A 72089-nucleotide genomic window follows, 5' to 3' on the forward strand; every position below is an offset into this window, starting at 1 on the left:
TCACATTAAAGTTCGATAAATTCTGAAAAGAATGATACCAAACATATATATATATAGGTTTTAAAATAAGCCCGATTTAAAGCATGACAAAAAACGTGACATAAAAACGTCACATAAAATCGTTGCACAAAATCGTTGCACTTTTAGGTTTAGGATTGTATATAGAGAGAGTAGATTATATGTAATTTACTTATTTTGTTGTTTGCTTTTTATATTGTTTATACTGTTTTGTGATAAAAGTTGTTACACTGTTATACTATTCTAGATATATATATATATATATATATATATATATATATATATATATATATATATATATATATATCCATCCATCCATCCATTGTCCAACCCGCTGAATCCAAACAGGGTCACGGGGGTCCGCTGGAGCCAATCCCAGCCAACACAGATATATATATATATATATATATATATATATATATATATACACACACACTGTATATTGTTGTTTTTGAAGTGACCGTATCAGTGATTTCAATCATTTTGGTGAACTGAACGAAATGAATCGAATCACGAATAACCAGCAAACGAACCAACCAACAACTGCCTAATATATATTGAACTCTCCACCCCTCAAATGCAGATAACACCACCCACATCCCACATTTTGAATGATCGGGATGATAGGCTGCTGTTTTACACTCTCATCCCATTCTGGCCAGATTTGCATGAGTTTAAAAGGTGCTCACAAAGCTATCTTCCTTGAACAACTCTGAAATAGATAAGTGGTGGACGGATGGTATGAAACGCATTTTGAAAAATTCAGAGGAGTTCTTGCGGAAAGGTAAAAGAAGATGGGGGTTTAGGTAGGCGCGCGCGCGTGCACGCGCAGGTTCTCGCGCGCTCATGGATTTTGTCGGAAGTGAGCGCGCTGCGTCGTTGCTGTTTGCTGGGTTGACTCGCTTGACAACAGAAACATGGCTGCCCCTGCTGCAGGCGGAGGAGTTTCACTCTGCCGCAGTGACACCAGCCATGTAAGCTCACTTGGCGTTGTTAGCCAAGGGAGAGAGGTTATCAAGCCTTCAATTACGGAACTGACCAAAGAGGTCCGGACAAATATTCTGTGTACTGTGGAGGGATGTGGCAAGATCCTCCCGAACACCCCAGCCCTCAGTATGCACCTCCTGAAGTCACACCGGATTCAGGTAACGGCAGCGTCCTTCTCTTTGCTTTATTAATTTTCCAGAGAATGGGCGGTTTAAAAATAAAATACTAAGCGGGAAGTTGGCTGTTTTAAAACGTTTCAGGATTTTCGTGTTTATGTAAGTTTCTCACATACACTACTAGAGCCCTTATATAAAACGTACAGTGAAAGGTGATGATTTGTCGTAAAGAATGTTAAATACGGTGTCAGCTTTTTGAGGTTTTGTGGCTTTTGGGCTTTCTGTAGGTTAGGCAGGCAGTGCGCTAAAAGCAGGAGTCGTTTAGTAGTTCAGCTAGTTGTACGACGAGTCCAGAGAAAGAGAGCAAGGTCGGAAAGGAATACGCCGGGTACCCTAGAGACAAGTGGCGTGCTGCGACAAAGCTCTCATTCGTTAAGAAAATCTCCAAGAATGTACCTATAATGATTTTACGTGCCTTTTCAGACTCCACTTTTAGTTTTTAAGGAGGTAGCTCGTTTTTGGTATCGCCATTCCAGCCCGTGTTTGGAAATCCGAAGTAACTTTATCGGCGTGAGAGTAACTTGGGCCGCTAAAGCCTTAGTACAGATAAACAATGCCTGTATCGTGATCAGGCACGGAAAATGAATGAAAGAATGAATTAATTTTGGTTTTTGTGTTACATTTTGTCAGTTTATAGTAAAATGTTTCAACCAACATATTTAATTATATTTACACTGGTTTGCTTAGCAGACGCTTTTATCCAAAGCAACTTACAAAAGAGGTCATCAAAATCGAGTAAATCAGCCCGGGGGATTGTTTGAGAATAAGCGTTACATGACAACGGGTAAGAAATTAATCGTCACAAGTGAAGAGCTAAGAGCAAAATACAAACTAGTTACACCTGGTATGTTGCAAAGCCTTAACAGTTCTGTTAGAAATTCACCAAACCAGAGTCGTCAAACGCTTCTTAAACATACTGAGGGCGTCAGCTTTTTGAGCAGTGGTAGGCAGCAGCAGCTACAAGTGAAAAAGAGTCTGGAGTGAGATTTCATGACATACGGGTGGCATCACCAGATGCATTTCATTCCCATTGGGATTAATAAAGTATCTATCTATCTATCTATCTAGTCGAGAAGTAGCGTTGGAGCTCCCAAGTGTCTCCATAGATGTAAGTGCTGCCCACAGTGACTACTCTGTCAACAAGTATTTTGATTTGAGTACGTGCTGAAAGTCGGCGAGAAAGGATATCGCTGCAGCAAAGAGACGAATGCCGAGTAGGAGTGACTTTGTCATGTCATCCATACACAGTATTACAGCATAAAGTGGAACGAAATGTGGAGTGCAATATATACACAATCAAATAGAACACATTCAGTCTAACATAAAACCAGGATAAGCACAGGACAATTAAGAAAGTGTACTATACATAAGCTATATCATGCTATACTAAATTGATTAATTCATGTATAGATTAAAAAAACTGAGATACTTAATAATAGAATAATAACTGACACTAAGACACAATAGTAACAGATGTAGTGTTGTGGTATATCATTCAGATCAACTACTAGAAGCAAGTCAGAGGGAAGGTGGACAGCAAAGAGTTCAGATTCCAGACAGACAAGGGGTAGAAGCTGTTGCACAACCTGGCAGGAGTGGTTTGAATGGAAGTAAGACAAAGGGGCTGTGGGAAGGATAGGAGCGACCCTTCCCAATGCCATATAGGCTTTGCAAGTAGAACGCTTTTCTGTTGTGTGCACTATCCGTTGTAGGACCTTGTGGTCAGAGGAAATGCAGTTTCCAAACCAGAGAGAAGGAATTTATGTAAATCTGCTTTCACAAGATAAGGTTTGCAATAACTTGCACCTTTCTATCCTGTCTGCTAGGCTTAATTTATTGTCCAATTTAATTGGAACTATCTGAACTGGCCTTTGTAAAATACAGTCTGGAAGGGGGTGACATTAAAGATCTTGTTGTGGATCTTAGGCTCGCTGTTCTTTGTCATGGTTTGTGTTTTGGGAACATGGCTTAACTCTTTGCAGTGTATCCTGTCACCTCTGTTTAAACTTTATACTTAAACTAGTCATTTAGCCCGTTACAATAACGGGCGCTAGAACAGTAGTGCATAAAACATTAGTAGGAACAGTCTGTATTAATTGGCAAGGGACTTTGACCTCATTCTTTTTGTTGGTTGTATTTTTCTTTCTTTCAGCCTTTCTTTTGTTGATGTTTACTTGCTGAGCTGACCCTTCTTTGTGGGCTGCTGCCGTGTATTGTGTGTGTTTAATTTTCTGTGACAGTAATACTGTCTTGTGCGTCCACTGACTTGTACGCCCGTAATATACCTTTAATTTTCTTTGGCGGTAATACAGGTGTGTGCGTCGGCAATATGCCTTTAATCTCCTCTGACAGTAATACTGGCTTGTATGTGGCTGTAATAATGCGTTACTGTATTGTGTACCTTTAATTTCCTCTCACAGTAATACTGGTTTGTATTTCCGTAAAACACCTGTAACTTTCTCTGACAGTAATATTGCGTATTGCACCATGCCCCGCGCATGCGTACTTCACCAGAAGACACACACACACACGGACACCTGGACGCACACAGGGATTTTATTAAAGAGGATTGTATATTTTCCTTATTACAGTTAGGTCCATAAATATTTGGACAGAGACAACTTTTTTCTAATTTTGGTTCTGTACATTACTACAATGAATTTTAAATGAAACAACTCAGATGCAGTTGAAGTGCAGATTTTCAGCTTTAATTCAGTGGGGTGAACAAAACGAATGCATAATGTGAGGCAACTAAAGCATTTTTTGAACACAATCCCTTCATTTCAGGGGCTCAAAAGTAATTGGACAATTGACTCAAAGGCTATTTCATGGGCAGGTGTGGGCAAGTCCGTCGTTATGTCATTATCAGTTAAGCAGATAAAAGGCCTGGGGTTGATTTGAGGTGTGGTGCTTGCATGTGGAAGATTTTGCTGTCAACAGACAACATGCGGTCAAAGGAGCTCTCCATGCAGGTGAAAGAAGCCATCCTTAAGCTGCGAAAACAGAAAAAACCCATCCGAGAAATTGCTACAATACAGTAATCCCTCCTCGATCGCGGGGGTTGCGTTCCAGAACCCTCTGCGAAAGGTGAAAATCCACGAAGTAGAAACCATATGTTTATATGGTTATTTTTATATTGTCATGCTTGGGTCACAGATTTGCACAGAAACACAGGAGGTTGTAGAGAGACAGGAACTTTATTCAAACACTGCAAACAAACATTTGTCTCTTTTTCAAAAGTTTATACTGTGCTCCATGACAAGACAGAGATGACTGTTCCGTCTCACAATTAAAAGAATGCAAACATATCTTCCTCTTCAAAGGAGTGTGTGTCAGGAGCAGAGAATGTCAGAGAGAGAGAGAGAAAAAAAAGCAAACAATCAAAAATCAATAGGGCTGTTTGGCTTTTAAGTATGCAAAGCACCGCCGGACAAAGCAGCTGCAAGGAAGGGAGCAATGTGAAGGTAGTCTTTCAGCATTTTTTAGAGGAGCGTCCGTATCCTCTAGGCCAGTGTGCGAACAGCCCCTCCGTCAGGAGCAGAGAGAGTGAGAGAGCCGAAGAAAAACAAACAATCAAAAATCAATACGTGCCATTCAAGCTTTTAAGTATGCAAAGCACCGTGCGGGAAGCATGTCGCTTGACAAAGCAGCTGCACGGAAGGGAGCAATGTGAAGATAATCTTTCAGCATTTTTAGACGAGCGACCGTATCGTCTAGGGGTGTGAACAGCCCCCCTGCTCACACCCCCTCCGTCAGGAGCAGAGAATGTCGGAGCAAGAGAGAGAGAAAAGTAAACAATCAAAAATCAATATGTGCTGTTTGATCTTTTAAGTATGCGAAGCACCGTGCGGGAAGCATATCGCTTGACAAAGCAGCCACATGTAAGCCCAGCAAGGATGGCAGCAATGTGAAGGTAATCTTTAAGCGTTTTTTGAGGAGCGGCTGTATCCTCTAGGGGTGCGAACAGCCCCCGTGCTCACAATATATTTGAAGAGTTTAATACGTAATATGCGCTCTGGTTGGGAAGCTTCTCAGCCATCTGCCAATAGCGTCCCTTGTATGAAATCAACTGGGCAAGCCAACTGAGGAAGCATGCACCAGAAATTAAAAGACCCATTGTCCACAGAAATCCGCGAACCAGCAAAAAATCTGCGATATATATTTAAATATGCTTACATATAAAATCCGCGATAGAGTGAAGCCGCGAAAGTCGAAGCGATATATAGCGAGGGATTACTGTATTATGAGTGGCAAAATCTACAGTTTGGTACATCCTGAGAAAGAAAGCAAGCACTGGTGAACTCAGCAACGCAAAAAGACCTGGGGCCTCATGTATAACGCCGTGCATAGAATTCACACTATAACATGGCGTAAGCACAAAAGCAGGATTGTGCGTACGCACAGAAAAATCCAGATGCAGGAATCTGTGCGCACGCATACTTTCACGTTCTTCCACTACATAAATCCCGATCAGCGTGAAAAGTAACGCACGTGCACGCGCCTTCTGTCCCGCCCCAACTCCTGCCAGAATTACGCCTCTTTGAATATGCAAATCAATATAAATAGCCTTCTGTGAAAAGACAATGGGAAAAGCACAGGGGAAAATATAAGAATTTCAGCGAATACCAAGTGGAGGCAAAGGAAAAACGTACTATTTGTTGGTTTAAACAGTGGTATAATCAACAAAAGAAAGTTGATCGAGTGACAGAGTGTCGGAAAAACTCGAAAGATCAAATTCACAAAGTCGCACAGTGCCCGAAATAAAAAAGAAATCACATATCAAAGTCGCCGTGAAAAGGCAAGTCGTAGCCCACCGTCTGAGTGTCATATGAAAGCGTATTAGGGTACAAACAAAAACATAGGCACACTGGGAAAAAAGCACGAAATGTCAACTTTAATCTCGAAATTTCCACTTTAATCACGTAGTTTATTTTGTTTGCCATTAAAGTAGAACATCATAAACTTCATCTTAAAATCGTTTATTTTACTAGTTTCTCAAGTAGCATGTTAAATGCTTTGTTCTGTGTTTGATCTTCTATGTGCTCTATGTGCGTGAATCACTACGGTGCTTCTGTTCTTTCTCTTTCTCCGACAGGACACAGAATGCATTACATTCGAGATATTACAGCTCTCTGAATAATTAAAATACTGAGATGTATACGTGATATCATTTTCATGATGATAGGAATGAAAGCATGTTATTAAACATGGGAACACGGTGTCGCAGTGATTGTTCATATCTCACGCAAGAGGCTTGCTGCACCATGTGCGACCTTCGATGAAATAATTTATTACAGAAGTACTGTCTCTTTCAAACGTACTAACCTCCAATTCCTGTCCATACTTTTCTTTCTCCAATCGCCACACAATCAGCTCTGTAATAGACGTTAAGCCATTTGTAAGCTTAGAACTCCGATTCTTCAAAACTTTTAAGGAACATTGAAATATCTTCGTAGTACATGTTTAATTATACTATTCATCTATCCTTCCAGTGTCGCGTCAGCACCAGCAAGAATACAGCGCAAGGCAGGAGCTATCCTTGAACTAGCTATACGCTGCGGCACCGTGTCCTCACATGTTTAATTATTAACAATACAGATTATTTAAATGAAGTTAAAGTTTTATCTGTATACTATAAGCAACATATTTTTCTGCATTTCATCTTAAAAATGATATTGTCATCATACGCGCTTTATAAAGTAGCGCAGGTTGTGCAATATTATAACTGTAGTGTAAGTTTACAGTGAGGTGATTGAACTTATAAGTACAAACAGTTCTACAAGGAGCACTTGATGGACTGATTGAGTGCATTTATAGTTCTTGGGATGAAACTGTTTCTGAAACGCGAGGTCCGTACAGGAAAGGCTTTGACGCTTTTTGCCGTGGTTGAGATAGTGTGTACTTGAAACTGTATACCGATAATTCTCTTTCCGATCATCTGCTGCTGTGATTCACACTCAGATACAGTGATATAAATACTCCGAGTGGTGCAGTGAGAGTAATATGGAAAAAGATGATCCGCAGTGGCAACCCTTAACGGGAACAGCAAAAAGAAGAACAAGATGCAGTGAGCGTAACAACGCTAAAGCAGTTATGGTATTTGGAATACTATGGCTATTCCCTGGCCCATTATATTGCTACAGGTTAATTACGATCAGATGCATTACACTAATAAACAATATGCAGTTAATTTCAGTGTATTTATAAAGCAGCGTCAGGAATGTGGAGCTAAGAAAGAAAGGATGAGCACACAGGAACAGTAGTTTGACCATTCTGTGGACCATTATATTGTTACAGGTTAATTACAATCGGATGCATTAAATTTATGAACGATATGCGGTTAATTTCAGTGTATTTGATAAAGCCGCCGCCGTGGATGTGGATCTAAGAAAGGGTAACCACACAGGAACAGTAGCACTGCTTTGACGCTGGGTGCCGCCAGTCTGCAAAACCGAGCGGAGAAATTGCGTACGCCAAGGTATGAGTTACCGTGGAAATGTGCGTGGCTTTACACCAAGTTTAGGTTTTATACATTGCGATTTGAGCGTGGAAAGGTTCGTATGCAACATTTCTGTGCGTACGCACCGTTTATACATGAGGCCCCTGGACCTCCAAAGAAGACAACAGTGGTGGATGATCGCAGAATCATTTCCATGGTGAAGAGAAACCCCTTCACAACAGCCAACCAAGTGAACAACACTCTCCAGGGGGTAGGCGTATCAATATCCAAGTCTACCATAAAGAGAAGACTGCATGAAAGTAAATACAGAGGGTGCACTGCAAGGTGCAAGCCTCAAGAATAGAAAGGCTAGATTGGACTTCTAAAAGAACATCTAAAAAAAGCCAGCACAGTTCTGGAAAAACATTCTTTGGACAGATGAAACCAAGATCAACCGCTACCAGAATGATGGCAAGAAAAAAGTATGGAGAAGGCGTGGAACAGCTCATTATCCAAAGCATACCACATCATCTGTAAAACACGGTGGAGGCAGTGTGATGGCTTGGGCGTGCATGGCTGCCAGTGGCTCTGGGACACTAGTGTTTATCAATGATGTGACACAAGACAGAAGCAGCTGAATGAATTCTGAGGTGTTCAGAGACATACTGTCTGCTCAAATCCAGCTAAATGCAGTCAAATTGATTGGGCGGTGTTTCATGATACAGATGGACAATGACCCAAAACATACAGCCAAAGCAACCCAGGAGTTTATTAAAGCAAAGAAGTGGAGAATTCTTGAATGGCCAAGTCAGTCACCTGATCTTAACCCAATTGAGCATGCATTTCACTTGTTGAAGACTAAACTTCAGACAGAAAGGCCCACAAACAAACGGCAACTGAAAGCCGCTGCAGTAAAGGCCTGGCAGAGCATTAAAAAGGAGGAAACCCAGCATCTGGTGATGTTCAAGACTTCAGGCTGTCATTGCCAGCAAAGGGTTTTCAACCAAGTATTAGAAATTAACATTTTATTTCCAGTTATTTCATTTGGCCAATTACTTTTGAGCCCCTGAAATGAAGGGATTGTGTTCAAAAAATGCTTTAGTTGCCTCACATTTTTATGCAATCGTTTTGTTCACCCCACTGAAATAAAGCTGAAAGTCTGCACTTCCAACTGCATCTGAGTTGTTTCATTTAAAATTCATTGTGGTAATGTACAGAACGAAAATTAGAAAAAAGTTGTCTCTGTCCAAATATTTATGGACCTAACTGTATATATAACACTAGAGGGCTTCACTCGCCAACCCCCACGCCTGTGCTACGCGCCAGCAACTTCACATCTCTGTCGCTCACGTATGTGGATTTCACTTTCACCAAACAACAAAACTTTTAATTCTCACAGATAGGCGTCTTCATTGGGAAGAAACACTACTTTTCCCTGATGGCAACATGAATCTACACGTCTCCGGCCTAAAATTTAAAGCCAAACAATTTCTGTATACTTCTGTCATATCACCAATGTGTATTTATTCAATCTCTTTTCGCTTTTACCTTTTGTCAGTATTGCATTGAATTTTGATTCAGTGTTTGGAATTGCATCGTGATAACACAATGTATAACTGCCCGTGAGTAAATATTGTTTCTTTCTGTCTACAAGAAATGTGTCTGACAATAGCATTCACACAAATGAGAAATGATTGAACCGTGTGTGTGTGGTTATTTGGGCAGGACTTTTCCAAATCTTTTTGCATAAGCTCTTGTCTCGCGGGGCTTGAAATTTTCTCTCACGGGATTTCACTTTCACCAAACAACAAATTTTTAAATTCTCGCGGATACGCCTCTTCATTGGGAAGAAACACTACTTTTCCCTGATGGCAACACAAATTAGACGATCTATAAGTCTCCGACTTAAAGTTTAAATCTGAACAATATATTCAATCTCTTTTCGTTATTTTATTATTTCACAGAGTAATAATTTCCATTTGTTTGCGCTAATGTGATCTTTACTATCCTTTTTTTGAGACTTTCGAATATTCATACTTCCATTATCTCTAACCTGCTCTTTATGGTGTTCTACTTTGTCATCTACTCTTTGTCTTTTGTTTCTGGCCCGGGCGTGGTTAAATCTCTTGGCAAAAAGTTCTCGTCTCATGGGACGTGAAAGTGTCTCTCTGAGAAAATCTCGTCGTCTTCCAAGATTTTTTTTTTTTTTTATAATAGAAAGGATATGCCGTGAAAACTTGAGAATATTCATGACAAACTTTAATTTTGTCACCTTCATGTGTGACAAACTTTTATTTTGAAAAGTTCATCCAACTTGTCAAGTGTGTCCCTTCCTTCTCGATATTCGGCTCCTGCCAGCAGAGGTACATACCTGACCTCAGCTGGTTTAACACCAGACAGGCCCTTGCATTTTGAATCACCTGCAGTGGATTGGTGACACCCGGGATACCCTTGCTGCCAGGCAGCAGTGCAACCTCTACGCCACTGTACCCCCACATGATTAGTACATGCTTTAATGCATTTCATCATGAAAATGATATCAAGTATTTATCTTAGCATTGTAAATGTTCAGTGTGCAGAAATGTCATAAAAATTATTGTATTCTGTGTGGTGATCACTGCTTGCGCCTCCTCTTAGTGCAGAGGAAATCAGTTTAAGAAGCACGCAGTGATTAACATGGCGTGGGGAACGCTTAACACAAAGCATTTCATGCGCTACATAATTTATGACAGGGTTTGAGAAAATCTAGTGAATTAAATATTCATTTTAAGAAGAAGTTTAGTTTATAATGTTCTACGAGAATGAAGTCAACATGTCGACTTTAATCTCAACATATAGTTAACTGTGTCCGTATTTGTTTTTCACCTTGGCCCTAATACGTTTCCTTAGAGAAGACACCCATTGTAATCAGTCAATCTTTAAATTAGAGGCTAATTTGGATGACTTATTAAATTACCATTTATTGGGCTTGAAGGACATACTTTCATTGCAGTTGAATGTGCACTGAACTAAGCTGTGGTCCATTTTAACCACAAAGTGCAATTATTTTTAGCATGTGAAAGCTCCATTTGAATTTTGACGTCTAGCAAAAAACCGGTCCCCCTGAATCCTGAAAAAGGGAGGTCTTCTACCATTTACAACAGCACCCCAGCACATAGAGATTCCAGCTGCCCCTACTGACTATAGAATGTGTGGCTCTGTAAGGAATTGTGGTGCAGTGCCAACATCGCTAAGTTAGCAGTGTTGGCTCACAGTAGTGCCAAGAAAATACAGCTGTTGGGTGACATGTAATAATTCTTACTGGTACAGGTAATGATACACAAGTAAAGCCACTAATTATTTCTTCCTAGACTGATGTCCATGTTTTAAAATAAGTATAGCGATAGACATATCCCATGTTTCATACAATTCATAGTTAATATGCAATATGTATTTTTAATTTTGTTTTAAATGATATATGTAAAATATATATGTTGAAGTGTATCTTGAGAATGTTATTTTCCAACACATTCTGGGGCTGAATATTAATTTACAGTTAAGAATATTGTAAAATCAAAATAGGATTGGCATTGGTGGTTCTGAAATGTTAACATTGAAACTTTGGTTGAATATCCATAGCCTATTCTTTCCAAGCTTGTCCGAACAAGATGCATCTACAGTGATCCCTCGCTATATCGTGCTTCGCCTTTCGCGGCTTCACTCTATCGCGGATTTTATATGTAAGCATATTTAAATGTATATCGCGGATTTTTTGCTGGTTCGCGGATTTCTGAGGACAATGGGTCTTTTAATTTCTGGTACATGCTTCCTCAGTTGGTTTGCCCAGTTGATTTCATACAAGGGACGCTATTGGCAGATGGCTGAGAAGCTACCCAACTTACTTTTCTCTCTCTCTCTCTCTCTCTCTTGTGCTGACTTTCTCTGATCCTGACGTAGGGGGTGTGAGCAGGGGGGCTGTTCGCACACCTAGACGATACGGATGCTCGTCTAAAAATGCTGAAAGATTATCTTCACGTTGCTACCTTCTGTGTGCAGCTGCTTCGTGAAGCGACATGCTGCACGGTGCTTCACATACTTAAAAGCTCAAAGGGCACGTATTGATTTTTGACTGTTTTTCTCTCTCTCTCTCTCTCTCTCTCTCTCTCTCTCCCTCTCCCTGCTCCTGACGGAGGGGGTGTGAGCTGCCACCTTCAACAGCTTTGTACCGGTGCTTCGCATACTTAAAAGCCAAACAGCCCTATTGATTTGTTTGCTTTCCTCTCTGTTTGACAGTCTGTGCTCCTGACACGCACTCCTTTGAAGAGGAAGATATGTTTGCATTCTTTTAATTGTGAGACAGAACTGTGATCTCTGCCTTGTCATGGAGCACAGTTTAAACTTTTGAAAAAGAGACAAATGTTTATTTGCAGTGTTTGAATAACATTCCTGTCTCTCTACAACCTCCTGTGTTTCTGCTCAAATCTGTGACCCAAGCATGACAATATAAAAATAACCATATAAACATATGGTTTCTACTTCGCGGATTTTCTTATTTCGTGGGTGGCTCTGGAACGCAACCCCCGCGATGGAGGAGGGATTACTGTACATTCAAAATACATTCCTATTTTGCTTTTTGTTTTTCTTCCCAATTCAAGGTCATGGGATGCAGGAGCCTGTCCCTGCAGCATTAGGTTAAAGACAGAAATATTCCTTGAATGTGCACTCTAGTTGGTGAAGGATCAGATGGTCACACAGTCCCAGTTTATAATTTAGAATTGCCAAGTATCCTAATACACACATTTTTGGGATAAGAGAGTTAAGCGAGAGGCCCGGAAGGAGGTGCGTATTCCACAGAGGCAGTGAACAAGCATGAGATTTGAATGCAAGCTCCATGAGGCAGTAGAGGAATCGAAAAGTGCCTCCGTGGCATCTACAGAACAAAAGCCAGTTCAGTATGCAGTGTAATTTCTTATCATTGACTGGGTAAGTTTTCTTCCCTATAGGCTCTGTGAATTTGATTTAAAATTAAGTTTGCAAGTATTTAAAGAATCACTGTTCTGTTATCAAGTCCAAGTATTCTAATTCAGGGTGACAGGGACCTGTAGCATCTCTCTCCTGATAGCACTAAGTACAAGGCCAGAAACACCCTTTTAACAGACCCATCATCGCAGGACTCAGACTTGTACGTGGTCGATTTGGAATCATTAGTTAACCGAACCTATACTTCGAGTAAAAGTCACGTGATTATTGGCAAATTGCATAGACTTTCCGTAGTCTGTGACCAAGTGGAGAATTCAAATCTCAGATGCTGTGAGTAAGGTAACACCACTAATGACTGCAGCCCTGTTATAGCCATTTTGAAATTGGAATGTAGACATTTAAACTGTTTTTTTCATGATTGCACAACTCAGTTGTCTTTTATGTCCACCCATAGATACTAATTTATTTTTTATACTGTATGCAGTGTATAAGTTACTGTAAATCACATCCTAGTAAAGAGCACTTTTTTAAGTTAGGTGTCTAAACAGTTCTTTGCTGCTGCTTACTTTCATTTATACACAAAGCTGACAGTTCGGGGAAGAAGCTTTAGCGTAAATCATGATCTACTGTTAAAAAAAATGTTCAGCACCACACTTTTAATTTTCAGGGTGAGGCAAACACTAGGATGAAACTGGTGGCATTTGAAATGGAATGTGTTACTAGATCATATTAAGGGAATTCAGGAGATGAAAACCGATTTCCCATTTGTTTCTTCCCGTTAAAATTGTCACTTCTGTAAGCTTTTCAATGTAAAACCGCCCTAATTTGGAATGTGCATAAGAAATGTAATGGTTTACTTCATGAAATGGAAGTGCATAATAAATAAGAATAGTTGTATCAATTATTAAAATGTGTCCTTCACTTTAAATGTTTACCCCATAATATATAAAATCTAAATATTCTCAATTCTAATAGGAATTTATCATTTTTTTCCTTTGATAGAGGCCCATAAAGGACTAGTTTCATAATGGATATGAAATAAAAATCTTCATTTTCTAAAACGATACCCCACATGCTTTTGTTTGAAGAAATAAATTACCAAAAACATTGTCATATTTTTGATCATCTTGATCCACAAAATATTATATGACCCTTCCTAAGCCTATATTACTGATCCAAATTTTTTCAAAATTTTGTGAAAAGGAGTAACTTTAACTTGTATCCTGTTGAGTGTATGAACCCCTGGAGTTGGCTAAAAATTTTTGCTGAAGACCACAATTTGTTTACTCTTAGGTGTAAGTTTCTGCACAAAACAGGGTCCAAAAATGGCCTACTTTTTATGAACACGATACATTACTTATTATAAAATGTCAGCATGCTTGTGTTCAAAGTAGCACTTTCTCTGTCTAGTCAGAGGCAGAATATATATCCAGCTGAGATATATATCACAGTTTCAGATTTCCACTAATGCTGGTTTCAGTGCTGCATTCAGTTTATTCAGCTTAAATAAATATTTTGAGATTATATAATTGTTGATATGCCTTTTTTGTTTATATACTGTATATTTCCCCATTCAGGTACATCTCTTTGGATATACAGACATGACCAAAAGTATTGGTTCCCTGCCACTATTTAAAAAGGAATCTCAATTTTTCATGAAATAAGTTGAAACTGACAAGCGTATTTATCATCCTGTGTTATCTATTCCATATAGCAGACCATTTGATTTTGATATAAGTGTTATTTATAAAAATGACATGACAAAATTAGTTGAACCCTAATCTAATATTTTTATGCCATACCCTTTTGAGGCAATAACTGCAATCAAGTGATATCTGTAGCTCGAAATGAGATTCCTACACTGGTAATCTCTCACTTTTCATGAACAAACTCCACCAGTTCTCTTGAGGAGTCTGGCTTCTTGAGTCGTCTGGCTTCTTTCTATCAACTATAGATTCAGCTCTTTCCATTGATGTTTAATTGGATTCAGATCAGGGCTTATAGGAGGTAACTTCAGAAAATTACATTGTTTTCTTGTCAGCCATTCCTGGGTGCTTTTAGGTGTATATTTTGTCATTGTCCTGCTGGAGTACCCATGATCTTCAATTAAGGGAGACATTTCTGGCAATGGCCAGTATGTTTTTCTCCAAAATGCCCAAGTTGTAAGATTTAATTTTAATATTTCTTTGTGCCCGGCAAAGATTCAAGGCACCCAGTGTCAGAGGCAGCACAGCAACCCCGTAATTAACCATCTCCATATTTTACAGTAGGGCTATTGGTTTATTCTTTGTAGATGTTTTTGTTTTGGTAGCTCACATATATTCTCCCAGTAGGACCGTGACTGATCAACATGCTGTGATAGAAACCAGGGCGTTGGCAAGCCCCAAACCCCAACACGAGTTCTGAGTTCAAATAAAGGATGTTTTTTATTCACCACAATACCTCCAATGTAACACAAGCACAGAATATTTATCTTTCTCCACAATTCACATCTCACCACCACACTACCCTCCTCCATTTGAGTGTTGCTGTTTGTTCTCCCAGTTCCGACTCGTCTAAGTAAAGGAGAGCAGTCCCTTTTATTAAGGACCCGGGAGTACTTCCAGTGCCCAGGCTGCTACCCTTTGAAAGTACTTCCGGTTCATGTGGAAGTCCCATACTGCAGGGAGAATGTCTCCCTGCAGCACCCTCTTGCGGCACCCACTGACCCCAGCAGGGCTGGTTTGCCGGACTACATCTCCTGGCATGCCCTGCTGGCTCCCTACTGGGCACCGATAGCTGCTGCCATCTAGTGTGCTGGGGGAGTAGAAAGTCCCCAGCAATATCTTCCACTTCCGGTGAGCTGTCCATCCATCCTTTCTGTGCCTCTTCTCCTCCCCACTTCTGGTCGGTATGCCTGTCCAGCCCGTGTGGCGTTTACAATGCTTTATATCAAACTCCAGTTGGGCTTTTTATGTCTCTTTTTTTAAAGGTTGGGTTTCCTGCGTCTTCTGCCATGGAGTTTACTTCTGTTCAGACAGTGACAGATGATGTGACTTGAAACTGTTGTACATTGATCTTGGATGTCAGTTTCAATCTTCCTTGATGCATTCCTTGACCCTTTATTTATCATTTGACTAGCAAAATACCCGCGCTTCGCAGTGGAGGAGTAGTGTGTTTAAAGAGGTTATGTAAATATATATATATATATATATATATATATATATCTGTATAATATATATATATATATATATACACACACATACATACATATATACACGCATACATACACACACACACACACATATATATATATACACGCATACATACACACATATATACACATACAGACACATATATATACATATACATATTTACATATCTACATATATATATACATATCTACATATATAGACATACATGTATACATACATACATTCACATATATAGATAGCCAAATCTGTGTGCTTCGCAGCGGCGAAGTACTGCTTTTAAATTTTTATTAAGAAGAAAAGAAAACCTTTTTAAATTGAGGGAAAATATAGCAATAACAATTTGTTAAGGATCTGTTTTTTTGTGAAGCTGCCTTTACACAGCCTCTCCGCTGTATTATAAACGAACGCCATATAAGGCTGTCCTTTCTCCTTGCTCAGCGGTTCTGTATTGTTTTATTGTTCGTTTATTACGATTGTTATAGTTATTGTGTAGCTATTTGAGACTCACTTTTCTGTTCAGGTACTCATTTCCTTTATGTAATCCGCGGATTCTCCACTATTTTTTGTTCGTTTATTACGATTACAGTAATCCCTCGCTATATCGCGCTTCGCCTTTCGCGGCTTCACTCCATCGCGGATTTTATATGTAAGCATATTTAAATATATAACGCGGATTTTTTGCTGGTTCGTGGATTTCTGCGGACAGTGGGTCTTTTAATTTCTGCTACATGCTTCCTCAGTTGGTTTGCCCAGTTGATTTCATACAAGGGACGCTATTGGCAGATGGCTGAGAAGCTACCCAACTTACTTTTCTCTCTCTCTCTTGCGCTGACTCTCTCTGATCCTGACGTAGGGGGTGTGAGCAGGGGGGCTGTTCGCACACCTAGACGATACGGATGCTCGTCTAAAAATGCTGAAAGATTATCTTCACGTTGCTACCTTCTGTGTGCAGCTGCTTCGTGAAGCGACATGCTGCACGGTGCTTCACATACTTAAAAGCTCAAAGGGCACGTATTGATTTTTGACTGTTTGTTTTTCTCTGTCTCTCTCTCTCTCCCTCCCTCCCTGCTCCTGACGGAGGGGGTGTGAGCTGCCGCCTTCAACAGCTTTGTGCCGCGGTGCTTTGCATACTTAAAAGCCAAACAGCCCTATTGATTTGTTTGCTTCACTCCTTTGAAGAGGAAGATATGTTTGCATTCTTTTAATTGTGAGACAGAACTGTCATCTCTGTCTTGTCATGGAGCACAGTTTAAACTTTTGAAAAAGAGACAAATGTTTGTTTGCAGTGTTTGAATAACGTTCCTGTCTCTCTACAACCTCCTGTGTTTCTGAACAAATTTGTGACCCAAGCATGACAATATAAAAATAACCATATAAACATATGGTTTCTACTTCGCGGATTTTCTTATTTCGCGGGTGGCTCTGGAACGCAACCCCCGCGATGGAGGAGGGATTACTGTATAGTTATTTATTGATTCCCTTCTTTAGCTGACTGCCTGCTCATATAAGGCGCTCTGCTGTTTTTTTGTGAAGCAGCCTTTACACAGGTTCTCCGCTGTTTTATAAACGAACGCCATATAAGGTCATCCTTTTTCCTTGCTTCGCCAAGGAAGCAGCCTTTTTATTTAATCCACGGGTTCTCCGCTGTTTTATTGTTTGTTTATTACGATTGTTATAGTTCTCTTTGTATACCACATTGTCAGTTCAGCCCTCCGGTTGTAATATGACCAAGCAGTGCAAGCTTACTGCTGAGAATGCAACGTATAGTTGTACAGGAGAAAAGCAATCTTGCCTCAAATCAATGGCAACCTTTTGTAGGTCTGTGAACTTAATTTAAACTTTAGGTGTACACGGTGCTTTGTTTCAGAAGTGCCTGCACTCATGAAAATGTCTCTATGCGTCAGTCGCTTCATATTCTTTTCCTACATTATCGATTATGTAATGTGTTTTTTGAACAGGTTTGATTCATCGAAGTGATCACTCATGCTGCGTTCAGTCAGTTCACGTGAGCTGTTCTCTTGTGTGATGTTGTGATGTCCACGGCTTTATTTAATGTTAGCTAAGACCCGGCACTTAAAAGTTTCTCGCTACAGCAATTTTAACTCCGTTACAAAGTGATCCAAAGTCTCGTTTATACCTCGTGTCTTCTCATTAAACTTGTATGTTGCGAATATGGTATTGCAAATGGCAGTGGGAGCATTTCTATAAACTTAATTTAAACTTACGGTTTACACCGTGCTTTGTTTCCGCAGTAGCTGCACTTATGAATATGCTTGGATGCGTCACTCGCTCGCTTCTTATTGTTTCGCTGCCTTCTCAATTGTGTAATGAATGTTTTCTTCAACGCCCTTTGGGGCTCTTCCTTGTTTTGTACGTACTGCGTTCACAGTCAGTTCACGTGATTACGTGGGAGGCGTGATGACGTGATACGCAATTCCGCCTCCCACGGCCATCGAGCTGCAGTCTATTACAGTATATGGACAAAAAAGAGGTTCCAGTAATGTCCGTTACGCGTGGAATTTCGAAATGAAACCTGCCTAACTTTTGTAAGTAAACTGTAAGGAATGAGCCTGCCAAATTTCAGCCTTCCACCTACATGGGAAGTTGGACAATCAGTGATGAGTGAGTGAGTGAGTCAGTCAGTCAGTCAGTCAGTCAGTGAGTGAGTCAGTGAGGGCTTTGCCTTTTATTAGTATAGGTTTATTCTCCTGTTCAATTTGGGATCAAATTTCTTTTGTGGCCAATATCCAGGAATATTGTCTGTGGTCCTATTGACATAATTCTTCTTGATAGTATTGGCTACAGTGGTCACAGGAACATGAGGCCCTTTGGGAAATGGCCATGTATCCTTTACTGTGCTTGGCAGTTCCTTTCTTCCTTCCCTTCTCTTGGTCATATTCAGTGTGATGCTCAAAATAACCCAACAGTAATTCTCTGAATTGAAATAGTGGCTGATTACTGTATAGTGTAAAGTTGAAGACATCTTTGATACCAATTAAAGTAATTGGTCTACTTGAGATCACTACAGTTTAAGTCTTTTAAGTACTAAGGGGTCCCAATAATTTTGTCAGCGCTGTTTTCATTTGTTTTATTTTTTTAAATATGTTAAGTTCTAAATCATTCTGTATGAGTTATGGAATAAAGAGTGATGGATGGCTAATACTTTTCAGTTAGTTTATTTCGTGGAAAATTGTGATTCTTTTTAAAATAGTTGTAGTTTACCAATACTGTGTCTGTATTGATCTCACTCTCACACACATACATATACACACACACACACACACAGTGAATTCAGAAAATATTCAGACCCTTTTCTGCACACTATATTGTATTGTAGATATAGTTTTACATGGGTATGTTTCCTATTTTTTCCCCATCAAACTACACTCAGTAACCCATAATGACAATGTTTTGCATATTTATTAAAATTAAACAACTGAAATCTTCCATTCATGTGAATAATCAGATTCTTAATTCAGTTCTCTGTAGAAGCCACTTCAGCACCGGTTACAGCTTCAAGTCTTCTTGGGTAAGTCTGTACAAGCTTTGTGCAATTAGAATCAGGCAGTTTATCTGCTTCATCCTGGCAGATCTCTCCAGCTTCATTATAGTGGTAGGAATCCTCTTATCTACTGCCATCTTTAGGTCTCTGCACAGATATTCTGTGGGATTTAAGTCTGGACTTTGGTTGGGCCACTCAACAGCAATCGGAAATCTGCTGAAGCCACTCTAGCATTGTTTTGGCTATATTGTTCAGGTCCCCAGTCTGAGTTTGGGTGCACTCTAAAGCAGGTTGCATTCATTCAGTCTGTACTGAATCTTGAGTTGATTTCTTGTCCCTGCCTTTTAGATGCACCTCCATGGCATATTGCCTCCACCACGCTTCACTGTAGGCATTGCCTGGTTTTCACTAGTTGTAGTATTTAGAGTTCTATCCAAAGAGTTGAGTATTTGTCTCATCAGACCAGAAAATCTTTTTCTTCACGCTCATGTTCCTTTTTACTAAAGAGTAGCTTTCGTCTATCCATTTCGCTATAAATGCCTGATTGATGTAGTGCTGATGAGATAGCTATCCCTATGACTGGTTCTGTCATCTCAGCTAAGGACTTCTGAAGCTCTGAGTAACCAATAAGGTCTTGGTCACCTCCCTGCTGAAGGCTGTTCTTATACAAAAGTATATATAGTCAAGTGAAAAAGTACACCCCATGAAATGTTTTTTTTTTTTTTTTTAAACATAAGTGGACATATCAAGGTTTGGCCTTCATTTAAATGGTTTCTCTAGATAATTGTGATATAGCAGAACAAACATCATGCCACATTTACATTGTGTAGTCAACAGTATAATTTAAATATACGCAAATTTGCATGTGGGAAATGGAAGCACTCTTTTTCATTTATCACTACCTCAGATACCTAAAATTAGAATCCTGAGCACCAGATCAAATGATTAGAGCATCATTCAAGAGGATTTTGGAGGAACCTGTCTTATGTAACCCCCAGACATTTAGTTTAGTTTGTTGTTGAATTGAGTGTCATCACCATGCCTAAATCAAAAGAGCTCTCTGAGGCTTTCAGACAGATGGTTCTAGATGCATATTAGTCTGAGAAAGGTTTTAAAAAGCTCTCAATGGGAAATCAACCATTCCACTGTCTGGAAGGTCTACAAATAAAGATTTCAGATAATTTCCAATTTGTACAAGTCAGGCTGTCCCAGCAAGATCAGCCTGAGAGCCGAATGCAGGATGCTAAAAAGTCTCGAAGAAGCCCAGAATTTCATCACAAGAACTATAGGTAGCTCTTTCCACTATTGATATTAAAGTCTATGAGTTTACCATTAGAAGGAGGCTGTACAAACAGTATCTACATGATATATGTGCCAGGAGGAACATTAGGGCAATACTAAAGTTTGCCCTTGAACACTTGGACAGACAAGGCAAACATCGTTTAGTTCAGGGGTGTCAAACGTACGGCCCGCGGGCCAAAACCGGCCCACTAGGGGGTTCAATCCGGCCCACTGGATGAATTTTGAAAGTAAAATAATTAATAAAAGACACGAACTCGAAATTCGTAATAAAATGCAATTCCTAAATCATCCGCTAGGGTGTTAGTCAGATGAGAGGGGCGCACTGTGTTAGTCAAAGGGGAGGGGTGCACTGTTTTAATTAGAGTAAAAGAAGCAACAACTCTGCCACTCTGTAGGCTACCTTATTTTCTACTCACCTTGACACCCTCATTAGCCAAAATGTCTTTGTCAAAAAGGAGAAAAGTGGATACCGAGTGTAGGGTTTTCCAAGAGAAATGGACCACTTCCTATTTATTCATAGAGATAAATGGGAAACCTGTGTGCTTGGTGTGTAATCAACAAGTGTCGGTGCTCAAGGAATATAATATTCGGCGCCACTATGAGACTCATCATAGTGGAAAATACGACATCTTGCAAGGACGACTGAGGAGAGAGAAGATAAATGAATTGCTGGTGGGTCTGAGAAAACAGCAGTCAATTTTCACTCGGAGCCGAGAGGTCAGTGAAGCAGCAGTAAAAGCCACCTACGTAATTGCTAACGAAATAGCATTAGCATCAAAGCCATATTCCGACGGTGAGTTCGTTAAAAGATGCATGATGAAGGCTGCAGAACTCGTGTGTCCTGAGAAGCGACAAGCATTTGCCAACATTAGTCTGACGAGAAACACTATGGCAGAGAAGATATCGGAACTATCGGCTGATTTAGACAGGCAGTTGAAACACAAGGTCAAGTCATTTCTTGCATTTTCTGTTGCAATTGATGAGAGCACTGACATTACAGACGTTGCTCAACTGGCCATATTTATTCATGGAGTTGATGACACATTGACCGTCACTGAGGAGTTCCTTGAGTTGGTGCCTATGAGTGACACCACAACAGCTGAGGACATTTTCGGCTCTGTGGTTGGCGTGCTGGACAGAGTCGGGGTGGACTGGTCCCGCGCCATCAGCCTGGCTACAGATGGCGCGCCATCAATGATCGGAAGAAAAGCAGGTGTTGTGACAAAATTCAGAGAGAAAGTACAAGCCGCTAATGGAGGAGATGGTTTCTGGACATCTCACTGTATTTTGCACCAGGAGGCATTGATCACGTCATGGAGGTGGTTGTCCGAACTGTTAATTTCATCCGAGCCAGAGGCCTGAATCATCGTCAGTTTGACTGCCTTCTCAGTGACAATCACGTTACTAATACCCTGCCATACTACACTGAAGTAAGGTGGTTAAGCAGAGGTGCTGTGCTGAGGCGTTTCTTTGATCTACGCGAGGAAATCGGACAATTCATGGAGAAAAAAGGAAATCCAGTGATGGAATTACAATGTCAGGAATGGCTGCAGGACCTTGCATTTCTGGTGGATATTACAGAGCACTTGAATATTCTGAACAAAATGTTGCAAGGCCGCAAAAAAGTTGTCACACAGTTTTATGACAGCATATGTGCATTCAAGTTGAAGCTGACTTTGTGGGAGACACAGCTGTCAAGTGGTGACCCTGCACATTTCCCTTGCCTAAGAGAGGTATGTGCAGCAGGCATTAATGCTGACATGAAACAGTATAAAGACAAGATTGCAGGATTGCTGTGTGAGTTTGAGAAACGGTTTCAGATCTTTGGTGAACTCGAGAAAGAATTTGCAGTTTTTCGCTCACCCTTCACAGTCAAAGCTTCTGATGTCCCTGTCGACATCCAACTAGAGATAATTGATTTGCAATGTGATGCAGATTTGAAGGACAAGTTTGCCTCAGTGGGCTTGGACACATATTATCAATATCTCTTGCCAGGGTACCCCAAATTAACAGCCCTGGCTGCAAAAATTTTGTGCATTTTTGGGACAACCTACCTTTGTGAACAAGTTTTCTCAGTAATGAACATCAGTAAAACAAAATTGCGCTCAAGGCTCACAAACAAGCACTTAGATGACATTCTGAGATTGGCTACTAGTCAGGACATGACACCTGATATTGATGCACTTGTGCAGACCAAAAGATGCCAAGTTTCAGGAGCAAAAACAAAGTAATCTAGATGTGACTAACTCCTTTAAAATATTGCTTCAGACACCGATTGCACTTAAAGAATTCAGTTCTGTGAAAATGAATTCTTGCTGTAGAAATAGTTAAAAAATGTTACATTTAATGTAAGTTAACAGCTTCACTATAAAAGAGTTTGGTTTGGTGGAATCCTATTGTTCATGTAATGCCATAAATTTTAAGGTGCAGTACTATATTTTTCAGTTCCAAATACCTCTGACTTAAAGTTTTGTTTGTATTTGTGCAAACACTTGTTTTAAGAAATCTGAGGTTGTTTATATGTTTTGATATGTTGATATGTTTTGTAAAACATTTCATTAAATATGAAGATTTTCTAATGTACTTGTACTTCTTTGCACGAAAACAAAGGGAAAAAACATGGACTTACTATTATTTATAGGTAATTATGTTATAAATACTGCTCCGGCCCACTTGACATCTAATTAGGCTGTATGTGGCCCCTGAACCAAAATGAGTTTGACACCCCTGGTTTAGTTAAAACCAAAGACAGCCTTTGATCAGAAGAACCTGATACTAATTGAAAAGCATGGTGGTGTAAATGTTATGGTTTGGAACTGTTTTGCTGCATCAGGACCTGGGCAGATAACCCTCATAGAATCCACTAGGAATTCTTCATTGTATAAGAAAGTGCTTGTAGATTATGTGAAATAATCTCTTAGATTAAAGCTCAAAAGAAAGTGGAATTTTGCAACATGAAAGTGACTCTAAGCAAACTACTAAATCCACAAAGGAGTGGCTGAAAAGAAAGAAATAAGCTGTGCAAGCTATACACCTCTCAAAAATTGCACAGCTGAAAGAAGTGTGCTTTGAGCACTGGAAAACATTCTCCCAGTTAATGTCAGAGACTGGAAGACGGTTATAGGAAACACTGACTTGTAGTTGTTTATGCTAAAGGGGGCAATATCTGCTATTAGTGTCAAGGGTCTACTTACTTTTTTCACAGACGAAATTGTATGTCTGTTAATTTTTTCTGTTTAATAAATTATTGCAAAGTCAAATTTACATTTTTTCCCCAATTACATCACCTTTTCCATATATGTCAAAAAGGAAAATATATTTTGTTGCAATTTTTCACATTACTTATTTTTGAGTATTTTCAAAAGTCTCATTGATTTTTTTGTAAACAAGCACCCCAGCACTTCTCATTTATTTAATAAAATAGTGATCCTTTATCCTCACCCACACTATTTCATCCCAGCTCATTCCACTGCCTTTCTCTCTGCCTCATTTAGAAACCTTTCTTTGAAGCCAGATTTTCTAGTTGCTCTGCATAGCTTATCTTGGTTCACATATTTATTTTCAAAAATGACCCTCACAGCATTCAAGTGTGCATTTCACAATATGCTGTCGGCTAATTAATGTTGACACGCTAGATCACTGAAAGAAAATAAACAAAAACTGGCTTTTGATTAACTCTAGTGTAACTCAGTGCACCAGTTCAGCAGCTGAATGTGCTTACACCTTGATTATGCTTTGAATCTTTTTCTAATTTAATGTCTAAACCAGACAGAAGCAACATTTTTTTTACACAGCCCTCTATCTATATGTTTTGTTTTTTTTCTTCTTTGAATGATTGTATGTTTTGGGGTGACCACTTACTCATCTAATGAAAAATTATTTGTTTGTCATTAGTTGAAAATTGCATGGTCACGTCTAATTCCTTATTGAAGGCTTTCATTTCAACAAGGAATATCCCTTTAAGAAGGGCTATGCTGAAAAGGTTAATCGCAAATTTGCTTCTGTTTGTGTTATAGAAACCTGGAGCTGCTTTTTTGTTTCTGAATTAGGATCAGTGATCAACAGCACAGAATGAGCAGAACATACCTACATTTGTTTTCAAATTAACTGATGTATAACTGTATATGGTATAACTTGCTTTAATCTTGCATGTGCTCACACTGACTACATATTTAAATTAACTGTTTAAATTGATTGTTGCCTGTTTTGTGTATTTATTTTAAAATGCACCTTCTTTGAATATAACAATGAACCATTTATTTATATATAATATATATTTGCACACATCTGTTGTCATACTTGTGTCATAATGTCACGATACTATATTATACTTCTGGTACTAGTCAGCAACTTGTGTATTGTGGCTTTTTTTTTTTCTTTTTGTATTTACAATGGTGCACAAATTTAATGGGTTTTTTTGGGGTCCTGTCGTGGGCTATCATTTTGTGTCTAATAGATTTCACTAAAGCTATCCAGCCATTTCTGTGTTATGAGGCAACAGGAAAGATGCCTTTTATTTCTATTACGGATCACTTTATTAGCAATAAATGTGTACATTTCTTGCTCATTATATAATTGCATATATGACTCTCCTTTAAAACAATGTTAATAACACTAGTAATTCTTTTGAGGTTTTCTGGGATGAGTCACATATCTCTGTGCTTGGTAGTTGCATCCAGCAATTGCATTGGAAACTAAAACACACAAATAATAACATGGTGTTTTTGACAAAACCAGTTTATTTAACTAAACTAAATCAAAGTACTTAAGAAAATAAATGTAAAGTCGAAGCCACAACTGTAAGTAATGAAATTAGGCATGAACTCCCCTTATTTCTGAATTCAGATTTATGACTCCGAATAATATCGCTATGTCCTGTATATACTTGCGGAAAGGTTCTCCCGCAGATAAGTCAGGACTTCATTTTACAGCATAATTTCTGGTATTTTATAATGTCGGTCGTATAAGTCGAATGCGGAAAACTCGCGCTATTCCTACAAGGGATTATGATATGCTAATGCCCACCTGAGAGAGTTACCATGGAGCACACTGCCTTTTTGTTCTATGTGGGTGCGGCAATGCGCTGTATCAGTGCGTGTTCCTAACCTCTCTATATATCTCTCTATCTCTATCATGCTAACGTGACCACACAGTAATACCTGAACTATTCTGAAGCAACGTTTGCACTGATTTTTGTTTTTTGTATCTCACACCCTCACACACCTTTATTGTAAGAACATCCCTTATCTGCGATGGAGCGTTCGATCAGAAGAAAATATGAAGCTGGTTTTAAATTAAACGTCTTTGAAGTAGCCAAAGAAATTGGTAGCTGCGCTGCTGCAACAAAATTCGATGCGTCTGAGAAACTGATGCGAGATTGGAGGAGGCAAGAAGATGTTAAAAAAAAAAAAAATAAATAAATGTCACATTTTTGAACTGGCATATAAGTCGGGGTCTGATTTTTATGATCAATTTTTCGGGTTTCAAGACCTGAATTATACGTGTGTATATACGGCATGTTTTTCTTGTTTGAGAAATGACATTAATAGACTTCTGTTACAGAATTTTTTTTGTCCAGTCAGGTACTGGAGTGTGTTGTGGTGTTCAACTCTAGTTAACAAACTTTGGCACAAATAATGACCTCTGCAAAGGAGCCATTCATTGTTATTACCATGCTTATTTTAACTTCCACCTGTTTGTTGTCTGGTTCAAATCTTGTAATCAATATTTAACCCACTTCATATTGTCCAAATGCCTTGAAATTTTGCACACTTACTCACTCCCGATGATAATACATGAATCAATCATCAGTTTCACTAATTGATTAATTAATCTGTTAATTAAGAAATTAAATTTTCATATGAAGAATAGTTCAAGATTTCACCAAAAGATGGCGCTAGTAACGGATATAAATATTAAAGCAAGTGTTAAAATATTGATTACAAAATTATACTAAAACAAACCCAAGACTAAAAAGTTGAAAATCATATTTATATAAAAAATACTTTTTAACTTAATATAAGTGTGGTTTTTAAACAGTGTACTAAAAAGTAAAAAGCAAGTCTCTTATACATCACTCATAAAATCGAGTGATGTATGAGAGACTTTTTACTTTTTAGTACACTTTTTAACTTACTTTTTAAAAACCACGCTGCTTATTTTTTCTTTTATACCAAACTAAATGGCTTTGCTTTAGAAAGGCAAAGTACCACTGTACCAGAGAGGAGTAAAATGCGTCCTGGTGATGTAGATTAGTATTTAGCAATATTCGTATGGCATTTTTTATGCCCTAATCTATGGATTTGCCAACTGTTAAATGGGAAAGAGCAAAAAAGTCAACCAAAATAAAGTTAATTTGAGAATTTCTGACTAAAACTTATTGTGATTTTAATCTGCAGCGGTTGCAACTGTCTGTGTCTCCTTTTCAGCAGCATTGTTGTACAATATTCACCTGAAACTGAAAGAATGCCTAAAGGCCAGGGCAGTATTGTCAGCTTTTATCAGTTAATTATCAGTAATTTATCAGTAAATTTAATTTGTTTACTTTCTTCATTCAGTAATTTTAGGAAGCTGAAAGTATTTTTGTCTAAATTGTCATGTTACAAAAATAATAAGAATGACAGATGATACTAACAGTGGCATTAAACCATACGATTCACATTTGTGCTGACTTAATGGATAGGATTGGTATTGTTTTAATCAAATTTGATTTCTTCACAATTATGGTTTATATTTGCCACATAAAATTGCATTCTTAAGTGAAGTTTTTTACTTTTTTGAAATTTGACAAATAGCTATTGTATGTTGCTTATTGTGTTTATTTTTTTATGGGACTAAATGTTTTCATATAACCTGATTAGGTCCCCAAATAGTAATGTGGAGGAAAGGGAAAAAGTGTAAAGATGGTTTACTTGTGAAAATAAATTTACCCTCATTGATATGGCTTGGCTTTAAGAGATGACATTTAAAATGTGCACAAAAAAAACTTACCACATTAGGCAGGTCAGCTAATCTGTTTTATTATATTAAACTGTAAGCCCCACATTATGAAGAATGAATGAAACTTAATGGACCAGTTTTATGACTGCCATGAACACCATCCCTCTTCCTTCACAAGGTAAGCCAACAGATTCTTTTTCTTAAGATATAAATTATGCTACAAAGAGTGTTAAATGGAAAGAAATAACTGCCACCATTTTGTATCGCACAGTTCCTGTAAGCAGTGTAGAGGACATTTTACAAACTACTGCTCCTCACTATCAACTTCAGATGTAACTTACCAAGTTGGAAGTTCTTTGATTAGTTGCAAGTTTTTGTGAAGATGCTCATGATCACTCGTTTTGCAGTTATAACCAATTTATGGTCCAGCAGAACCTGTGTGCCTTATTTTTGCATAACTCTACATTTTATCAAGGACGTGGGACAGAAGTTGCCTCTTATTTAAACAACACACTTTACAGATGAGCGCATGGGGCAGTTTAATAGCGGAGGCATTATCTGAAGCACTTTTATCTTGGAGACAGAGCAGCAACAAGTGTGCATCACAACTGAAAATGGGACCAATATATCAAAGCAGTGGAGCTGAATTAGTGGATGAGGCCATGATGTTTTGGCAACTGACAAATTTGAGAGAAATTTACTGGAAGGGAGTTTGAGGGTGTCTGTGTCACAGAGAGAGAGAGAGAATACATATTTATCAAAATGTTTATGGACCTGATGTTTTCAGTACGTTAGAAAGTAATTTTTTAAGTAAACGCATTTAAAAGCAAATTGAGCTACACCTTATGTATTTCTTAAATACTGATAATAATACATAAATGTATGATTTCTTTGACCCCGAGGTGCCACAAGTATATTAAAAAAATAATAATCCGAAGCAACATACACACCATGTTATTATACTAATTCTTCTTCTTCTTTCAGCTGCTCCTGTTAGGGGTTGCCACAGCGGATCCTCTTCTTCCGTATAGTCCTGTCTTCTGCATCTTGCTTTGTTACACCCAGCACCTGCATGTCCTCTCTCACCTCATCCATAAACCTCCTCTTTGGCCTCCCCCATTTCGTCTTGCCTGGCAGCTCTATCATTAACATCCTTTTCCCAATATACCCAGCATGTCTTATCTCTGCACATGTCCAAACCAATGCAATCTCGCCTCTCTGACTTTGTCTCCCAACCGTCCAACTTGAGCTGACCCCCTCTAATGTACTCATTTTTAATCCTGTCCATCCTCATCACACCCAATGCAAATCTTAACATCTTTAACTCTGCCACCTCCAGATTCGTCTCCTGCTTTCTTGTCAGTGCCACCATCTTCAACCCATATAACATAGCTGGTCTCACTACTGTCTTGTAGACCTTCCCTTTCACTCTTACTGATACCCGTCTGTCACAAATCACTTCTGACACTCTTCTCCACCCATTCCACCCTGCCTGTGCTTTCTTTTTCACCTCTCTTCTGCAATCCCTGTTAGTCTGAATTGTTGATCCCAAGTAGTTAAACTCATCCATCTTCACCAACTCTACTCCCTGCATCCTCACCATTCTGCTAACCTCCCTCTCATTCACACATATGTATTCTGTATTGTTTCTACTGACCTTCATTCCTTTCCTTTCCAGAGCATATCTCCACCTCTTCAGGGTCTCCTCAACGTGCTCCCTGCTCTCGCTACAGATCACAATGTCAACAGCAAACAGTCCACGGGGACTCCAGTCTAATCTCGTCTGTCAACCTGTCTATCACCATTGCAAATAAGAAAGGGCACAGAGCTGATCCCTGATGTAATCCCACCTTCACGTTGAATGCATCCGTCACTCCTACTGCAGTTCTCACCACTGTCACACTTCCCTCGTACATATCCTGTACCTCTCTTGCATACTTCTCTGCCACTCCCAACTTCCTCATACTATACCACAATTCTACCACAATTCTTCTCGAGGCACCCTGTCCTATGCTTTCTCCAAGTCCACAAAGATGCAATGCAACTCCTTCTGGGCTTCTCTATACTTCTCCATCAACACCCTCAGAGCAAACACTGCATCTGTGGTGCTCTTTCTTGGCATGAAACCATAGTGCTGCTCGTTAATCATCACCTTCCTTCTTAACCTAGCTTCCACTACTCTTTCCCATAACTTCATGCTGTGGCTCATCAATTTTATTCCCCTGTAGTTACTACTGCTCTGCACATCCCCCGTATTCTTACAAATCAGTACCAGTACACTTCTTCTCCACACCTCAGGCATCCTCTCACTTTCCAGGATTCCATTAAACAATCTGGTTAAAAACTCCACTGCCTCTCTCCTAAACACCTCCTTGATGACACAGGTATATCTTTTGGACCAATGGCTTTTCTATTCTTCATCCTTTTCATGGCTTTCCTTACTTCCTCCTTGTTAATCCATTGCATTTCCTTATTCACCATCTCCACATCATCCAACCTTCTCTCTCTCTCTCTCTCTCTCTCTCCATTCATCAGCCTCTCAAAGTACTCTTTCCATCTCCGCCTTATCTCCTTGTACTCTTGTCTACTTTCTGCATCTCTTTGACTATCCCACTTCTTCTTCGCCATCCTCTTCCTCTGTATACTCTGCTGTACTTCCCCATTCCACCACCAGGTTTCATTTTCCTCCTTCCTCTGTCCTCCGTCCAGATGTCACACCAAGCACCCTTCTTGCTGTCACTCTTACTACTTCTGCTGCAGTTGCCCAGCTATATTGTAACTATTCACTGCTACCCAGTGCCTGTCTTATCTCCTCCCAAAACTCAACCTTTCAGTCTTCCTTTTTCAACTTTAGCCATTTCATCCTTTGCTTTGCCCTCCCTCTCCTCCTCCTCTTCTTGATCTCCAGCGTCATCCTACAGACCGCCATCCTATGCTATCTAACTACACTTTCCCCTGCCACCACTTTGCAGTCTTTAATCTCCTTCAGATTGACACTTCTACAAAGGATATAGTGTACTTGTGTGCATCTTCCTACACTCTTGTATGTCACCCTATGTTCTTTCCTCTTCTTAAAATACATATTCACCTCTCCTGCCCATCACCTCCTCGTCTCCTCTGTTCCCTTCACCAACATGTCCATTGAAATCTGCTCCAATCACCACTTTCTGTCCCTTGGGTACACTGTCCATCACCTCATCCAACTCACTCCAGAAATCTTTCTCATCCATCAAACACCCAAATTGTGGAGAATATGTACTAACAGTCATTACACCTTCAGTTTCCAGCTTCATAATCATCACTTTGTCTGACACTCTTTTCACCTCCAAAACACTCTTGACATGCTTCTCCTTTAGAATAATCCCTACCCCATTTCTCCTCCCATCCACACCATGATAGAACAATTTGAATCTACCTTCGATCCACCTGGCCTTACTCCCCTTCCATTTAGTCTCTTGTACGCACAGTACATCAACCTTTCTTCTCTCAATCATATAGGCTAACTCTCTTCCCTTACCAGTCATACTGCCAACATTCAAAGTTCCTACCCTCAGTTCCACTCTCTTTACGTTCCTCCTGTCCTTCTGCCTTCGGACACGTCTCCCCCCTCTTCTTCTCCTTCTTCGGCCAACAGTAGCCCAATTTCCTCCAGCAACCTGTTGGCTAACAGTACTGGTGGCAGCTGTTGTTAACCAGGGCCTCAACTGATCTGGTATGGAAATTTGTATCGTTGTCCACATTTTACACCGGATGCCCTTCATATTGTAACCCTCCCCATTTATCCGTGCTTGGGACCGGCACGAAGAAACACTGGTTTGTACATCCGCTGTGGCTGGGTTACCATGCTTTTATACTAATTAATTTAAAAAAAAAAAAAAGTTTCTATTGGTTTTGCAAATCAGGTTATATTAACAAAAGGTGGATTACAAACCATTTCTGAGAAAAATGCAAATTTTCAGACTATACATTTTATATCTACAAAATACTTAAAATATTTATTTTCCCCAGACCTAGTTATAAGTTATAATATTCTTTTTTGTCACCATGGTTTGGTTCCTGAAAAGCCTTCGGTCACTATCACTCATGAGAACACTGCCCTATATATTAGAAAAAGATATTCATAAAGGGTTGTTGGAGTGGTTCTGTGTGTGACTAAAAATTTTGGATTAAAGTATAGATTGTCTATCATACGATGATCATCATTCACTTGGGGATAGATGTATTCTTTTGGTAATTTTTTGTTTGTGTAAAAAGAATGGCCCTTTTATGTTTTACCCAATGCAAGATCTGCTTTACTATTTCAAACAATAATCTCTCCAGAATAGCAAGTCATTGATAACGTGTAACTGTAGATCATAAACCATAAAAACATGCTTGCTTATTAAAGTGGAATTTGCTGTTTTAGTTAAAGTGACTATGCCTAACTTCTGTGATTCAATTAAAATATTAAAAGGACTAAAATTACAAATTGTTAAGGATCCAAATTGCACACTAGGAGCTGTTGGAGCTTAATCTGTCCGCCCATCTGTGAAGGATAAATTAGCTAATGAAGAGAGTCAAATATCTGCATGTGCTGCTAAATAGTGTAATAGTCAGTGTTATTTAAGAATTGACCATTTTTAAAAAGTTAATTAGAAATTATCCTCAAAAGCCCAACACCCTTTTTAAATCTAATTTATATACAGTCATATGAAAAAGTTTGGAAACCCCTCTTAATTCTTTGGATTTTTATTTATCATTGGCTGAGCTTTCAAAGTAGCAACTTCCTTTTAATATATGACATGCCTTATGGAAACAGTAGTATTTCAGCATTGACATTGTTTATTGGATTAATAGAAAATATGCAATATGTATCATAACAAAATTAGACAGGTGCATAAATTTGGGCACCCCAACAGAGATATTACATCAATACTTGGTTGAGCCTCCTTTTGCAAATATAACAACCTCTAGACGCCTCTTATAGCCTTTGAGTGTCTGGATTCAGGATGGTGGTATTTTTGACCATTCTTCCATACAAAATCTCTCCAGTTCAGTTAAATTTGATGGCTGCCAAGCATGGACAGCCTGCTTCAAATCATCCCATAGATTTTCGATGATATTCAAGCCAGGGGACTGTGATGGCCATTCCAGAACATTGTACTTCTCCCTCTGCATGAATGCCTTTGTAGATTTCAAACTGTGTTTTGGGTCATTGTCTTGTTGGAATATCCAACCCCTGCGTAACTTCAACTTTTTGACTGATGCTTGAACATTATCCTGAAGAATTTGTTGTTATTGGGTTGAATTCATCCGACCCTCAACTTTAACAAGGGCCCCAGTCCCTGAACTAGCCACACAGCATGATGGAACCTCCACCAAATTTGACAGTAGGTAGCAGGTGTTTTTCTTGGAATGCGGTGTTCTTCTGCTATGCAAAGCGCTTTTTGTTATGACCAAATAACTCAATTTGTCTTCATCAGTCCAAAGCACTTTGTTCCAAATGAATCTGGCTTGTCTAAATGAGCATTTGCATACAAGTGATTCTGTTTGTGGCGTGAGGGCAGAAAGGGCTTCTTTCTCATCATCCTGTTATAGAGATGTTCTTTGTGCAAATTGTGCTGAATTGTAGAATGATGTACAGATACACCATCTGCAGCAAGATGTTCTTGCAGGTCTTTGGAGGTGATCCGTGGGCTGTCTGTAACCATTCTCACAATCCTGCACATATGCCGCTCCTTTATTTTTCTTGGCCTGCCAGACCTGGGTTTAACAGCAACTGTGCCTGTGGCCTTCCATTTCCTGATTGCATTCCTTACAGTTGAAACTGACAGTTTAAACCTCTGAGATAGCTTTTTGTAGCCTTCCCCTAAACCAGCGTTTCTCAACCTTTAGGTATTTGCGACCTGAGTTTTCATAACAGTTTTAATCATGCCCCCCTAACGTTTTTTTGAAAGGAGCTCACTAATACCAATTTGTTCTTTTTTTAATTAATGATGTATCATAGATGCATATTTTGTTATACCTACTTAACTTTTATCGACATTTATCCAACTCTATATTTATTTTTCTAGTATCAGAATGCAGTTTGTTAATTTGTTTTGGTTTCAATAGATATATTTTTCATATTTTTGATTCTTTTCTTTTTTTCACATCTTCGCGCCCCCCTTTTTGTTGCTTTGGGGCCCGCCCCACAGATTGAGAACCACTGCCGTAAACCATCATACTGAACAATCTTTGTTTTCAGATCTTTTGAGAGTTGCTTTGAGGATCTCATTCTGTCACTCTTCAGAGGAGAGTCAAAGGGAAGCACAACTTGCAATTGACCACCTTAAATACCTTTTCTCATGATTGGACACGCCTGTCTATGAAGTTCAAGGCTTAACAAGCTAATCCAACCAATTTGCTGTTGCAAGTCATCAGTGTTAAACAGTTACATGCATTCCAATCAGCAAAGTTACAAGGGTACCCAAATTTTTGCACAGCCAATTTTTCACATTTGATGTAATTTTATACAAGTAAATACTGCTTCACTAAAAATCTTTGTTCAGAAAACACCCCAGTACACAGATGTTCCTAGGAAATGAGACATACCACTGTTATCTTTGGAACTTATGGTCGCTATTGTTGATTTCTCAATAATTAGTTGGTGAACAGATAAAAACTGTTTCAATTGCTGTTCATAAAAACTTGTAATACCAATTTCACAGTAAGTATGAATTTCAGGAATAATATTTGCTGAATGAAACCTTGTATACTGTAAATGTAAAATATTTAAAAATATAAAATATTTTAGTTACCCACACAAAATGCACTCATGGCTAAAATTAAACACTACCACCAAAAGGGCAGTGGAAATAAGGTCAAGCAAGATTATGGGAATGTTATGGTCTGAGGTTCCTGTATTACCCATGGTCAGCCCTCTAGTTTTGGGGAGACTAGGATTTCAGTGTTGTTGAAATGTTCTGGAGTACATTCAGCTCACTGTAAATTGCATATCAGTGGCATCAGTGAGTCTTTAGCATTACAGCAATTCAGCAAATACAGTATATTTAGGAATAATCTATTAAAACTACTTGTCTCAGTTGAATAGAAATCTTGCATCAAGCCCTAGTACACAATTTCTGTTAAGCGTGTTTTTATTTAACATTTTGCGTGTTTCGTTTGAAAACTCTTCAATAAGTATTGATGGTAAAGTTTCTTTTAAAAGTGTTTACCTAAAGCATGAACACTGAAGAGATCTTTTGAGCAGAGCTCGATTCAGTTGTAAGTTTTGTGTATTCTCCTTATATATTGGTTCTAGTGCTGCATAATTAAGCAAAGTAAAATTGAAATCAAAATTTGATGTTGCAGGATGGCAAAGTGAATACATAATAAAATCGCTGAAAAGAAGCAAAAATAGATTTGCCTCTGCATGTAATACACCAGTTGAACACATGATTTAATTATAGGGCTACAATGATTAGTCGACGTAATCTACGATATCGACTACAAAAAATCGTCGACATGGATTTTTTATTGTCGACGCGTCATAAACAGAACCTTCAATAGAGGCTCCAGTCACAAAGAACCACATTGGTTTTTGTAACTGCAATGCACTACATGAACGTCTGGGGTCAGTATTGTTTGTTATTGTTTGTCAAGACTGCACACAGTATACCAACGCAAGCATCCTGGAGCTGTGATGCCGCCCGTCATCTCTCAAGAGGTAAGTTTTAGCGAGTTAAGTTAGTGTCATGTGTTAACGTTGATGTTTGTACTGTAATGTGTATATCAAGGTTTCGACAATGATAGTTAACCCTTAAACCGACACATACTTGGGGTTTAATGCGCCCTTGGACGCCAAATACTTTTTAGCTGCACTTTTTAAGTAAACGTCACAATTCACAAAGAAAATGTGAAATTTTAATGGAACACATTTTTTTTCATGCAAAGAGCATCACAATTACTGCAACAATGATCATTTTACACACTGCAAATGAAATGTAAAAACTACAAAAAAAAAAAAAAATACTGCAACAATCTATTATTATATGTTCAAGGTGCAACTGACGCCATTGAAAATTCAGTAAATCACCGAGCCAACTGCGCTAGAACTGTCTGCGTGCGAACACAGAGGTAAATGCTGATGATTGCAGGCTCATCTAGTGCAGCGGCTGAATCCCAGAGACAGTAGTGCTGCAGTTCTGCCGGGGCCGGCAGTGGTCATGAGCTGGCTGCTCAACGAATATACGGCACTGACTGATCAGCTCCGGCGTGCTGGCAAATTGCTTTATGAAGCAAATATAGCTGGTTGCGCTGTTCAATGAATGTACATCACCAAATATACTTCGCTCCGGCATGCTGGCAAATTGCACTGAGAAACAACTTTAGCCGGTTGCGGAGTTCAATTAATGTACGTCGCCACATATACTCGACTTCGGCATGCTTCCAAATTGCACTGGAAACTGACTCTATCTGGTTGCGGCGTTCAACAAATGTACTTTTCCGAATATACTCGGCTCTGGCGTGCTGGCAGTAAGTAGCTTGTTACATATTTTAGTCCGTTATTTTTTTATTTTGGCATAATATAGTACATGATGTGATAAACTACAACACTTTTCCTTCAGAGTGTGATGATTAAAACATCTTTCTCTGTCTGAAAAATCATTCTTGCGTATTCCTGCTACCTCTACTCCCTCTGAGCATCTCTTCTCAGCAGCTGGGAACATTGTCTCAAAGAAGAGAACCAGCCTCACACCAGAGCATGTCGAAATGCTCACGTTCCTGCACTGCAATCAGGAATATATGAACTGAATCTTTTATAAACTGTACATTATTGTTTTATTTTATTTGGATTGAAGCTTTAATAAAACTTTTGGACTTTAAGACACACCAGTGGCCATTTTTGGTTAAGTTAAATGCACTTTTTTGTTTAAAGACTGTGCACTTTAGTTTGTATTGTTTAATGTATTTCTTTTTTATTGTGATGGTCACACTAATATAAAACATCTGATTATTTTCAAATTCATATGTTTCACTGGTTGTTATTTTAATTTGATTATTATTTAACCGTGTTAATGCAGAGACATCAGGGTGACTTTCACAGGTGGACAGATGTGAGCAGATGAGGTAAGACATGCACTGGAGCCCAGAACAGGATGTGCAACCACAAGTCGCAGGCATGAAAATAGTCAAGCATGAAATAATCATGACTAATCGGAGGAAAAAAAATTGAACGATTAGTCGACTACCAAAATAATCATTAGTTGCAGCCCTATTTAATTATTTATAACTCTTCAAGAGAGGTTTGTTTATTCATTTTTAGCTGTCTTTTGGGCCTGTCATAGTTTTCCATGAAATAACTGAGAGCATATCTTCTAGTATACACCAATATTCAGTTAAACACAAATAAATTCATTATATCCATACTTTGTGTATGTGGATGTTTTAAAGTATATGATATCTGCATTTCTGATAGCAGGCCCTGGCCACCGGACCTTGCTCTTAACTAATGTTGTCTTATTTGGTCTTTCTTTTCTTCATTATGTAAAACACTTCGAGCTACTTTTTTGTATGAAAATGTGCTATATAAATAAATGTTGTATAGCTAATGTCAGGCAATTTTCCCAAGTGCTGAAATGTCAGTAGCCTTATATATTTAAATTTTGTTGTCTCTAAATTTGAGAAAGCTGATGCTGCAAATTGTAGCACAAAAGTATACTTTTAGGAACCATTGTCAGTGACCAACCAAAAGCAGTTTTTTCATTTTTCAGCTGCAGCATGAAAACATGCTAAACATCAATACTGTTCAGTTATTGAAAAAAAAAAAGATGCAGAATTTAAGAATTTTTCAGCCAAAACTGAAGCTATTTTGTGCCTATCAGAATCCAACAATGTACATGAAATGGAATATATGGATATTTGGAATTATGCATTCAAACACTTAAAACTTTTCTTTTCAGGAAGGCGTTTAAATTAACTTGACATTCTGTCTCCTCTTTCAGTCCTCCTTTCTGTCCAGATGCTCAGTATAATTTTTGTGTGTGTTATATCACAAATGATGGTATTTACTAGGCTTTTATTTTAGTACTTCGTATTTTACTCTGGTTTGTTATCTTTCATTTTGTTTAATGCTTTTGTATATCCTGTATCTATCTGTTTTAGTGTTTTATTCAAGAAACATTTGTATACAATGTTATATGTGCGTGCTGTTTCTTTGAGACTCTGAAGCGCCTTGAGCATGGGAAAGGTGCTATATAATTAAAACGTATCACTATTATTAAAATGGGATTATTTGAAAACGATCCAATTGTACAAAGCTTTTAATTTGTTCATCTGGTGTATATTTAAAGCAGCGCTTGAATTAGCTCTGTACCTTGATTCATTCTCATTACAGTAGAAATTTCTTAACTTCCATCATTCTACCTGACAGTACATAATACCTAGTGAAACAGGTGAATGGTTTATATGAAATGTCTTCCCTAAATGTATTGCTTGATTTTGAAAGCAATTGTACGATCAAAATGTTGAAGGTCTTTGTTAGACATTGATCTTTAAAATTGAAAATGTTTCTTGATTATGTAATAAATACCTTAAAATGGTTTCCTCCATACATAACTTTTTTTAAAGAACTGTGAATGTATTCAAGACATTTAATTTTTTTCAGTACCAGAAAACAAAGAATTGGCTATTTGATATTTAGGTAACACTTCTTTTTAGGTACTACAATAAAGGCTCCTATTGATCTTCATAACACTTACAAAACATAGTAGATAAGTTATTCATCTCTCTACAGTGTGGCATATTGACATAATTGTAAAAATTACTTGTTAATATGAAGGATTCTCAGATCTAATACTAAATGTATAATATCAAGAGAAGTATGTTTTAGTTAAACCACATCAGACCACACCAAAATGAAGTTATTTTGTACATCACATTACAGAAATGAAAAAACACATTAGTGATGCTTTGTAAGTGTTATAAAGACCCAAAGAAGTGTATAAGGTTCCTAATGGTAAATGTGTAATAGATGCATTTTTTTATTACCTAAAGTTTTACCAATATTTATAATTATTCCTTTAACACTAGAATCCCTGTAGCCTACGAAAAAACTCGTAATGCCGGGCCACCTTAAATTCCTTTGCACCTCTCCATTTGCGTCTTTTTGTTTTGCAGATGTGTCGAACATTGCAAGCAGACTGCTGTCCCTCACCCCCACCACCAAAGCTCTAGTCAGACAAAACGTTCTCCCAGTTCAAGTCTGTTTATCTGTGTGTGAGGTGCCTGGAGTGGTATTGGGTAAATAATGTATCGTTATTTGGATCACATGCTTTTCATGTGTGTTCCGTGTCTACAACGATCTGGGTAAATGTAGGATGACAGGAAATGCGAGGCAAGAAATGTTGAACACATACCTAAAACAGAAACATTTTCCATGTTCTAGTACTAATTACAAAATTTTGACATGAAGTGTATAATATGCAAAGACTGAAGTCCAAATATCAAATAAACACTTTCATAAAAGGAACAAGTATAACATATTATTCAAGGATATAACCGAAGAAAAAGAAATCAAAGAAATTGAGTTAGGGTACAACACTGACACGACTGCTTGCGTGGTGCAGCGGTAAGAGTTGCAGATTCCTAATTAAGAGGTTGCGGGTTCAGAGTCCGGCTGCTTCCTAGATTTACCGTTTTGAGTAGTGAGCTACCGTTATTGTTATTATTGTAAAATAAAAACGTACATTTTGAGCCTGTAACAGCTGGTGTAAATTTGTAAAAGCACTAATAGTATTATGTTTTTATTTTTTTGCAAGCTTTTTCTTTGTAAGATGTAGCAATGTTTGTTTGTTTGGTTGGTAAATTTTCTCTGTATTATGTTTCAGGATGGAGTAATTAATCCCACGGTGCGGAAGGATATGAAGACATCACAAAAGCTTTACTGCTGCCCAATTGAGGGTTGCCCTAGAGGACCAAATAGACCATTCTCTCAGTTTTCTCTGGTTAAACAAGTATGTAAACATTGTTTTTTTATTACTGATAGTCAGTCATCTTTGCTCATTGTCTGTATTTAATTATTTTCCATTTATTGCTTTTATTTATAATTTCAGTCTGAAATAGTACCAACAAGTGAAGAATAACAATACCTCTGTACCAAACCCATTGGGTAGATATTTTTGTCATGTGGCAGTTCGGAGACTTAAACAAATTAATGTATCAACTTGCCTTATTAATCATTCAGAAAGCCTTACTGAAACCATGAAATCTTGTCCACTTTGAAGAAATTCTTATTTTCTTACTTTCTTTCTTGATCTAACACCCCTGTTGTACACACTCTTGTTGCTCTCCAATAACCCCTCTTAAACCATACAACTATACAGTATAGCTAAGTAGTACCGAAAGTGACAACTTTCCTCAACAGCTAAATTTCATAAATGCATAAGGTTTTCGTGCTAGTTTCTGAGTAAATAGTGATACCTGAAAAGGTTTCACTGTAATGGATGTGTCTGTCCAAAGCGTATAAAGCAAGGCATTAGGTGAAGTGGCCATAGTATAAATAAGCAGTATGAATATACTAACATTCAAACAAAAATAATGGACTAATTTAGTTTATAGCAGATGTTTTAAATCGGCAGACTGGGGCCCTCTGTAGACTTTGTCATGGGCTGCAAGATAATTTAAAAATGATAAAATAGCAGAAAAAAAATACTCAAATTTCTAATAACCAAGCTACAGTAGTGTAGTCAAAGTTATCTTTTTAAAATGGATTGCTTCATCTGTATCCAATCTATCTTGTCCAAGAGGCAGCATGGTGGCTATAAGACACTTCAGTATGGTGAGTGAGGCAGAAAACACTACGTAGAGCTGCTTGTCATGTTAATACAGGAAATACACAAAAAAAATGGGACGGTGCCTTGATTGAGTGAATTGAAAAATTAAGACTTGGATGGAGTGAGATGCGTTCCCTTTGGAAGGGTTGTCAGTTGTAGTAGTGAGCACATGAACCAGATTGATATGGTATACTGTCTGGATGATTTATGTCTGTGGTGAAGAGAGCAGTGGGGTCAATATTGACTGTGCGGTGGTGTTTAAACTGCGGTGTGTGTTAGAGAGTGTGCACTGGTGGTAGTGGCATAACCTGGGGTCAGACACCAAGACAAGACCATAAGTATATCTGATTTGTAGTTAGGTCCTCTAAACTTCTGAACAGGCAGATCAATGAGTGGTTTATTGTTGGGTGTAAATAGTTTTCAGTTCAGTTTCTATTTTTATTGCCTTGTTCTCTGTTCTTTTTAAAATTGACATCTTTCTACAACCATTTTCTTCTGCTGCTGCAGCTTCTTCCCTAGCCCAGTATTGGGTTGCTACAATGTTTCATACGGCATGTAATAACTTAGCTTTTTCAAAGATGCCCTTTACTGTTTCATCTTTAGTGCAAATGTAATAATTGTAGTTCGAATGGTAATAGTTTGTTCGTAATGACCCAACAGGAAAAAGTGAAAAGAAAGTGACACACCACACTGCCATAAAGAATTTGTGTTTTAGCATGATGCCAAAGGCATGATTGGCTCATAGTGGAGATAAAGGTTGACGTGGTGCTGCTGCTGCTACTTCCACTTCTCTCACTTTTTTAAAGCTGCAGAGGTATCTGGGCTAGCCACCCTTCCATAGCTCATCTCACTGCTGCCACAGTCCTGTATAATTCTTTTGTCTTTTTGGCTGACTTGATTGTTGTATGTGGAGAGAAAACGCATTTGTATTTTCACTCAAGTTAAATATTACTATGGCTGATGGAAACACTCTGGTTCTAACTCCAGAGATTATGAAATTAGATTCTTTAATTATGATAAAAAATGTCTGCAGTAATTAATTCCACTTTTTAAAAATTATCTTTATTTTCTGAAATACATAACGCTTCTTAAATTATGAACAAATTAATACTTAAACCAAGTTAAATAGTGAATAGGTTTTGCTATCTAATGTATCAGCAGGGACAAATCTGGTATTTTAGTAATTATCAGTTGTTTATTCTTAAATCCCTACTCATTTTGTTATTTAAATAAAAAGCACTAGTAAAGTAATTTTTATTTAATAAAACATGCAGACTCTTTTTGAAATGGCTTAATTTTGCACCGTGCTTTAAAAAAATACAAGTAATGTGATAGCACTATCGGCAAATATGATTTTGTTAATGTAAGTTCAAAAGCAAGCACCTTTGTCAAGACTGCAGTAAGATGGGAGGTGGTATGTAGAATGCCCCTCGCATATTCACGTAGTACACTGCAGGACCCTGGAGGAATGAAAGTTGTCAACCTCTGGTTTAGAGTGAAACGACTGTGAATAGTAAGTTCACAAAGATAGCAAACACTCTTACTAGCTTGGTAACAATAGTGTTTTGTTTTTTTTTTGTGTTTTGTTTTTTTTTTTTAAAAAAGCTAACCACTGTTGTAATTAACATTTTCATTTGCCATTTCATTTTTCAGGAGCAATGTAAAAAAAATTGGAAACAAATTCTTAGAGAGTTTAATGAACTGAGGATTATAATATCTTGATTTCCTGTTTGAAAATGCTTATGGTGCAGGACATGAGTCAAGTTCTTCTTGAGATATCAGTAAAGCACATATCATGCTGAAGCACATAGCTGAAATAATAGGTTTATATACTGTATACTACAGTTTTTAGATAATACCTTTTTACTTTACACAACTTCTCTTTCATTTGCTTTTAATGTCATCTTCTGTACTGTGTCTGCAACCATATTTTTCCACTGTTTGACTGGGAAATTTGGGCAGTGTCTTGTCATTTGTCTAACTTGGTCTTGAATGCCAACTATTGAATTCTGGAGAAAAAGAACCATTCAAAAACACAGCAGCATGCCCCAACCAACTTAGCATTTTACATCTGAAAATCTTGTTAAAGTGATTACGCCTCTGATTAGATATCCTTATGATTTACTTTATTCTGCCACAGCTGATTTTAATATGTTGCTTTTTTTTTTTACTGCAGATCATTAAACACACCTCAGATTAAGTTATTTGCAAAAAATTTTTTAAAAATGAAAAAAATTCCAATAAACATATGAGATGTTTAGTTGTAAATACAGTTTTCAAACACACCCAAAATCAAGTTGTTTGAAAATGAACTCACGCAGAACATTTTGTTAGAAAGGCTTAAGTTTTAATGTAAAAAAATTCATGGAAAGAAGGCTAAAGTTTATGTTACTAAATATAAATCTTTTTATTCAGTAAAACTGCACATCAGTTATCATGCAAGCTTCTACAAATAAAGGTCAGGGTTGTTTTTATTGTCACATACAAGTACAGTGAAATTCTTACTTGAATAATGATCCTTGCAGACACAATATTCAACATAAAACATCAGGCTCAAAAAAAAATGCTCAAACTTAAATCTAGTAATACACTGGTGCATTTCAAATATACTGCAATGTTTATTTTTCAGATAAATTCTTATGTGCCTATATCAAGAGAGCCATAACTTATATGTTCAGCACTTTAACACCTGTAAATAAAATGTACAGAGCATTGGGTAATTACATACTGTCAGCATGCCTGGTGGTCATATAAAATATTCAACAATTATTTCATAAAAATGTAAGTAACACTATCAGGTAAAAGTTTATCCAGCGGTTTCTGTACTATACATCTCAAAATGTGTGGTCTCACACTTTAATACTTAATAAGAAAGTAAAGCAATTTAAAGTATAATTCACTGTTCATCTCCTTTGCCTGGAGAGCTGAAACTGAAGACAATATTAATCATGGGATTGTATGCCTTTTATTCTAGGAGTATCACTTCTAGAAATTTAAATGCTGTTAACAATTACCGTTTTATTCCACATTTTCCACAGGTTGAGGACAGCTGTATCAGACTATTATTTACATGGTTGCTATTGATCGATGTTTGTAAAGGCATGGTGATACTGTACACTAGAGCACTTTTGACAAGGACCGGCCATTATGCCAAACAAATGACATCAGTAATTCACTAGTTTGTAACCTTATGCCATATACAGTATTTTTGGTAATCTGTGTGAGATAAAAACATTCTAACAGTGATGCTAAACTGTCCTCAAGCTGCCATCTATGTCTATTTTTGTTCTTTGAGGAACTAATTTTAAAGTAATATCTGAGGTCCACTATACTGTTGATTTTCTAACTTAAAACACAACAGGAGTGCAGCTGGGTGATAAACTGGACTGGACTGCCAATACTGATGCTCTGTGCAAGAGAGGACAGAGCTGACTATACTTCCGTAGAAGGCTGGCGTCTTTCAACATCTGCAATAAGATGCTGCAGATGTTCTATCAAATGGTTGTGGCGAGTGCCCTCTTCTACGCGGTGGTGTGCTGGGGAGGCAGCATAAAGAAGAGGGACGCTTGACACCTGGACAAACTGGTGAGGCATCCCTCTTCTGTCACAGTTTGCCATCTGTGGCGGAGCAACAGGCACTGAGCAGGCTCCTGTCAATCATGGAGAATCCACTGCATCCACTGAACAGTATCATCTCCAGACAGAGGAGCAGTTTCAGCGACAGACTGCCGTCACTGTTCTGCTCCACTAACAGACTGAGGAGATCGTTACTCCCCCACAATATGCGACTCCACCAAGTGGGGTAAACAGTAACATTATACAATGTTATTGACTGTTATACCTGTCTCGCACTCTCCACCTTGCACTTTTTAACTTGCACTGTGTTTTTATCACTCTTTAATTAATATTGTTTTTATCAGTATGCTGCTGCTGGAGTATGTGAATTTCCCCTTGGGGATTAATAAAGTGTCTCTGTTTTGCCATCTCTTAACCTCAGTTTTCTTAAAAATACAAGGTTCAGCTCCTTCAGTCTTTCCTCATAACTCATACCTTATCCTTCAGTCAATATACAGTAATTCCTTTTCTGGAGTTATGTGTTGCTGTGTCTTTTGTAATATGTTGACCAAAACTGCATACCGTTTTCCATATGAGGCTTCCTAAGTGTGTTTATATATTTTAAATATAAGCTCTTTTGAATTGAACTCCACATCAAACAATATAACTACTGCAAAATGCATCTGTTGTTCATATGCTTTTATGTAACATGACCTTCAAGGAATACTCCACCCAAAAACATGTTTATGTGCTTCTTAACCCATGTAGTTTGTAATGATGGATTAGAAGAAGAAAAATCTCATGTCCTCCCCCAGAATTAAAGAAAACAATTTTTAATGAACCATAATTCTGTCCAATTGTAAGTGATGTCCAGAGTTGTCCATGAAAAAAGAAAAACATTCTCATGTTACCTAATCCAGACACCCGTTATCCAGTCAAACGCTCAATGTGTAAAACTGGTATTTTTTTCCTAAAATATTAATACTTCTGGGAAAAATCAGTATATAAAGTAAAAAGACAAGGTGCATTACCATGATTCTGTGTTTTTTGAATTGAAGGCTTGTAATTCCACCCAAATTTCGATTATTCTTCAATGGAGAAAATCCTTTATATAAGGTATATAAAGTCAGCCCTCATTATTTACTTAAACTGGGTTCAGAAAGTATTCAGGCCTCCTCAATTTTTCTTTTTTTTTTTTTTTTTTTTTTTTTTTTTAGCATTTTGCTATGTTCCAGTGTTGTGCTAAAATCATTTAATTGATTTTTGTCCCCACGTCAATCAACACTTAATACCCCAGAATGACAAAGTGAAAACAGGATTTTAGAAATTAATGCAAAAAAAGTTTGACATTGCTGGAATCTGTTCGCAGTAAATAAACATTGACACAAATCTTTATTATATACTTTGCTCACAATATGATATTGTGATTTCCCCATTCACTTCCCCTCAGCCTCCCCAAGTACTGCAGTTTTGATATTACTGCACATTGCCATTTGTACCCTTTTTATTTGTCTAAAGATAAAGCATGTTCCTTTAAGCAAAAATGTCAACCTTACCTCATCAGAGAAACTCCTCACTTAATCCATTCCACTTTTTTAGGTACTTAAAGTATCACCGTTTTCTGCATAGTAACACTGGGAATATTGAGTTTCACTGCATCATAAGCAGACATCTTTTGTTGGTTGTATGCTTGTGATCTAAGCTTCAATGTTTATGGTAGGATTTTTGTCAAATAATTTAAATTTGAGTGTTTCACTTTTAGAATATTAAATATTTCCAAATATGCACGTAACCCCAAATATTTAAAGGCCTGTTATTATTATTAAGGATCTGAATGTATTTTTATATATTTTCAAGTATGTTTTGGGCAGACTGAAGCTAAGCTAATAGGTGGAAATTATTAGTGGCTGCTGTTGATTTTAGTATTGGAGAAAGATAACCAGGAGTTAATGTCACTGTCCAGTTCTTTGTGTTCTGTTGAGGAACTTTGTTTTTAAAGTCATTCTTTCTGGGCATTTTAAAATGTAAGCAACATAAAAAAATTGTGAATTGGAGTTATGTGAACTCGGACCTTTTTGGTAAACTCGAGTTGGTATCAAGGTTATTATAGTTTTGCCTTTTTATATTAGTTTTTATTTCTATATTTTTCAGTTTAGTTTTAGTTTTTCATTCATGCTTCATTGTGCATTTTTAGTTTTAGTTTAGTTTTTATTTTACAAAGTAATTTCTATTTTATTTTTATATATATTAGTTTCAGTTTTAGTTTTAGTAATTATAGTATGGTTAAAGAGCTACTATGGAGTTTAGTTTTTGTGTCACAATGAGACAGAACTGTACACTTAACGAGTTTGGATATGAGTTCAATGTTAGTGGAAGCTTACTACACTACACGACACAGTTTACTGTTTGGTTTTGTCTGATAAAAACAATCATAATCAAAACCAGATACTGAATATCAACAATTTTACACAATTTTATCCATCCATCCATTATCCAACCCACTATATCCTAACTACAGGGTCACGAGGGTCTGCTGGAGCCAATCCCAGCCAACACAGGGTGCAAGGCAGGAAACGAACCCCAGGCAGGGCGCCAGCCCACCGCAGGGCGTGCACACACTAGGGACAATTTAGGATCGCCAATGCAAGTGTCTTTGGACTGTGGGAGGAAACCCACGGAGACACAAGGGAGAACATGCAAACTGCACGCAGGGAGGACCCGGGAAGCGAACCCAGGTGTCCTTACTGTGAGGCAGCAGTGCTACCCACTGTGTCACCATGCCGCCCACACAATTTCATCATTTTTAAAATATTTTCTATGTCATTTGTGCTGAACAAATCTGCGCTGACTGTTGGCACTTTACTTTTCCTTTTATTGCCCAGAATGGACCAATTTGTAATGAAATTTAGGTAAATTGTAAGATGTGAGGGTTTTTTACTCTAAATGTCTACAGCACACAACATTTTCTGCTCCAGTGACAAAGTGCTTATAATGAATGCCTCAAATATTGCATTCAAAAATCTAAAATACTGGGCTTTGTTATTTCCTACCAGCCATATTGAGCTCTGATTCCATCTCAGGCACAAACAATTTATAGACAGAATTTTGCCACCTGCAGGCCTGAAAAGATCAAAAATCAGAAAACAGAATCTACTGTGTTCTCAGAGGTGTGACCATGAAAATCACGGGGCCTTAGGAAGAACAAGACTTGTAGGCTTGAATCAGTGTGGAGACCCCACCTAGCTGTATTGAGGGAAACAAAGAAAAGTAAGCATGTAGTGTCAAGGTTAGGTGCAGTGAGACTTCAATAGCCTATGTATTAGAACAGTAAACCCTTAATGAGCAGAGCAAGAGTAGGTAATAGGAGTATGGACGGGCACAAAACAACAGACAGCATCTGAGATTAGGAACAATATATACATTAGCTAAACCTGTTTATCAGGGCAGGATCGCAGGAACCTGGAGCCTACCCCAGCAGATTTGAAGGAAAGGCAGGAAAAATCCCTGGTATGCAATATGTACGATATGGCTGATGTTAAGAATAAAAAGAATATGATATTTCAACTATCTATTTTGAGAGAGAGAAACATTGAAAAAACGGGGACAAATATTTTAAAACATAATTCTGCTATTGGATTCTTTTCACAATATCTAGTATTAATAATGATGAATATTAACTAAAAAAGATAAATTAATAAATATAACAAATACAAAAACACATTAGTATGTTTAGCTTTTCATCACTTTGCAGAATCTTTTTGCCTACCTACCTGTAGTTCAGTAGAGACATTGGCAACTCAGGAATTTTACAAGGTTTGTATCATTTCATTGTTAAACGATATTTTTAAAGCAAAAGCGATTGGTTAGCAACAATATATTGATGTGGTATGATGACCTTGTCAGTCTCTCGATCAGTGCCGTGTTATTTTCAAAAATCGGGAGTGGTCTCCCCTCGACTTTTTCGTGTACTCAGATATGGGGATGGATATTTGAGGAGTAAACTGCAAGACAATGATTATATTATGTAAATTAAAGAACCATCAAATCAAATTAATGTATTGATCAATTATTATTAAAGTTGATTAAATCGGACTCTGCAGCTGCATAAAAAAATCGAATATGTTCAGGTAAAGTACCACTTCCAGTTGATGGATTTGGCCCAAAAGTTAATGCAGATCTACAATTTTGGTGTAACGACCACATGCCAAATTTCATCCATCTATCTAGTTTAATTTTTGAGTTACCGTGTTTATACACACACACACACACACACAATTCCAAAAAAACGGTATTTTCAGACTTGGGGAGGTGGCTCTGAGGCTACGGATCTGCGTTGGTATCCCGAAGGTTGCCGGTTCGAATCCCCATCACTGCCAAAAGAGATGCTACTCTGGTGGGCTCGTGAGCAAGGCCCTTAACCTTCAATTGCACCAGGGGCACTGTACAATGGCTGACCCTACGCTCTGACCCCAAGGGGTATGCGAAAAACCAAGTAATTTCCTTCGGGATTAATAAAGTATAATAATGATAAAAAAAAAAAAAACTTCAAGATTCATCAAAATCTTGGTCGAATTTTTTTCATGATTATACTTTCTCTAGACAGTGAATTACTGTCAACAAAAAGCTGGCACCTGAGAAATAAACTGAAACGTTACTCACTCGTGGATTTTTCTGTCCATACGGTAAAGTTTTTGCTGACCACCATATTCCAGTTTCAGGAGTTTGAATTACATCTTGATATACAACAAGTGCAAAGAAAGGTGGTACGTAAAAATCCCTTTGTAATCCACATGCTTTAAGCGCGTATTCAGCTCTCTATCACCGCAAATGCCATGTGAACAGCCGCCCTCTTTCACCAGCCACCATCCATCCATCCATCCATCCATTATCCAACCCACTATATCCTAACTACAGAGTCACTGGATGAATATATGCGGGTGGCTCCTGGTGGATGACTTTCAGTTTTAGAGTTAAAAGTTTTATAGGGGTTAAAAACTAACAGCAAGAATATTCATTCAAAAACAAAAACTATTTTAGTAAATTATTATTTTATTTCAGTTAGTCTTTCCAGCTACTTTAATAGTTTCGTTTAGTTTTAGTTTTTCATTTTGGTTTTGTTAATTATTTTATTTCAGTTTACGAAAAAGTTTTTTTTTAATAGTTTGTTTTGATTTTAGTTTTCGTTAACTATAATAACCTTGGTTGGTATAGTTTATTAGTTAATCTTAGATTATTTGCCTTACTGTACATTATAGTTGTATTAAGAAATAATGTACACTTTACCATCATACTCCTTATATGTAAAAGGAAATCCTCACAAGAGAAATGTATGTGCTAAATAAAATGATAGGGTACTTTTCAACCAATTTATCTATCATAGGCATCCCCCAGTATTTAGTAATGTCTTGAGCTAGTTTAGCATTCAGTTTGAAGGAGGATGAAAATCTCAACTCCTGACAGTCTGCTGAGCTAAAATTTCTTCCTTCTCATGAAGCTTGCAGTGCTAACATTGAATAGGAAGGAAAATGTTTGCTTCATTATTTGTATCAGAGTGTTTATTTTTACCAGAATGCTTGTACTGTACTAGGTTTTCTGCCTTGCCCCCAGTCTGTATTTCTATCTGTGTGATTGCAGCTGCGATCATTGAAATGTGTGCAGTTGTACTAGTGTTGGATTGGTACACTTTGGCTTCTATATTAATACCAGTTTTCAGACCTCAGTACCAAAATAGAAGCAAATAACAGATAACTCCCCAAGTAGAACTGGTGCCTTATTGTCCTTTCCATTGTTCTCAAAACCAAGTATGTTTTGTTTGCATCACAGTACATTTATTTATTCTCAAACTATAATAAAACAAAATTTTATGGAAACCATCCTGTATGAGTGTTCTGATTTAACCCTGACATCTACAACATGTCTTGTTGAAGTTCTAGCTATTTGACTATTCTAGCAATCCTGTTAATTTTTGTTCTTTTATTTTAGCATTTTATGAAGATGCATGCTGAAAAGAAGCACAAATGTCCAAAATGCCCAAACTCCTATAGCACAGAATGGGATTTAAAACGTCATTCAGAGGACTGTGGAAAGATATACAGGTGCACGTGTGGATGTCCTTATGCTAGCCGGGCAGCCCTGTTATCTCATATCTACAGGACAGGACACGAAATACCACCAGAACACAGGTGAGTGGGGCATGGGTATAAATTTAATTTATTCTTTGGCTGGACCAAAAGTAACATTATATTTGTTTTAGACAGTTTTGCCTTTGTTTTTATTTAATTATTTATTTATTTCCCTTTCTAATTATTTGCTGAATTAGTGCAGAATAGTAATTGAAAACAGACTTAAGGCAATATGATAGGTAATGTGAATTAAAAATAAATAAAATGTCAAGGTTACAGAATCATATTAACCCTCTCCTGCTTGTTCAGTTGTGTACATGCAATGTAGTTCATACAGAATAATAACATGCAAGAGTGTACTTGTATGACCTTGATCGTTTGTGTGTAAGTGATTAGTAGATATAAAATTATTCTGGTTGCATATTGGGTATTTGTACAGACTAGTTTACCTTCAAGGCTGTAACATGGCATCTCCTAAAATGACATTGTTTCATTTTAAGCAGTTTCCTGGTAGCTTGACTTGGTCATTTTTAGCACAGATTAGCCACGACATGGGAGCAGGTAGCAGCCCTTTTACTTCCATGCCTCCAAATCATTCCCTGTTCACAGTATTCTTGACATCCTTATTGCACGAATTTTAATTTAGTTGTGCTATGCCATTTGCAGTGATTTTTTTCCCCAGTTACCTGCAGTGTTTATTAAGTATGGGACCTTAACATGCTGTATTTCAAGTGCAAGTGAGAATGTAAATAAAATGACCAGGAAGTGATGGCTTTAGCAGAGGAAGTGTCACTTCTGGGTATGATTATAGCAACACAGTAGATACTGTATGAAATGAACAAGTCCACTTTCCTGCATTTATAGAACAGAAAGGGTAGTTTGCCAATGTTTTGCAGGAATTCACCAAATGCTTTGAAGATTAGGCTCTAAGGAAAATTAAGAGAGTCCTAAAGTTTAGATTTAGATCAAGCCAGGAAATAAATTAGTCATAAAATAACAAGAACCGCTTCCCATTTTCAAACCCATTTAATCTGGAATGCTGTCAGAGTATGGTTGATGGTGGAAGGGTTGGTGTTTGTTATTAAAATTTAAATGAGCTTTTGTAATGTCTTAATTTCCATTTAGGAATAAAGTAATAATAGTTTTGTCTGGTAGCATAGCATCTTCTGATTTTGTTGCTGTCATTTGCATTATGCAGTTTACACTGATGACATTACCAAAGTTCCTTAAGAATTCAGTACTCCTGATATCTGTTTATCCTGCTGTGTTCTTCACATATCTGACTTGCATGATCCTGTGTAATTATTTACATGCAAGTTTAAAATTATTCCAGTTCATAAGTGCGTTACCTAACATTGAGACAAAGTTATGATGAGAATTGGCTTCCTAGCTGGGGAAAAAAGACAATGCACATAAAGTTGAAGAAAATCTAACATGCACAAAAGCCAGTTACCTCAGTTGAAGGTCTGCCACCCCCCTTCTCATTCATTTTTCAAGAGCCCTGTCTTCAAAGGCTTAAATTCGCTTGCTTCACTTTTATGCTCTACTCTTATTTTCCAGAAGTATTTATTTAACAGCATTTTAGCAAAAAATACATTTGTTTTAGACATTGTAATCATATGACTGAATAACTGACACATGGATTATGTAACACGAGAAAGCTGACATTGGGTTGTTTTGTATTATTTTTAGCACTGGGGTAGGTTGCATTAAAAATATAATTTGTGGGAGGAATATTTCTTAAAACATTATATTCAAATGAATGCCTGAGGGTTGTTTAATATAATTCTTTACATAAAAAAGCATTATTTTTGTGTTTTCACTTTTTATAGATATCCTCCTGTTAAAAAGAGAAAGATGGAAGGGACATTTTCTGAAACTAAACACCCAGGATTTGGTGAACACATGTTTCAGCTTGTTAATTTGGAGCAAGAATTAACTGAAGTTGGCGTTTCTTCAGAAGTTACCAGTCTACCTAGTGCTGACAGCCAGAAATCCACAGCTAAAAAGTTTCTTTTGCCAAAGCCTAAAGTTGCCTTGGTTAAGGTTCCTGTTATGCAGTTTGCCCACCTGCCAATAATTGTTTCTTCAGCTGATTGTTCCGTAAAGCCTGTTGTATTGGCTATGGACAACCGTGGATCTTTTGTAAGCACTGTGCACTACCTTTCTCAGCCTGTTGGAACTGTGATACCAACATTGGATTCAAAAGCTGTGACACTTAGAGATGCAACGCCTTTGACCAGATTTCCCTTGGAACCTGTGAATACCGGAATTCAGGTTAATCTGGAACCTGTGTCTTCTAATCGCACCATTTTAGAGGATATCGGACAAAGATCTAAGTGTATTTCTACTAATATTCAGACTGAAATATCCTATTTTTTAAAGGGCTCTCTCCCAGACACTGCATGCATTTCCAATGAGAATTCTGTGTCATCATTTTCCCAAACAGACTTAAGTTTTAGTTCCCAAGTGCTGCTGCCTGTTAGTGTTGAGACACAAACTTTTCCTTCTTCAAACAAGGTAACATCATCTATAGGTGCCCAGACTGATATATTAAGACAGACCTTTTCCCCATTCTATGGAGTTTCCAGAGAAACCCAAACTAGCACCAATCAACTCTCCTCTGAAGACCGAGTACAGATTGACCAAGATATTATATGCACAGATCTTTTTGGCAATGGATCAATGCCATCATACAGTGTGTCAACGCAAACTAGCTTTAAAGGAAACACTTTACCAGCTGAAAGAAGTGACCAACATCTTGTATCAAGAGTTAATCATGATCTTTTCAATGAAAAGGCTAATAATGATATTTGTTTTGGTACACAGAGTGATCTCCTTCCACAGCATCATGCAGCAGACAATCAAACCCAAACAATAAATTTGTTCAGTGATTTAGAGAATATTTTGTCAGATAGTATAAGTGGGCATTCATTGGATAGTCGTGGAACTTTGACAGATACTAGTGCAGACTGCGAAGGAGTAATCACATCTGTGCAAGAGCAGAATACAGGAATTGACTTTGACTTTGAGGAATTTTTGAATGCAACTCATATACAGACTCAGACTGATGAAAGTGATTTAGGAACTTTGAACTCTGAACCAGTTTTAGAGTCTCTCGATATTGAGACTCAGACAGACTTTCTTTTCTTTGGTAACCCTGCACCAAATTATTCTAGTGGTAAGGCCCAGTCAAGCTACTTGGGTCTTGAAATGTTCGACACCCAAACACAGACAGACCTTGATTTTTTGTTGGACACAAGCAGTCATATACCATTAGATAGTTTTCTGAAGCAAGCCAGTCTTTCCATGACTGGTGAATCTTCAAATACCGAGACACAGACTGAAGTTCCATCCATTCTCAGGTGCAATTCCCATCATGAAAATCAAGTGAAGCTAAGCAGCACAGAGACACAGACAACTACCAGCTCCTTTGAAGGTATTGGTCATTTATTCTTAACCAGCAATGAGACTCAGACTGTAATGGATGACTTTCTTATGGCAGACATTGCATGGAACACGATGGAATCTCATTTCAGCTCAGTAGAAACTCAGACCTGTGAAGAGCTGTCTTCTTTCTTCCAGGATGCTGACAAAATCCATGTTTGAGATTGTGGTCAAGTCTTACTGCATAAGTACATAAGGGTGAACGGCTATTGGTTTTATATAAAGGTAAACTGGCACATAGCTTTGTTCGAGTCATTTCTTCACACATGACAGACAATGTCCTTTTGGTACACAAAATAGTTATTGCCACTTTAGATTCCAAAGTTTACAGGTGCTAAATCTTTCAGTTTATTGACTTGAACAAAATCTTAATCAAACTGCAGTTCATAATTATTTCTGGCTTGTCCTTAGTTTCCTAGTGGTAATGAAATACATTTTATTCGTTTAGTTTGTTGCTTACAAAACCGAGCACTTGACAGCTGCTAATTGGTATGTTACTGTGCTAGAATCATAGGGTCCATGCGTACTGGATGCCAATATTTTCCTTTCAGTGACTTGTTACTACCACTGTGAAAAAATTCTGCTTATCTATTTGTGTATGTTGCACATTTGGAATTCAAAGAACACTGCTAAGTAAGATGTTATACATGGTCTACATTGTTATTCTACTTGTATAGTCTTCATTTTTATTATTATTGTAGTATTAATCCTGGCATTACTAGAAGAGGTTAGGTATTAGTAAAGCTAAGTTAATTGCAATTAAAATATTTCACAGCCAGGTCTTTGTATCTTGTCTTTCACGACAGTATAGACTATGCTGGGGCTTTTGACATCTTCTTTTAAATGAAGTTGAAAAATTTAACATTTGTATATAGTAGTATTCTTATACCAATTCCAAGGAAGTCACAACTACAAAAAAAAAAGGGTTTATTTTGAGTAATGAGTAAAACAGTTTTAAGTTTTGTCGATTTAAAAAATATTCTGAGAAACAAAACATGTACTGAAGAGAAGCTTTATTTTTTTATTGTTTTAAAAGTATTTGAAGATTAATATATTATTTGATGTTATTTATATTGTATGGCATATTGCTTTGCATTAAGTTTTGAATTTTTGAAAAATAAGACTAACAAATTACCAAAAATATTTGCTCTCATTAACAAAAAAAAAAAAAAAAGTTCCAACTCTGCAGGAAAATTTAGCAAGTAATCTGTTGCCCTGGTGTGTGTGTGTGTGTGTTTTGCATTTGCAATTGTTTTGTTCTTTTACATGGTTCATTTTTAAGTTGATACATTTTGTTTATTTAATGTTTGTGCCTCTCGATTTGACAAAAAGGGAAATATGACTGTTGGTTTATAGTTGTAACCTCCAAGAATTTAGTGCCTGAAGTGCAACAGTAAGCTTTTGAAATCATGATAGTAGGATATTGCTTATTTACCTGTTAATCTTAAACCAGTTAATGCACCAGGACTTACCTGTTAATCACAGTAAGTCATAAGTAGTAATACATAGTGGTTTTAAAGATTAATAAGTAAAATGCAGTATATACTGTACAGCAAACAAATTAGAGATAAATTGGACCTTGCTGTAATTTTTGAAAGCATTTAACATTAATGCAGTGGAAACAAAATATATAATTGCTTTCTGTGTGTGTGTACATATTTACTGTGTATGTATGTGCCTTTATAAAATGTGTGTGTGTATATAATATATATGTATGTCTGTATAGATGTATTTGGGGGGGGGGGGGTGTTGAATCTGTATTGATAAATTGTGTATAATAAATACTCTGTATGTATATATATATATCTATATTTAAACACAAAGACATTGCAGCTTTTTTAACCTCTGAACTTGGTATAAATTATTCATTTTTCTTTCTTTTTAACTTCTAATTTAGTTAATGACTACTGATTGCAGGAAGCATCATATCCCTGTCATGGTTACAGTGGCATTTGTAATATGACTTTCTACTGTTATATTGGTGTTAATGGTTTTGTAGAACTTCTCTGTCGAAGGACTGGTATTTTTTTTTTTTTCTGCTGCTGCTATAACATGAAACTCATGTTCTCATTAGCCGGATGTTTGTGTATATAAGTGTGTGTGTGTGTGTGTGTGTGTATGTGTATATATATTGCTGTATATAGTATACTATAATTTCAGAGGCATTCAAAATGTTCAAGTGCTTTTTACTTACAAAGCTGTTTCTAATAACTATATATAGTGCATGAAAGTAATCCTTTCTGCTTTTCAGTGCCAAAACAATACGCTCTCTGGTTCTCTGACCAGACAATCTTGCAACTCAAAACGTTTTTTTCCCTCTGCCAAGATAACTTTTCTCATTTCTTTCTAATAACTCCTGCTGTTGTGTCAAAGCTATGCAGTACAAATGTTCAAAATAAAGCTGCACTTCTACTGGAATATTTGTGACTTTTTGTCAGATTACCTAAATTATACATTTTGGAAAATGTACTGTGCTCCAATTATATTATTTGAAGTCTAAATAAGTAAATATTAAGTTTTTTTTTGTGTGTTTTTTTTGAGCTACTCTATAACTATTTTGATTTGCATGAAGAGGCCTGTGGATTTTTGGACCATAGTGTAAACACAAAACTACATAAAATCTGGATCACCACTACTGTGCCCATTGTAGTACTTATGTCCGAATGAAAGCTTTGCAGTGTATTCATATTGTAACAAACTCATGACCCACCAGCTAGCTGCAGGTCAGATCCTTCCTAGATTTAATCCTTCAGCTTTGTGCCTTTCAGCCCAGCCTAAAGTCATTATTACATCAAGCAGTATAGCTTACCTTGCACAATTTAGGGTTTGCTATCCTCCTCCTTCAGTCTTTATAGAAATGACTATTTAAGATAAGGTTCCATTATTGTCATTGCATAACACATACGATGAGATTCCAGTACCTACCTGAAATGATGCTCAGAACAATACTTTTGCATCTAATTCTCACATATAAATATTTAAATATAGACTTTTCAAAAATCTTATCCTAGTCAGTCAGTTCAAATTTGTCATTCAAGTTCTTCAGGATACCGTTTTCATTTTAAACTTTGCATATTCCTTTGCAGATGTCTAAATTAATTTAAGGAGTTGCAGGTTTTTTTTCCCCCAAAAGTACACTGCTGACAGTGCAGGTAGGATCTTAAGGTTTGGTGGTACATGAGGAATGCAAATTATTAAGTACCCATGTTTTTAACTTTCCTAATTCTGTTTGGAATTTACCATGAATAAGTATTGCATGTAACTATCTTTAAATGTCAGAAATTTTTATACCAGCGGGCATTTTTCGAAACACCGTTAGTATTATCTGTTTCAAGTCAGCTTTCCACAATGGCCTTGGTAGCAACGGGTGCAAGGAGGATGCCAGGCCATCTTGGAGCTGACAGATGCATACAGCTGTACTTTGTGAGCCACAAAATCGCATTCTTGGACTAAGGCAAGAAGGTTAGGTGAACTAGAAAGCTTCAAGCAACATTCTACAAGAATGCTTCCTTTTGGAAAATGTCCGTGTTGTTTCATTATAGGATACAAACAGAGGTTTCATTCAACACTCGGTGGGATTTGTGTCCTACATTATATTACAGGTTTCTAGTTTGGGTCCTGTAACAATTCAATGACATTTCTGTACTAACTCTGGACACAATTATGGTAATAAAACGTAAAAGTAAAATAAAAATATAGATAAACCTCCAGAACAGCATAAATTGTGGTCAATAGTTTGTGACAAATTTATTGCTTTATCAGATCTAAATTAATTGGATTTAAAATGCGATGATCCAAGAAGTCTTGTTAATGGATTTATTTTTCCTCTCCAGTATGATGTGCCAAGTACTGAATTCATGTTGAATTGACTGCTTCTCTCAAATGTTGCTGTAATGTGTGTGTGGAGACACAAAAAAAAAAAAACACAACTTTAAGAGCTAATTTTAAAATGTAGCACTTAGCCTTCAGTGCCAGGTAGAAAGCAAAGCAAAGGCGCATCATTTTATGCCCCACACTGCAGCATTGAGATTGACGTACATTGTCTGCTGTATATGAGATGCCATCCTGATTTCTTATTGAAATATCGTTGCTAGAACAGCAAAGCTGAACTGGTAGATCTTTAAGATGTTTTAGACTGTGAATATTTTTAGGAATGCATTATGCCATCCAGTCAAAATAAATGTGTATTTCATCCCTTTTACTTGATCACCAAGATTGCAGTTAGGAATATCACAGTATTTGGGGGGGGGGGGTCAAGGACCTGAAGAGGGAAAAGTACAACAGTCTGCCTTTATCAGTTTAGAGTGAAGTGAGGCAGACCAGGGTGGGGTTCAGCCTGTCCCATTTAGCACATGGTGACGCGAAAGAAGCTAAAGTATTGAAAATTTAACATTTTAAATTTTAGCTGAAAGTTTTTAAATATAAAATAAAGGTGAGCTTTTACTCCCACTTGTTAAATGTTGTGTTCATTAGCTATGAAGGCAGTTGTGACTGCATCCTTATTACAGGTTTGCTATTTTTTTTTTTTTTTTTTTTCTTAAGATAAACACTAGCTACCCGACTTAATTTTGGTCAGGGTTTGACTAATGGCTCTTGTATTTGAGATGAGATGGAGGCTGAACCCGATTTCACAATGATGTATGGCTGTCTTCCTAATATCAAGACTCTGTAGCACAACCTGTAAACTAATGTATGTGCAGGTGGGATTACGATGGATGCGGAAACTTTCAGAATCAAACTGACCAACGCATTCCCTTTCAGTCTGTAGTGGTACAGCCACCACGGTTTCATTTGAGTAAAGCAGTGTGAAGCGTCTCAGTGAGAGAACAAAGAGGCCATAGAAAGCATTGTCTGGCAGCAGGTCCTAGGAAGGATGCTCATTCATGGAATTGCAAAAGCATTTTTTGGTGTTATTACCTTGAGGGAAAAGAACCACATGCTTGGTGCACAGACCTCTGCAGTCTCCGCAGCGGCCAGGGGCTGAGCAGAAATGCAATCTCCATTTACTGCAAAATGTTTTTTCAGAGATTTGTTGTAGCAAATTGGAGGAATCACAGATTGCTAGTAGTGAGGGCTGCCATCACACTTCTTGCCTATAACTACTCTTTACAAAAGAACCTGAAACAATTAAATATTTGAGTAATCTATTAAGGCTGAAATTAATCCATCACAACACACAGGCTACAAAGATGGTAGGTTACTGTTGAGGACGGCTCCTTCTTTCATAATGTACAATATGCTACTTGGATACAATTCAAAATTGCCTGCATGTGCAAATTGAGTGGTAAAAGTGCAGAATTCACTGGTTAGGATGACACGACGTTCATCTCGCCTAATCCAAATGCCAGTCCACGTATGGAAGGCTGTGGTGTGCAGGCAGTGAGTTACTTTCTAACAGCATCTACCGTAAACCCATCAGCCGTTTCTAATACTGAAGGTCACTCTTGTGCCCCCAAAACAGCTCCACCCTATGAAGGCAAAAGACCTCTGAAGGTGTCCTGTTGTATGTTATGAAGTGAGGACACCTTTTATCAGACTTGTTTTTCCTTGGACATCCCTCAGATGTCATAATATATATATAATAATATATATATATATATATATAACATAGATCAGATTGAGACATGGAGAACAACACCTTGAAGTCTTTGTTCAGGAATGGTTTGAGGGACTTGACGATTTGTGCGGTGTAGCAAGGCACATTATCCTGTTGAAGGAAGGAATACCTTTACCATCAAAGGGTGTACATGGTCTGCACAGATCTTTAGGTAAGTAGTGTGTGTCAAAGTAACGTCCACATGAATGCCAGGATGTGAGGTTTCCTAGCTGAACATTGGCCAGAGCTTCACACTGCCTCTGCTGGCTTGACTTCTTCCCCAGGTAAATGACACACATGGCCCTGGCTGTTTATGTGATCTGTGTAAAAAATGTTATTCATCTGACCAGGCCGCCACCTTCCCTTCAGCCACGGTTTGGTTCTGCCACTCATGTGCCCATTGCAGGTACCTTTGACGCATTGGCTATAATCAAAGTCGCTCAGATCCTTACACTTGTCCATTTTTCCTGCTGACATCACAATTCACTTACTGCCTAATATATCCCACCCTTTGACAGGTGCCAGTGTAATGAGATAATGTTATTCACTTCACTTGTCAGTTGTTTTAATGTTGGGGTTGATCAGGAGCCATTACCAGATAATCCATGGAATGTTTCATATTTCTGGATAGTGAAAACTTTGAATTTCTGCTAGGGTGAGGTGTGTGGCCATCATGTTCCTGTTTGTTTGTTGAGCAGCCATTACTTTAGGACAAGTGGTTCTGTACCTATGAAATTCACCTATTTCATGTACCTGATAACACGCTCTAATCAATACATTTTTAGTGAACTACTGCATCAGTACAAGTGTCCGAAGGATACCATGGCTGTGCTGACACTGCCCGGCTTCTCCAGTCTAATCTCTTTAGGTAGAATGGGATACCAGCAAGTCACAAACCATTTCTGTCGAGTTTACATGCATCATCATCTTCATCATTTATGCTCTGCTTATCCTGGCCCGAGTAATTTTAGCCACACACGGACTGGTGCTGACCAGGCCACTGTACCCTCAGCAACGTCTTCCAACCCCTGCCCAGCTAAGTGGGGTCATATATATTCCTCTGACATGTCCCTGGTCTGCTGCCCAGCCTTCTCTTAGTGAGCCTTGCTTTGTACACCTGTCATTGCAAACTGCTACCTCACCTTTCTTCTCTAATTCCAGACAAGCAGCTTCTCTATTGCACGATCCTCCTGTATTGCTGATGACAGAGAGTGAGCACACCAACCCTACAGGAGACCCTTATTTCAGCTACTTGTAGTCACACTCTCATTCTTTTGGTCACTACCCTAAGTTTATGACTGTAAATGAATATGGGGGTGCAGACTTAATGCCCACTGTATGTCCATGCTCCAGAACAGTGCCCCAAAAACTGCTGCTGCGCCAGTTTGTTAGATAATTGTATGATCTCTTTTCTCTTGCATGAAAAAAACCCACTGGTACTCCTCCACTTGGTGTAGTTGCTTAACCTGTAGCCGAAGAGACCAATCCACTGTTTATCTGAGGAGAGGACCATGGCCTCAGAATTGGGGGTGCGAAGTTTCCTTCCAGTTGCTGCAAACTCAACAGCATCTGATGAGACCAAGAGGACGTCCTCATCTATAAACAGCAGAGACGCAGTTCTTGTGTTCCCCAACATCAGCCATATCATGATGAAAATCGAGAAGAAACCATTGCCCACCTCAAATGGACTTCACACCACATACACAATCCCCATAACTTTGAGAATTTCCTAGAGATCTTGGGGGCGAGCATTTCCAAATCCACAAAGTGCCTATAATAAAGTATTCAACACCCCTGGAAGTTTTCACATTTTATTATTATACAGCACTGAATCCCAGCAGATTTAATTGCATTATTTGACACGCTGATCAACAGAAAAAGACTCTTTGAGGTCAAAGTGAGAGCAGATCTCTGCAAAAAGATCTGAATTCATGACCAAAATAGCCAAATTTAAATTCACTGAGATTCAGTGCTGTATAACAATAAAATGTAAAAACTTACAAGGTGATGAATACTTTTTATATACACTGTATAATGTAATTCTCAACTTTCTGCATACTTTATTGTGTTGCAGATTTAATTTTAAATAGATAAATTTGCCATTTTTGCCCATCAATGTACACTTGGTAACCCATAATGACAAGCTGAAAACTCTCATTCATGTAAATTATTCATCTATCCATCCACGCCTATATTCGGGCAGTTTGTCCCATTCTACCTGGCAGATCTTCTCAAGCTTTGTTAGATTGAATAGGAGGCATCTGTAAACTGCCATCATGAGCTCTTACTACAGATGTTCTGTGGCGTTTATGCCTGTTGTTTGTCCCAAAGTCACTCCAGAGCTGCCTTGGCTGTATGCTTCAGGTCATTGTCACGCTAGTCAGAGGTTACATGCACTCTAGAGCAGGTTTTCTTCAAAGATCTCTCAGTATTTGGCCGCAATCAGTCTCCCTTTCCCTGCCACCAAGATGTGCCAACATAAAGTGATGCTGCTACCACCGTGATTACCACAGGGAAGGCATCGGGCGGGTGATGAGCAGGCCTGCTTCTTCACCAGACATAGTGCTTGGATTTCTGCACCAAGAGTTCAATTTTTGTCTCATCAGCCCAGAGAATCTTTTTTCATCCTGCTGTCAGACTCCTTTAAGCTGTCATTTCTTTCACTCGAGAATGGCTTGTCTAGCCACCCTACCATGAAGGCCTGATTGAGGAAGTGCTGCCATTAAGTTGGACATTATGGCCATTATTCCAACAAGTTCTCTCTTATTGTGACCATTGGGCTCTTGGACACCTCCCTGACCAAAGCCCTTCTTGCTCAGTTACTCAGTTTGGCCAGATGGCAAACAATAAGAAGAGTCCTGATGGTTCCAAACATGTTCCATTTCCCAATCGTTGAGGCCACTGCATTCCTGGGAACACTCAAAGCTTTAGAAGTGGTTTTTATACTCCTGCCCTGTCCTATGATTTTCCACAGTTTGATCATGGAGGTCTACAGAAAGTTCCTTGGACTTCTTAGCTTGGTTGTTGACCTGACACGCAGTGTGAATTGTGGGACTTGATATATGCAGGTGTGCGTCTTTCTTAATGATATCCTGTTAATTCAATTTGCCGCGTGTGGACTCCAGTTAAGTTCTAGAAACATCTGAAGGATGATCAAAGCAGGCGGGAGGCACCTGACCACAATTTACAGGCCCACAGCAAAGGGGCTAAATACTTACAGTATTTATAATAGCTACAAACCTGGCCGATTTCATGACCCTTCAGACATCTGTGGAAAGGTAAAGATTTGGTCCACATACTTCCTCCTTCACCTGAGGTTCAACTGTCAAACGGTCCCCACCATTGGCTATCCTGCGGATCCAGGGAAGTGCGGTCCCTCTGTAACTGCAGCACACATTCTTGTCTCTCTTTTAAAAATGTCGACAGTCCCTCCACTCTGCTAGCCCCCAAGCACTATCCACACCTTCTGAGAAACACTGAAGAATCATTTTAGCTAACACCCCACCCACAATATCCCAATGTGCTGAGGAACATCCCGCCTACTCTTTTGAAGTTTTTGAATGGTTTGCCAGGAACTTTTGGAAGGCTGTGCAGAAGTCAAACTCCACCAAGAGACGGACTTACACTTTAGACCCTGCTATAGCTGGTGCCATTCTGGCCTCGCTCTAAATTAACTCTGGAGACCTTTCTGCTAACATTGCATTTAGCTTGATAGCCTCCTGTACCACTAGTGTTCACCAATGGATTTAAACTTTGCCGCCATGATACTCAGCAGTAACCCTTTCCTCCACAGTTCCTTGTAGCTTCCTCGACTGGTAAGGTTGTAACTCAGTCCAATCAAACCTTATGCTCCTTATCTCTTCTGAGATGTAAGAAGTGCTCTCTCTGAGGTGAGTTTCGATCCAAAACAAAGACATCTGTTGGATATTTCCAGCAAACTCATTTCCACCTTAGTATGAAGGTGGGCCTTGTGTGCCTCAGCAACCCTTAGAACCAAGTCCTCTAGAGATGTGCTCTCTTGATGTGCTTGTCCATGGCAAATCGGTGAAAGGGAAGGGACAGGACAACGACCGTTCCATATTAAAGACTGTCATGACAGTCTCAAATAAGATCAACAGAAGCTTTCTTGGAACAGGAATACAAGGATTCTTGTATTCAAGTGCCTGGTGACCTGGTGGTAGACAGGTCCAGGTTAGTAATGTGGCACTGCCATCTCTTACTTGTATTTGTCTTTTCTCACTAAGCGCACTGGAAGGTGACACTTCAAGAGGTTGTTGCTCAGGAATGCTAAAGTTTTGTGACAAGCTTTCCTCCATGTTGTAGAGTTTTATGGCTATTACTTCTAATTCTGTTGATGAATCCACAATTTCCTGGACAGTCGATGAATGTGCTGTTGGGGGTTTTGCTTTGCTGTTTTTGCCCTGTAGGTGGCCATGAAGTTCAATTAACATCCCTCTGCTCCATGTATTCAACAAGCTTTGCGCTCGTAAGCAGGGCTGTGGAGTCGGTATACAAAACCTTCAACTCTGATTCCAACTCCACAATTTCTAGTACCATCAACTCCAAATCCTCAAATTCTGGTACCTACAACTCTAACTTCTCTATTTGTAATTAGACTTGTATATTTATTATGTTGATTGAAAGCACCAAATTTCAGTCAAATCCCTCAAGGTGTTTTTGAGATTTTGGGGTATTTAGTTTTTCTATTGTGGGGGCTTACCCCTTAATATTGATACAGTATATCGAAATGTCCTTTCTCAGCCCTTATCTACAGGCCTAGATCAGTGTTTCCTAAACTTTTTTTTTCTTCCGATCCAAAATGCCCTTCTTAGTGTCTTTGAGATCCAGTCCATGATGGTCATCAGAGGTGGGGAAGATCCTCCTTAGAGAATTGGCACTGAAAGTCATAACACAGCAATGTCGATTTGCTGATACTACCTGCGGCGACCCATCGCAACACACTTCACAAACCGTATGTGATCCTTACCCGTTGAGTCATGACTCTGAATGACCCAAAAGGTGGCATCTTTTTTTTTTTTTTAAGGAAGTTTACGAAACTCTGGCCAAGATCTACCATCCTGACATTTCAGCTTTTAACAAAAGAGGTAACAGTGTTTTTGTTGATAAGGAAGTGAGTGAGCAGGCACACTTTGCATTATTTGGCCACTTTATTAGGTACATTAGTTCATCTGCTTATTAATGCAAATATCTAATCAGCCAGTCACATGGCAGCAGCTCAATGTATTTTCGCATGTAGACATTGTCAAAATGACCTGCTGAACTTCAAACCGAGCATCAGAATGGGGAAGAAATGTAATTTAAATGACTTTGAATATGGCATGGTTGTTGGAGCCAGGCAGGCTGGTCTGCAAATTTCAAACACTGCGGATCTACTGAGATTTTCATGCACAACCATCTCTAGGGTTTACAGAGAATGGTCCAAACAAAGGAAAATATCCACAGAGTGGCAGTTCTCTGGGTGAAAATGCTTTGTTGATTCCAGCGGTCAAAGGAGAATGGCCAGACTGGTTCAACTTGATAGAAAGGCAACAGTTACTCAAATAACTGCTTGTTACAACCAAGGCATGCAGAAGAGCATCTCTGAACACACAACACATTCAAACTTGAAGCAGATGGGCTACAGAAGCTGGGGACCACACTGGGTGCCACTCCTGTCAGCTAAGAACAGGCAACGGAGGCTACAGTTCTCATGGGTTCACCAAAATTGGACAACAGAAGATTGGAAATACATTGTCTGGTCTCCAATGCCAGGGTCAGCATTTAGCGTCAGTAACATAAAAGCACGGATACATCCTGCTTTGTATCAACGGTTCAGGCTGTAATATTGTGTAGGATATTTTCTTGGCACACATTGGGCCACTTAGTACCAATTGAGTATCATTTAAATGCCACATCCTGCTTGAGTATCGTTGCTGACCAGGTCCATTCCTTTATGACCAGTGTTCCCTTCATCTGATGGCTACTTTAGCAGGATAACGTGCCATGTCACAAAGCTCAAATCATCTCAAACTGTTTTCTTGAACATGACAATGAGTTCACTGAATATATATATTGTGACACACGTGTGCATGGGAGGCAGCTAAAGGGTCTAAATGAGAGTAATTCCATGCCAGATCAGGGAGTGGCGGAGTGCACTGACCCTTTTTCTCACTTTCCTTCAGACCGTTCATGGGAAATTCTGCCTGCCCATAATGACGTCACGTCCGGTTCCGCGCCCTTGGATGACGTCACTTCCGGTGAAGAACCCATGACTAAAGAGACTTCGTGCTCTGGCACCTTTTGATGATGTCACGTCCGGGTCCAAAACTATGGAAGAGGATCCTTTCACTTCCACCCTCAATGACTTCACTTCCTTTTCTGGCCTTTAAAGCTGCCATATTTGACTAATCTAATCAGTTCTATTTTGGGCTCTGTTCTGAGCACATCAGTGCTAGCAATTTACCCGGTTGTAGCCAGGGAATATTATATGGGTGGCTGCCCCAAACATTTTTATGACTCTTGTGTCTGCTTTTTGTGACTATATATTATATATATATATATATATATATATATATATATATATATATATATATATATATATATATATATATGGTTGAAATAGTTTACTGTCAAATAAATGCAAAGAGTACACAACACGTGTTTCGCCCTCATTCTGGGCTCATCAGGTGTACACACTCCACTGCACTCCCTCTCGGGAATCGAACCTCGGACGTCCGCGCCAGAGGCGATGCCCCTAACGTTGTGCGACGGCGTGTGGTTCGTTTATTTGACAGCATGTAGATCGGGGTAATTACATTCACGGCATTCGTAGTCTGTGTCACAATCTGATTGTATGGGTGGTTACCTACCAGGTAACGCTTGTTGTTGGCCAGCAATCTGCTAACATCCGCCACGGTGCCCTCAGTTTGTGAGGAGCAGATCATAGAATGGTTGAAATAGTTTACTGTCAAATAAATGCGAAGAGTACACGACACGTGTTTCGCCCTCATTCTGGGCTCATCAGGTGTACACACTCCACTGCACTCCCTCTCGGGAATCGAACCTCGGACGTCAGCGTCAGAGGCGATGCCCCTAACGTTGCGCCACGGCGTGTGGTTCGTTTATATTGTCGCCGTAGAGGCGTGGAGCCACCTCTAACACCCTCAGGTACCACTCTGAACACCAGGTAAAAGTCCAAGACTGTTTATTTTTGTCACAATAATGTGCACAAAGCACCCTCCACTCCACACTCATATAAACACAAATAAACTCTCTCAAACCAATCCTCCTCGCCCAGACACTTCACCACCCTACCTCCCAGCTCAGCTGTGTCTGGGATTTCCCACAGTCCTTTTATACACCCTGACCCGGAGGTGTTCCTGTCCAACAGTCCACAGTTCCTTTTTCCTTTCGGGTCAGGGTAAACAGTCCTTTTCTTCAACCTGGGAGCACGTCGCTCCCGGGTTATAGGGCACATAAGAGTCCACAAGCCCCCCTACAGCGACTCCCGGTGGCCCCAAGGTATCCAGCAGGGCTGTGTATAAAAACTACATAGTCCATGAGGCCCTGCTGGAACTCGGGGCACGTCCACGCTGCTGGGAGAGCTCCTCCTGGCGGCCTGGGGGTGAGGGCCAGAGTAAAAAGCCGGCAATCCTCCACAATATTAATGCTAAAAACAAGAAATTGACAGCAGAAACACGAAACGCAGTTTATAGTATTCCATGCAATTCTTGCTCAGCGGTATACATAGGACAAACGTCAAAAAGAATCTCAACACGTGTACAGGAACATTGCAACGCCGTCAGAAGAAAGGACGCACTATCTTTGATATATGCACATACTAAATCGACAGGACACACATTCAACTGGGACAACGTGAAAGTAAAATTTAAGGCCAGTACTAAAAGTGCCAGAGAGTTGGCTGAGTCTTGGCTATCAGATGAAAACGCCATCAACAGACACTTGGACATAAATCCAGCATATGCCAACTTAAGAAGAACATCTACATAGTAAATAAACTATACAAACCCCCCCCCCCCCCCCCCCCCCGATCATACGGACTTAGTCACCTCCCCCCCCCCCTTAATGTGTTGCTATATATTGCCTTTGATTCTTGTAAGTCTAAGCATTATCCTCTGATGAAGACCCCTGATAGGGGTTGAAAGCTCAGGAATAAAAACTATTTTATGATATGTGATTCTTTTTTCTCTCTTCGTGGATCTCCAGCTGCAAATATGCAAACCGTATCACAGACCTTCTCTTCCATATATATATATATATAGTCACACACATGTGCATGGAGGCAGCTAAAGGGCCTGAATGAGAGTGATTCCACGCCAGACCAGGTGGTGGCAGAGTACACTGACTCTTTGTTTCACTTCTCTGCAGACCAGTTACAGAAAATTCCACCTGGCACTGATGACATCACTTCCATTTTCACAACCCCCCCCCCACAATGATGTCACTTCCGGTCCCCAGCCCTGATGATTTCACTTCCAGTTCCCGGGCCCATTGATGATGTCATTTCCTCCATTTGCCTTGAAAACCGCCATTTTGACCATCTCTAATCAGTTCTGTTCTGGACTTCAATCTGTACACATCAGTACAGTAATTCGTCCAATTTTGCAGCCAGGAAATAATATATACGGGTGGCTGCCCCATACCTTTCTGTGGCTTTTGTTGAGTTTGTGACAATATATATTGTAGCAAATATCCCTTTGTCCACCTCTTGAACCCTCAGGTACCACTCTGAACACGAGGTAAAAGAATAACAACTATTTATTTTGTTATTAAACTGTGCACAAAGCACCCTCCACTCCACACTCATATAAATCACAAATACTCTTTCAATAAACCAATCCTCCTCGCCCAGACACTTTGCCACCCTACCTCCCAGCTCAGCTCAGTGTACTGGGCTTCCCACAGTCCTTTTATAGCCCCTGACCCGGAAGTGGTTCCTGGCACAACCCACAAGTCCGTTTCCTTCTGGGTCAGGGCAAACAGTCCTCTTCTTCATCCCGGGAACACATTGTTTCCTCCAGTCACGTGACTGTGACGCACTCGCGGGTTATAGGGCATGCAAGAGCCCACTAGCCCCCCTACAGCGACTCCCGGTGGCCCCCAAGGTATCCAGCAGGGCTGTGTGTATAAACTACAAAGTCCATGCGGCCCTGCTGGAAGTCGGGGCACCATCATGCTGTCCAGAGGGCTCCTCCTAGCAGCCTGGGGGTGGCGACTGGAGTCCGTAGCTGGTCGTCCATCACAGTCCCTCCCCCTTAGCGACGACCACTGGGGCGGAGCGTTGATTCCCTCGAGGGACGTCCTCCTCCAGGAGGACGCGGGATCCGGACCGTGGTTCCGTTGTCTAGATCCCCCAGCGAACCTTGGGGGAACGGTGTATCTGCTATCCCACCGCTCCCCTGTCCTCCGGGAACAACTACGCCACACGTGGCCCGGTTGCCGGCAGTTGTAGCACCGCCGACGTCCTCCTGGTGGCCTCTCTTCCCGAGACCGGAAACACCTCGGGAATTCAGTCAGCTCCACCCAGTCCTCCGCCAAGGAGGGGTTAACGGTGTTTTGCTGCTCTCTTCCCGTTTCTTTAATATGTCAGGAGACCCGCGTTTTATCTCGAGGGTCTCCTGCTTTCTCTGGGGCTTGTGCACAGCGTGAGGCTCTCTATGGAAAAGAGAGAGCCTCTTTGCTGTTTGCACACCCGTTGTCCTATATAAATTCGGAGGCGGCATCATTAGTACCGTATCGCTCCGGGTAACAGCACTATTCAGCTGTACCGGGGAGATCGGCACTTTCCCCGCCCCTCCAGTAATGAGCGACAACCCCTTCTTCACGCGGGTCGGGGCCTTAAGGTCCGCATCGTTCCGGAGCGGCGTCTGATACCGCCGCCCCGGTTCTATCGGACTGTTGCCCGACCACTCAGTCATTATACCACGCTCCACTGTCGGGTTCACAGTGCTTTTGCAGCCGTTACTTATTAAACGCGGTGCTGGCTCACACTGCGTCCCCTTATCATATACGATACGGGCAGGACTCTACTGTATTCCCGCATCAATCACCGGAGGAGCTTCTCGCCCCAGTCGCTGTAGGAATCCCTGCAGTCCCTTTAGTGGCGCCTCAGCTGTAGCTCCCAGCTCCTCCACACGAGCCTTCAGTTCCTCCAGACCCTGGAAGAAAGTGTAAAGGGGCTCGAGACATTTCTCGAGCTCCCGCAAGTCTATAAAGTTAATTGTTTCGGCCGGAGGCAAGGTCACTTCTTTGTTTTTGTCACCTGCCGGCCGGGAACCAATGAGCACGTCCGCTCCTGGCACGTGCTCTGCTGGGCTTCGCGAAGGCTTCTAGGACTTGGAGTCCGAAGAGGAACAGGTAGCCTCCCGCGGCTGGCTGCGGTCTGCCTTTTTAAGTTTGTCGGCAGACCGTATAGTCATTTCCCGCTCCTCTTTACCTGTCTCATCTTTCAGCGCTGCTTCGGTTGCCGCCCCCTTCCCCTTTGGGGAGCTCAGACACGTCGGGGAATGCGTGTCCTCTCCTAAGGATCCGAGGAGGTCTTTCCCGTCCCGGCATCCATCGCGTGAGGTCACATAGTCGGTGTTAGCGTATGGGCATTCCCTCTGTGGCCTCCCAGACTGGCTCGCCATCTTCTTTTCGCGGCCATCTTGTCTAGGTGTGAGGCGGGCGTGCTCTTTGTCTGCTTCGTGCAGACAGGCCTCTGCAAAACAACAAGAAAATACTCCCGGCGTTTCGGGCATTTTTCTAGCACATACCTCGGAACGTAGGCGATCTTGCTCCAACTCCCTGTAGTAATCTTCGGGAGTTGCCATCCGGCAACGTTCCGACTGCCACCCTGCTCAGGTTTGCGTGGCCTTAAGCTGCTCCCGGTCTTCCTCACTGCCCGTCAGGTAAGTCCACAGCGTCTCCACCGCATCTGGGACAGAAGTCTTCTGGGCAATTCCAGCCTTCTTCCCAGATTTCTTCCCCATAATTGTCTGTATTAGAGGACAGCTCACGGCTGCAGCGCTCTTGGTCGCGGGTGGGGTTTTCATCTCCACGGTTTTTAGAGGGACCTTCTCAGGGTTCTCTGCTACCACTAAATTTATTCTAAACGCAGATCCTCTGCCACCGGACGGCCAGAGAATCCTGCCGACTACGCCAGTGTAGCAAATATCCCTTTGTCCACCTCTTGAATCCTCAGGTACCACTCTGAACACGAGGTAAAAGAATAACAACTATTTATTTTGTTATTAAACTGTGCACAAAGCACCCTCCACTCCACACTCATATAAATCACAAATACTCTTTCAATAAACCAATCCTCCTCGCCCAGACACTTCGCCACCCTACCTCCCAGCTCAGCTCAGTGTACTGGGCTTCCCACAGTCCTTTTATAGCTCCTGACCCGGAAGTGGTTCCTGGCACAACCCACAAGTCTGTTTCCTTCCGGGTCAGGGCAAACAGTCCTCTTCTTCATCCCGGGAGCACGTCGTTTCCTCCAATCACGTGACTGTGACGCACTCCCAGGTTATAGGGCACGCAAGAGCCCACTAGCCCCCCTACAGCGACTCCCGGTGGCCCCCAAGGTATCCAGCAGGGCTGTGTGTATAAACTACAAAGTTCATGCGGCCCTGCTGGAAGTCGGGGCACCATCATGCTGTCCGGAGGGCTCCTCCTAGCAGCCTGGGGGTGGCGACCGGAGTCCGTAGCCAGTCGTCCATCACAATATATATATATACAGTGGTGTGAAAAACTATTTGCCCCCTTCCTGATTTCTTATTCTTTTGCATGTTTGTCACACAAAATGTTTCTGATCATCAAACACATTTAACCATTAGTCAAATATAACACAAGTAAACACAAAATGCAGTTTTTAAATGATGGTGTTTATTATTTAGGGAGAAAAAAAATCCAAACCTACATGGCCCTGTGTGAAAAAGTAATTGCCCCCTTGTTAAAAAATAACCTAACTGTGGTGTATCACACCTGAGTTCAATTTCCGTAGCCACCCCCAGGCCTGATTACTGCCACACCTGTTTCAATCAAGAAATCACTTAAATAGGAGCTGCCTGACACAGAGAAGTAGACCAAAAGCACCTCAAAAGCTAGACATCATGCCAAGATCCAAAGAAATTCAGGAACAAATGAGAACAGAAGTAATTGAGATCTGTCAGTCTGGTAAAGGTTATAAAGCCATTTCTAAAGCTTTGGGACTCCAGCGAACCACAGTGAGAGCCATTATCCACAAATGGCAAAAACATGGAACAGTGGTGAACCTTCCCAGGAGTGGCCGGCCGACCAAAATTACCCCAAGAGCGCAGAGACGACTCATCCGAGAGGTCACAAAAGACCCCAGGACAACGTCTAAAGAACTGCAGGCCTCACTTGCCTCAATTAAGGTCAGTGTTCACGACTCCACCATAAGAAAGAGACTGGGCAAAAACGGCCTGCATGGCAGATTTCCAAGACGCAAACCACTGTTAAGCAAAAAGAACATTAGGGCTCGTCTCAATTTTGCTAAGAAACATCTCAATGATTGCCAAGACTTTTGGGAAAATACCTTGTGGACTGATGAGTCAAAAGTTGAACTTTTTGGAAGGCAAATGTCCCGTTACATCTGGCGTAAAAGGAACACAGCATTTCAGAAAAAGAACATCATACCAACAGTAAAATATGGTGGTGGTAGTGTGATGGTCTGGGGTTGTTTTGCTGCTTCAGGACCTGGAAGGCTTGCTGTGATAGATGGAACCATGAATTCTACTGTCTACCAAAAAATCCTGAAGGAGAATGTCCGGCCATCTGTTCATCAACTCAAGCTGAAGCGATCTTGGGTGCTGCAACAGGACAATGACCCAAAACACACCAGCAAATCCACCTCTGAATGGCTGAAGAAAAACAAAATGAAGACTTTGGAGTGGCCTAGTCAAAGTCCTGACCTGAATCCAATTGAGATGCTATGGCATGACCTTAAAAAGGCGGTTCATGCTAGAAAACCCTCAAATAAAGCTGAATTACAACAATTTTGCAAAGATGAGTGGGCCAAAATTCCTCCAGAGC

The 72089-nt window shown here is 39.3% G+C and overlaps 1 protein-coding gene across 1 annotated transcript; it reads left to right on the forward strand.

Moving 5' to 3' along the window:
• The first annotated feature begins 886 nt into the window (after window positions 1-886).
• atmin (ATM interactor) lies at window positions 887-55654 on the forward strand. The gene is made up of 4 exons (XM_028809824.2): window positions 887-1163; window positions 39366-39491; window positions 49848-50047; window positions 51820-55654. The coding sequence occupies exons 1-4, from the start codon at window positions 936-938 to the stop codon at window positions 53594-53596; spliced, it is 2331 nt and encodes a 776-aa protein (XP_028665657.1). The 5' UTR covers window positions 887-935; the 3' UTR covers window positions 53597-55654.
• The last annotated feature ends 16435 nt before the right edge of the window (window positions 55655-72089 follow it).

The sequence above is a fragment of the Erpetoichthys calabaricus genome, chromosome 9, assembly GCF_900747795.2.
Source record: "Erpetoichthys calabaricus chromosome 9, fErpCal1.3, whole genome shotgun sequence".
Classification (NCBI taxonomy): domain Eukaryota; kingdom Metazoa; phylum Chordata; class Cladistia; order Polypteriformes; family Polypteridae; genus Erpetoichthys; species Erpetoichthys calabaricus.

Bases quoted from the DNA above. Each gene is read 5' to 3' on its own strand.
- atmin (XM_028809824.2), top strand. From the start codon at position 936: ATGGCTGCCCCTGCTGCAGGCGGAGGAGTTTCACTCTGCCGCAGTGAC. The intron at 39,492-49,847 runs GTATGTAAACAT...CTTTTATTTTAG, and splicing joins AGTTTTCTCTGGTTAAACAA to CATTTTATGAAGATGCATGC. The intron at 50,048-51,819 runs GTGAGTGGGGCA...CACTTTTTATAG, and splicing joins GAAATACCACCAGAACACAG to ATATCCTCCTGTTAAAAAGA.